Source organism: Colius striatus, chromosome 1 (assembly GCF_028858725.1).
Source record: "Colius striatus isolate bColStr4 chromosome 1, bColStr4.1.hap1, whole genome shotgun sequence".
Lineage (NCBI taxonomy): Eukaryota > Metazoa > Chordata > Aves > Coliiformes > Coliidae > Colius > Colius striatus.
This window is the reverse complement of record NC_084759.1, coordinates 128291952-128352899: the sequence shown is the minus strand read 5'-3', so window position 1 is coordinate 128352899 and position 60948 is coordinate 128291952. Positions and strand designations below refer to the sequence as shown.

At 37.9% G+C, this 60948-nt stretch overlaps 1 protein-coding gene across 2 annotated transcripts; it reads right to left on the bottom strand.

Annotated features, from left to right (window-relative positions):
* Positions 1 to 1678: 1678 nt before the first annotated feature.
* PPARA (peroxisome proliferator activated receptor alpha) lies at positions 1679 to 39417 on the bottom strand. 2 transcript variants are annotated; one of them, XM_062007017.1, is made up of 9 exons: positions 39377 to 39417; positions 38675 to 38870; positions 36150 to 36276; positions 15331 to 15575; positions 12533 to 12693; positions 10633 to 10771; positions 7882 to 8084; positions 4567 to 5014; positions 1679 to 2926 (listed from the first exon to the last, which is right to left on the bottom strand). In XM_062007017.1, exons 4-9 carry the CDS (start codon positions 15542 to 15544, stop codon positions 2679 to 2681), a joined length of 1413 nt encoding a protein of 470 aa, XP_061863001.1. In that variant the 5' UTR covers positions 15545 to 15575; positions 36150 to 36276; positions 38675 to 38870; positions 39377 to 39417; the 3' UTR covers positions 1679 to 2678. The 2 variants fall into 2 exon arrangements, with proteins under 2 accessions (XP_061863001.1, XP_061862992.1); XM_062007008.1 differs by having other exon boundaries at positions 39080 to 39378.
* Positions 39418 to 60948: the final 21531 nt, after the last annotated feature.

The window sequence follows — 60948 nt, the reverse complement described above, 5'->3', positions numbered from 1 at the left end:
TGTAGTTCAGAGATGCATTCTTTACTTTTGTTTTTCATGAAAGGTTTGTCATTTAATTTAAAAGAGAAATCAAACTTCAATGTCCAAAGAACAAGTCAAAAACTGTTTGTTGCTTTTCTAATGACAAAATTAAATGGATCTGGAATAGGAAAAATGCAAATGATACACTTTCCTAATGCTCGGAATAGAAACTTGTTACAAGCAGCTGCTACTGTAGCCAATCACTATGCCTTCCGCTGAATGATGCTGTTTTCAGTTCTTTACATTTTTGCAGAGAATTGAAGTATTATTGATGTTCTTAATGGGTTTTTTTTTTAAGTTTCAGTAAAGCGTTTTAGCCACTTTTGAGAACAAGGACAGGAAAAACAGTTTTTGTCCACACTGACTGCACCTGACTTCAGTACACCCAAACTATGGAAAACAACTTTCAAATTTGCCCTTTGCATAAATCTGAGCTGGGGGGGGGAATAAAAATAATTTAAAAAAAAAACAGCTTACATTTTTTTTTAAGAAGGTAGAGGTGTTGGCTGCTAGAGTTTCAGTATGCCGTCACAGAATGGCTGATATTTTGTCAATTTCTTTGATTAAGCAATAATGCATATCAGTTATTTCAATGCTCAGTGACTTATGTCTAAACCCCACAAGTTTCCTAATGAAATATGTCTGACTCAAAGAATGAAGCACAGCATCATTGCTAAGATTGTTATCTCTGAGGGCACACTGTGCACTGCTGTAAGACACAAAAGGCAATCTGTTTCTCATCTGCTGTTTCCTGGTAAGGCCAACAATCTTCTCTTAATGAAGTGTTTAGAAGCAGCTGTAACATGAGGCCTACTCGTCCTTTGCCAGCTGGAGATAGGGAAAGGGAGAGTTTTGTGCGTACAGATTTATCGTTTCTATCCTGATCACCAAATCTGAGGCCTTCAATATCTTCAATATTTGACGCTAAATATGTCAGACACTAATGACTGTCACCTGGATAAATACCAAATTGCCTTTAAACCTGTAATTTCGATAAACTGTGTCTAGCCACGCCAGCGGGCCTGTAAAGAAAGCAGCATTGTGACTGAAACAAGAATCAGTGTGATGTTCGCACTTTTCCTGATCTTACTGCATTCTTGAAGTGAAGGTTTAAGATTTTAAAGTCTTCAAACGTGCTAGAATAAAACAAGAATGTAGTGTCTTCCTGTGCCAGTGAAAGCTTAACTGTAGTGGAAATGCCAAGATTGGCTCCTGAGATCTTTGTGTTATGAAACAAATGGTAAAATAAGGAAATAATAATGTGAGGTTACTATATTAAAAAAAAAAAAAAAAGAAATAGCAGTGTCTGGCATGCAACTAGCACTTTTATGTAGTACTCTGATCAAAGTTCCTGTAAAATGGCAAAGTCAAGCAGTTTCCCTATGGCTTATTTTGCATGGGAGTAAGTACTATTGGTAAAATCAGAATTTGCTCTTAGGAACGTGACAAACTTACTCTCAGCTGTGCTTTCTTTCATAATATTACACAACTGAAACCTGCAAACACTGTTCTTGGTAATACTGTCACCTTATCCACTATGGCTGTGTGGGCATGGGCAAAATAATCTAGCTAATACTTCTAACAACAAGGCCTAAAAAGAAATAGTAAAAAATATATCCAAGTGGACAATTGGAAAAACTAAACCAATATTCATCAGAAAAGTAAAAAGGTCCAGACAACTCTATACTGCCAAGATACTTGTCGAGAAAGAGGGTGCCTTTCCTATACAATTGTTACTTTGGAGTAAGCTATCACTGAACGAGAATGCTGCGTAGTTGAAATTATTTTTTCTGGGCTAGGATCAGATTTTTCAGTCTCTCCAAAACTCTTGCTAATTCAAAACAGTATTTTTAAGTCAAAGTACCATCACAAATTTTCCGAAACGTGCCTGGTATAATATTTCTTCTCAAGGACATTTTCATATTTCCTTAAAACGCTTTTGAAAAAAATAGCATTCCATCCCTTTAGCACATTTGATCTTCAAGAAACACCTGAATGAAGCATCTCTGCTGTACTTCAGATAACTCCAGATTTCATGTCATTTCATAACAGAATCGTAAGGTATACCAACGTCATACTCTAGGAAGCTATACTGCATTTCTCAGTATTAAAGAAGTAGCAGATGAAAGGTCTTTCAAATGTTTAAAAGTGTATGTACAGTAATGTCCAACCATTCGATACACCTAGACTGACAGCTGTAAGAAAAAGTGTTAGCTGGTTCTCAGTAATTACCATTAGCCAACAGTGCATAAACTTTATGATTGTGCAATTACCTGGAGAGAAGTTGCTGAATTTTATGTATTAATTCTAAAATGACTACGCCAAGAGGAAATGCAATTTTGTTCATTTCCATTACTTAACATTCTGATTTATTATATAAACATATATTCCTTACCAATCTTTGAATTTGCAAATAAAAGAACCATTGTAAGACATTTCATGAGCTCCATTAGCAGTATTTTTCTGCAGAACTCTTTCAAAAAAGAAGACAGAAGATCCCAAACCAAAAGAAGTGTAACACTCCAGTTACCCAGCCTTTAGATTTTTCATGCTCTGGATTGAGTGAACAGCAGATAACTGTGCAAGTAATTTTGCTCCCATCTGTTATTAGTATTGCTCTTGTCTTTAAATATTGTGGAAAAAAAAATTAAAAATCCTTAATACATATCCCTGTAGATTTCCTGTAGTAAAGGGTGTAAATGTGCATCAGATTCAGTCTTCTTGATTATCTGAACAAGCTGAGCATGCTCCGTGACAAGCTGTCGGAGGTCAGCCATTTTTTGGAGAAGTTTTGGGAAGAGGAAGGTGTCGTCAGGATGGTTGGTTTGCAAGTGAAGTTTCAGTACATGCACAATGCTCTCCTGCATTTTTTCGATGTGTCCCACATTTACAAGACCAGGACGATCTGCCATCAAAACAAACACAAGAATATGTGTCACAATTTTACAGCCTTTTTTAAGAGTAGCTACTTCATAGACTCTGTACCGTAGGCTACAGCGTATAGTTATTTATATTGTACACTGAGTGAAACGAAGCTCAAAATGAATCTTAAAAAAAGCAGACATTCTTATTCTATTGGCCAAAGTTTTGTCAATCCTCACTATTATTGAGGAGAGATTTCACACTACTAAGTAGAACCCATGCTACAAAATAAAAATGGCACGCCGTCCTCTCATCCCAAAAATCAGAAGAAAGATCCAGCCTAGGAATCCAGTTCTATGTCCTGTACATCCCAATAACAGAATTCAAACAGTAAGGAAAAAAATACCATGTGACTATTTGTCTTGAAGTTTGGTAGCAATACGGCCTTTCACTCTTAGTTCCCACATGTATATTGCTGTGTTGTAAGTTATTGAAAGGATGCAGAGAAATGTTTATTAGGGATGTTTCACTTCTAGTCTTTAATCTCATTTTCAGCTACTTACAGTCCTGTAATACCTTCACTCTTCAGATCAGACTTCTTGGTAAGAAGTCTGGGACAACAGACTAAATACACGTCATAAAAACTTAAGCTAGTTCCTAGCAGAAGGACGGGGGGGCAGGGTGGGGGGGAACCCAACCAAAACAAAACATTTTTTCTTCTAAGAAAGAACTCTCTTGACTTTTGAAAATGTCAAAATACCAATGTATGGTGAAAAAGTCATTCAAGATTTAATGTGAACTTGCTGTCTAAACTAGCACATGAAAGTTTACAGATTGTATCTCTTGTCCTTGTTGAGGATGCACCCGGGGCAGTGAAAAACTCTGAGTTTGGCAGAATGCAAAAACAGGTAGGTGGGAGTAGCTGTTGCAACTTTCTTGATCTTTCATTTCCCTTTTTGAAAATGCTTAAGGATAGTTTTGAATTTCACCTTAAATACAAACATCCTTCCTTTCTGAAGGAAAGAAAGAATTATAAACTACTGTTGCATTTGTATTCCTTTACTCACAGGGAGTTTAAACAATGGGCATTTAAAAAAAAACAAACCAAACCAAAAACAACACAAAAACGAAACCCCATATCCTTAGGTACTAAGAAATAATCTAAAAAATACTATCACCTGATTTTTTTTTAAATTAGGCAAGTGCATTGAGCTATGCATTTGTGCAGAACTCATTACATGGTGCAATCAGCAAGTGTCAAAGAAAAGTAAAGGTATAATCTGTACTTGCCTCCAATCTCATCACATATTATTTTTCTGACCATTTGGTAGATACAAATACTGTTTAGAACCCAGCCTTAAACATAACAACAAAGTCCTCCAAACCCCAAACTGAAAACCACCAACACTCTTCACATCCTGCTTTTAGAAACAGAGTAACTAGACTCCTCTCTAAGTGAGGCTAAAAGGTGTTTCTAAGCACCTCTACATTTCTGCAAAGCCAAATAAAGGATCAAGACTGTTAACAGTTACACAAGATCTTCCAGGCAATACGATAAAGGGGAAAGTGGCATTCTTAGTAGTAGAACTGAATCTTCAAGACCTATCTAGGCTCTTCCATTAAAGTCACTGATTCACGTGAAGACAATTTTAACATTTACTGCCTTAAATACGTAATGCTTACCTCCACAGCAAATGATGGCAGCAACAAAAAGGGATATATCACTGTCATCCAATTCTAGTGCATTGAATTTCATTGCAAAATCAAATTTTGGCTCCATTATGTCACAGAATGGCTTTCTCAGGCTTTTCAGGAACTCCCGGGTTATGAAGCCGTTTCCGTAGGCTACCAGCATCCCGTCCTTGTTCATTACAGATGCTAACATGGCAAATATGGCTTCATAAACTCCGTATTTTAACAATGTCACCTGATCATTCAAGTCAAGACTGGAGAAGCCAGGGATAGATTTGGCAAATTCCGTAAGTTCTGTGACAGTCTCTACAGACGTACACTGGCAGCAGTGGAAGATTCGAACTTCTGCTTCCTTGTTCTGAATTCCATTGGCTACCAATTTTGCCACCAGGGTCTTCTCTGCCATACACAAGGTATCCATATCATGTATAACAAATGGCTACACAGAACAAAAATACTAATTCAGTTACAAAGTAATGGTTATTAATCATAGGTTTCCTAAATAATAGGAATTTTGATTAACTTTCATGCTAATCAGTCTTCAGCTCTCAGTAAACCTCGAGTTCTTTCATATTTCTGCATCAAGACAAGCCACATATTACAGAACTACAAACTGCAGTATCTGAGAACAAGTCTGCTCTGCAAACAACAGTGCAAATAGTAAAATGTAAATATAGATGACATATCTTTAATCTAGTTTTACGTAGCAGGTACAGTGAAGATCCAGAAGTACTGTGCTTAGTATGCATATATCCATCTCAGAGCAAGTCCCAGAAGGTTCACAGAAGACTTGTATTACCTTCTCCAGAAGTCCAGGTTATTCTGCCTACACTCCTATCGATTCCTAAACTAACTACACTTGATGAACATCCTGATGCTTTCCTGAAGTATCCTAGGGGGAATACAGACAGTCGTTTAAATATAGAACAGCATATTTGCACAAGAATGTGAACCCTGTACTACTCTTGTGTTTCATTACCAGATTGTCAAAGACTACATCCCAGCTCATCTACCACAGAAATTCAGCTCATCTTTCTAGCTACAGTTAGTGCTAAATCATCTCCAAACCCAGAATGCCACTAGAACATCAGATGATGCAAAAGTCTTTTCCATAATCCCCTTAATTAAAAAAGGTACATGAATTACAAAATTATGAGCTGGTCTCCTGAAGAAATATCATACAAAAAAAGGCACTCAGATTTTCTTAAGAACTAAAAAATATTTTTCTACATATCTGAAGAGCAGTAATCAAAGCAGAGGACAATTCACTAAAGAAAAACAATTAAAAGCCCAGTGCTTCCCAGCTTACCAAAGTCATGGCAATTGACTTAAAACACAAGTCTAGTTCCATAAATGGAAAAGCACCTTTCCTGTGCTGTTTTGCTCATCTCGTATTAAATATCATGAGGAATGTTCAGTGTTCTGCTAGAAACTCATGGGACACGTTTATTTCACTTAGAAAATTGTCCAACATGCTAGTTTCCAACAGTTGTCCACTTTTTAAATGCAAGTGGCAACTACACATTCCATCTTCCTTCAGTAATTGGAGTTACACAGACCAGAACTTTTCCATGTGCCCATGAGTATGAGCAGAAAGTGGCAAAGGAGTAAATCCACCACATTTCGAAACCCTTTAAATGGTGCCATAAATCTTTTTGGAATTTATCATCATTTCACTATGTGGAAAACAGTTGTGGCCAAGAGCCTAGGAGCTAAATTTAAGAATGATACCTTGTCATCATGAAAAACACTAATTCATTCTGAAAGGTAGTGGTGCCAAGAGTTAAGATTCAGTGCACTCAACTGTTAATGCACTGTTGAGAAATAGGTGTATTACCATAACTACCAAAAACAAACCCTTCTGATTTTTCTGTTAAAAATTCAAAAGAAAATGAAAATGTTTGTTTTCCCAAGAAGTGATGAAATAGCTTGAAAATTCTCTCCTCTTCCCTGCATACTGAAGAATGAGAAGGCAGCCTGTTTATAATACACTGGGTCTGATTCCTCATTAATTTTTGCTTGTAAGTTCACCGAGACACGTGGCAGGTTAATTGGATGACTATAATCTGAGAGCCTTGATCACTTCAATGTATCGCAACATTTAGGATGTAGCGATCTAGAATCCCTGCACATATGATACATATTGTAGCTGACGATTCTGATGTGGTAACAAGCCTGAAAAAGACTTTATGCAGATACCTTCATGGTAATGTGTTAAAGAATAGTATTTACTGTAGGCTTGTGTCAGCTTGTACCCCCAAAAAAGTTTAAATCTGTGCTTAATTTTAAACATCTCCTTAATCCAGTGAAAAAGACTGGGATTATTTGTTTATCTATCTCTCTTTTAATGTAGAAACTTGTATGCTTGGCTAGACTAGATTATAACATGCCAAATTCCATGGCTTAGAAGACAGCTTGCTTGCAGTTTTTATAACACTCATCCACACATTTACATGGGGTTTATTCTGGCATATGTAAAACCTCTTCTCTGCAAATTGTTACTGAAATTAAAATAGTTGGCAAAATAATCTGTTGTAGAAGATAGCTATCTTAAATCACACCAGAATTAAAAAAGAATATGCATACAGTGAAACAGGTCGGTCCTTATAGCAGTACCATTATACCATCTCATGTGCTACAAAACAAAAAGCAGTTGATAGCATTAGGTAAACCTTGGCTACCTAGTTATCCTGAAAGAAAAATAACCTCTACAGAGTATGGGTCTTCACAATCTTTCTTGCTTCTCCCTTTCAAAGTGACCATACAGTAAAGACCAGGAAGGCTGAGTGAGGAAATGGCCAGAACTGTAAACAAAGAATTACTAACTCTGGTGTTCTTTTCCCTTCTGCCATTAGCGTTGTTCTGATTAAAACACAAGTTGTGCAGAGCCCGTGTACACCCTAAAAGATTATGATATTTATCCTGGCATTTGTGGCAGACATTACCTCTTTTTTTTTTCCCCTGTCATAATAGGAAATTAATTTTGAACAATTTCCCCCATCTGTATCAAGAGGTATTCACTTCACATGTCACTTCTTTTTTAATTAACAACTAATTTCCTTTCCCTTGTGCGTACTGTATTTTAAGGTTACAAGCTTCCATTTACCTGATTTTCCTAAAGCTTCCTATTGTCCCAGTGGTGGCTAAAAGCAACTGCATTTACCATGGGCATTCTTTTTGTGTATTTCATGTCTCTTTTAGTATGGTATTTGTTTTCTAAAATATTTGTTTATGAGTCGAACAAACCATTATAACCACCTCATGTACTCGCCAGCTTTACTCCAAAGTTACAGCTAAAGCACTTACCGGATTGTTATTAGTCTTGCCTGCAAGGATGATTCTGGCTTTAACCTTGTTCATATTGAAGTTTTTCAGGTAAGCGTCGTGAATTCTTTTGGCAAGTGATTTAAGATCTGCCATTTCTGAATCTTCTACGTAACTTTCACCTGTTAGAATTTCTGCTTTTAACTTGGCCTTCTCAGACCTTGGCATTCGTCCGAAACGTATTGCTGATGGGGAGACATAATGGGAAAGCAAACATCAGTTGTACAAACATCTATGCCTTTTGCCATTACTGATTAGAGCAGTATGACTTTCTGTCTAGAAAAAAACAAGGTACAAGTAGTATTTTTATTAGGATAAATTGATAAGTGAAAAACTCATCTTTTCCAATATAGTCTGTGACTAATTATCAAAACAACATGATAAACTGAAGGTAGTTGGATGTTTCAAAACACAAACTGGTACCTGCAATGAGCTGGAACGCACACTTTTTTCCTTTCACATTACCTAAGAAGTTGTATTTTGTTTTCTCCTTGTTTTGTTCTACAGCTCACAATATGAAACTTGTAGTCCACGTCAGGAATTCTAAAGAACCAAGCAAGCTCACGTCAGGAGCTTGTAGCAGAGAGCACATGTGCCAGCTGGAGAGCTGCCTGTGGAGTTACTCCACAGGGAACACTGGAGTGGAGTTGGGCCCTTATTCCATTTCTGATTCTGAACCAACTGGGGCAGTCAGTTCTATATGCACTGAATGTTCAGTTCAACATATCTGTACTGCCTAGGGAGAACACAACATGAGACCTGGATTTATGCTCAAAGGCTATAGTCAACAAAATTTCCCCCTAAACCTACCATTTAATGTTTGGTGGTTTTTTTCCCAATAATGAGGCCTTCAAGACTGGAGAGGATGAGAACAGAGTCTGAATATCCAGTCTAGTCATGAGGACTTTTTTTTTTCCAACAGGCAGGAGACGCGAGTTTTGAAACATGACTGGGTATGTAGAACTCCCAGTTCTTGGCCAAGTAGTCTTGCCATTTAGCAATAAAACAGGCATGTCCACATCCTTCTTCAATTTAAAAGTAAACCAGCTTCATTTTAAAAGGGGCCATACCCTCTGATGGAGTGCAAGGTTTTGAGGTAGTTATCCTTACTGCACTTTAGCCTCTATCCAGCAAAAGGTCAAAACCTCGCTGCTTAGACCAAGCAATTCAGAGCTTGTGCAGATTCAGCCTTTGCACACGTCCAAGGAATTTTCTCATGCAATAAGGAAGTGATTCTAGGCGTGATCTGAAATAGTTTTGGACTTCCATAGAAATCCAGCATGGAACGGTTGTTCAGAATCTGGCCACGGGTCTATTGGAAAAGCAGAATAATACCGACTCTGAACTAAAACAGTTTTAAGCTCATAGTTGTAAATCTAGTTCTAATTCTTTTCCTGAGAAGTACTGCCTGCAAGTTAGCATTCATCTCCTTCCCCCACTGCCTCCCATATGTTTGCTGCTGTAAAACTGCTACTACTTCCTTCAGCTGGAGCACAGCTGCCCACAATGTTTTAGTAGGATGAAATAGCTTCAGCTGAATGTTAATTCCTGCCAACCAGCACAGCTGTCTGCTCAACTCCTGCCCCTTAGATGTTACTTTGTTGGCTGGAACAATCCTGACCAAGCAGCAGACTTGGGAAGAAGGGTAATGCTAGTCTTGCAGAAACTATCAACCATCTCCCAATGGACCTTAATCTCAGTCAAGGATCACCACACGGGATCCAGACCTCCCCAAAACCAGAAATTCAACTCTCCTGATGTCTCTAGCTTGGAACTCTAGACCACAATGTCATAGGCAGCTTCTCCAACCATATCCCCACCCCAGCTACCTTGACTGCATAGTTTCCTTTTGGAAGTTGGTCTTCTGACACACAGTTTTTCACCTAGACCAGCATTTTCACCTACTTTTCACTTGCTCCCAAATTGCCCCTGCTCCCAAGTCCAGCCTTGACACTATCAGGCCTACTTAGGGAAAGCCAACTACTATTGGCTGGCTACACAAAGTGTGCTTTCTCCTGCCTTGGCCTCTCCCTCTTTACCAAAGCTGCTTGGCAAGCTACAGACTGTGCATAAGACTGCCTTGTGGGTTGAAATTGGTCTGCAAGCCATAGGCTTACCAGCCTCATCTTAAATCGTTAGCACAAACAATAACATAATTTTCAAACTGGCCACCCAAACACTCTGAATTTTTACCATTCCATTTAACAAGCAATCTACCAGATTCCCATTCCACAATCAGCGCAGATCTTTGCCCTCCCCCTACACTCCTTGAACCATCTGCCCAAGAGCTGTTGTACTGTAACCTGAAAAAAAATGAAGTCTGATTTCCTACAGATTTCTATCTTGCATCATTGTCTCCCACAATGAGCTAGTTATTCTCTTCCTACTCCTAGAATGCCCTTGATCAGAATTCTTCCAGTATTGATTCTCCTTTTTTTTCCTTCAATGGGAGAAATGGTGCCAAAGCTCTGGTTGAAGAAAGCAACTAAATGAACATTCGTACAGGCAAGCAGACATCCATCATAATTGTGTAGTACTCTGAACAGTATATTTGGCAGCTGTGCATCTATTACATTAACTTACTCACTAGGGAAACTGTAGTGGCCTGCCATGATCTGTACTGTAAAAATGTGAGGTTCAACTCATATACAGAAGTCAATATGCTATCCAAGTGCCTGCTTCTGGAAGTAGGCTCTGGGTGGGAACAAACAAATTAAGGGCACTCTTACCTACCATTATGTGACATTCCAACTGAAAGGCACTTTTGAAAACGACAGTATTGGCACTTATTACGATTTTTTTTCTGAATTTTGCAGTTGCGATCACACTTATCATAGATGAGTTTTAAACGAATTGTTCTTCTAAAAAAACCCTATAAAAAAAGTTTGAGAAAACAACATTTAATGTGAAAGAATGTTCACTACTAAACATCCATCGTACAGGTAAGGTTTTCTTTTATTGTTTATTGATGTCACTAGCAAAACAATAAGTACAACCTGTCCAAAGGTAAGAAACTATGCAGTGAAGTGCTGTATGTGAATGTATGTATATAGTGGAAAACAAGAAAGGTGGGAGCAGCCCTCAGCCCTCTTTCCTGGGAGAAGACCAAAAGACAAGAGTACTCAAGCAGATTTGCTCTCAAGGATTAAGTAACATATTGCTTTTGTATGCATTCTCTCTGCGTCCTCTGTCAGAAATAACCATCTTTCATATGTGTAAGTCACAAACATGCAGATTTAACACATCTTTTCTTCATCCAGCAAATGTGAGAAGTACGACAACGCAGCAGCATATAGAAAAAGCCAAAGATACAGAAGTTAGCATTACAGAAAAGCCCGTAACTCAAGAGATCTTACCGTGATGTGTTGTCAATGCAATGTAAGGTTAGTTTCATACTATGAAATCACAGGGTTAGCAAATTTAGAGTCATTGCAACATTTTGCTTCTCATAACAACATGTCATTTAGACTTATGAACTGGCTCTCCAACTCTAAAAGATACTCCAACGTTACTTTGTGAGACGTATATTGAGATTATCATATTCTGACATTGTGCATGAAAGAAAAATGTACACACATACAACTATTTCTCTCACATTACATTATCATTTAGAAAATAAATGGAAAACTAAAACATTAGAAGGAAAAAGAAAAGAATCTTGTAATTCAAGGGCCATGTTATTCCCAAAAATGATATGTTAATGATAACACTAATTTGCCCTGAGGCATGGACTGGCTCTAAAACTATGAGAGGTATAATAATACTAAGTGATTCAGGCACAATGTGGTGGAGATGGGAAATTCAGCATTTGTTACAGTCATAATGGAAATGCAGCCAACTCGCATGCTTCTCACAGCCATACTCCCAGCACAAATAAAGCACTAGTGGAGCAATTAGGCTTCAACTTTTTGTCACAGTTTAGTGGTTTAAGTAGTTTTAGTGCTTAACTAACTAGATCCAGAAAAACAGCATTAAAATTATCATTGTGAACTGCCCTTGCTTGATGAAGGTGTAGATTCAACTTACGATATCTGAACAATTTATTTCAGAAAAAAAGATCATAGATATCTTTATTAATTTAGTAATTGTAATGGCTAGAATTATATTAATTAAACATTTCTGTAACAAATATTTCTCTTCATACCAAGCTAGTAAAGGATTTGGAGCATGTCTCATATAAGGAAGGGCTGAGGGATCTGGGTTTGTTTAGCCTGGAGAGAAGAAGGCTCAGGGGAGACCTTATCGCTCTCTACAACTACCTGAAAGGAAGCTGTAGCGAGGCAGGGATCAGTTTGTTCTCCCTAGTGACAAGCAACAGAGCAAGAGGAAATGACCTCAAGTTGAGCCAGGGGCCGTTCAGGCTGGACATGAGGAGGAATTCTTTACTGAAAGGGTTGTCAGGCATTGGAACGGGCTGCCCAGGGAGGTGCTGGAGTCACCGTCCCTGGAAGTGCTTAAGAGACAGTTGGATGTTGCACTTAGGGAAATGGTCTAGTGGTTGATAGGGCTGGGACAAAGGCTGGACTCGATGATCTTAAAGGTCTCCTCCAGTCTAAGTGATCCTATGATTCTACATAACCCTGTAAATAAAGCAACGCGATTTAGGTTCTTAAAAATAAAATTCCAACTGTACCTTACAACCTTCACAAGCATGTACTCCGTAATGGTAGCCTGAGGCTTTATCCCCACAAATTCTACATTCAATGTTTAATGCTCCACTGGGTGATTCATCTATGCTACCTGGAGCTGTGGCAAAATTAATGGATGAAGGACTGGATGCTGGTGAAAGAGTGTCTAAAAGAAAAAGGAACACTTCATAAATACTATACTATCAGGATTGATAGCATTTCTATACTAGATCCACACAGAAATCAGCTTGTTCTAAAATAATAATAATAATAATAATAATGAGTTAATAGTCATTAAATGAACTAATAACTTGGTCATAAGTGTTTGAGAAATAAGATTAAGATTTCCATTAACACTGCAAACACAAAACACAGAGGGTGTACTCTGCTAATTTTGATGATACATACAATGCCAACAAATAACAAGCCTTACCAAAGTAACCTTGATAACATGAACAAGAACGGTGACAATGGTTCCTGAGGATTCATATATGTATACATGCACCACACAAAACAAGAGAAAAAGCAAGCTTTTCTGGATTGTCCTGTGTTCCATTTTTTACTTTGATTTTTTTTCAAATGTTTCTCAATTTGATGCAAACGTTAATATTTTTTATCCCACAACTTAAAATGAGTAACTATAAAGTACTGTATTAATATTTTGTATAAACCAAGGAAAGTTTCTTGACTGTAAAAATGCAAACATATACTGTCATCACAAATAACATACATTAGGAACAGAAAAGCAGTACTCAACATGTACCTGTTGCTCAAGACAAATAATAGTATAAAATATAAAAGGAAAATAAACCTCACCACAGTGAAACAGAACCTCTCATGACGTCAAGTCTGCACCACACTATCCATTCAACCTGTCACTTGCTCTTTCTGGAAAGGTTACTAACTGCTTATCTTGCTGTTGCATCTTCCGTTTCTTGTGCCATAGAAAATTCTCTTGTGCATCAGATCTATTGCTATGGCATGACAGGAGACGTGTTCCTAGCTCGTGGTGAGTTACACCTTGACTTTTAAAACTATGAGTAGCTCTTCATATGATCATCTAAACTGAGGCCTTAAAAGCAGGTAGACAACTTCTCTTTCTAAATAATTTTCTCAAAGTGAAAGTGTGCTCCTGCACATCAGTAGAAAGGCCAATCAGATATTAAAAGGAACGTAACACAAATGTTTACAATCCAGCAATTTTAGAAGCCTTGCCCAGATATTTTGCCTTTTCATTATAATGGGAAAAGCACTTCTGAATTGTTGTACAATGAAATAAACTCTCTAGATATTGTACTACTAGATGAACATGTTACAAAACTAACACATTCCAACCATAATTATTAAAATGAATGTTTCAACCTTATTTAAGGAAAATATTTTCTAAGGCCAGAATGTCTTTTATCTCCCATCTTGCAGCACATGACTTTGGCAAATTAATAGGTGTGTTATTTTAACAGAAAGATTAAGAAACGCTCATGAATGTAGGTCAGCAAGTATTACGTTGGAAAAAAACCTTGGCATACAACTCAGTCTCCATTGCCAGCACTGCCAAGCCCACAGGCATCACAGTCCAGGATTTTTTGTTTAAAGTGTGATCCTCATTTCTTTTTACTCGCTTTATGGCATTTGAGCCTTAAAAGTTTACATATTCCATCTTTTCTATCAGCAAAACTAGGGTGTTTTGCAATGAGTGCTGAATACTCCAATTAGAAGGTGGCAGTAGAAGCTGATCTAAATTATTGTAGGACTTTCACACACATACACAGAAATAATTACAGAATCTTATGTCTCAGGACTATGTTATAAACCCAGTACAAAATAACTTCTGTAGAATGTACCTCTCCCATGTGAAAGTCTACAACCAAAAGAGATTCAAATCGTATTTCTACAAACAGTCCTTTGGGCAATAGTTCCAAGATACAGGTTTCTCTTCTTTCAAAACTCACACCATTTCAACCACTTTTGCATAGAAGTACATCTCAGTTGTGTTACTGCTGCTTTTGTAAGGCAAAATAGTGATCAGAGCCTGGACTGAATTTTAAAAATAACCCCCCAAAACAAAGCATAATGGAAAACAACCAGAAAGTTAAACTGCTTAAAATAGCTCTACTAATAAAAGATTTGTAAACCCACAGTTTCAAAAAGGAGTACCTTACTGACATTATTACAGTGTCCCATATCACTTATTTCCATTTTGATCCCTCAAATAAAGCCTTTTTCTAACATCTTTTGACTCCGTAATGCATTAGCACACTGAACCTGTTACTCTAACAAGGGTAGAAGCCATTAGCTCAACAATGCTACTCTTGAGAAGGGGGAGCAAACAGCATGTTCAAAACATCGATACACTAATATATACTGGAAATCAAGGTGAGCTTTTAGGGGTTAGATTGCAAATTTTTGGCAAATGTTTCATAATAGTTTTCAAATATATGTATTTTAAAGAAACTCAAAATATAGAGGAATTCCTATATAATATAGAGGAAGTCCAATATTGTGACTTTTTATATGACTGCAATACATAACAGTAACTTTTTTCCAGCAATAGGGATTTTTAGAAGTTATTTTGAAAAATATGTTGATAGCAATGATAATTTAAAACAGCAAATTTACATTACTTTTCTGTGATGTTTGTCTAATAAATTCACTTTAGCCTTACATTTTTGAAGACTGTGTTATAATCACCTTATATATTTCTATTGTCAGTCACACACAACAATTATTGCATTTAAAAAGTTCAAAAATTTTGTAACTATGCATGTACAGAAGGAAGTTTGATGGTAAACCAAAACTCTCTTACCTGTTATAACCGATCCATCAGATCCTGGGCCATTTCCCAGTGACTGGAATTCTGTTAAACTTAAAGCTCCAGAGCTATCATCACCTAGTGACTGAGAGAGGTCTTGAATGTTTTCCATATCTTGTAGGAACTCTCCAGATAAAGGACTGCCTATATCATCCTCTTCCAAGGGAGTAAGGGGATAGAGCTGGTTTTCGGTGTCCACCATTTTCATCAAGCAGAGCAGTCACTTAAACTTCTTTATGCTGGTGAAAGAATAATCATTAAACATCCCATACTTACATGATCACTGGTTTTTTTTAATTAATTTATATTTGACTCAATTACAGCACATGAATTCTAATTCAACAGTGAAATATTATACAGCATTCTGTTGCTCCAGAACCTTTATGCGATGTGAATCATCAAGAGAACACAGAAAAGAGAAAACATCCCCCACATACTTCAAATATGAATTAAAGTTTTGACAAGATCAACCTTGTTTGCTCTCCGTTGCTGGTAAAAGTTACATATTGTGTTTCTGTAGTAGACATTATGCACTTCTCACCAAAATTAATGGAAAAATAACAAATCTCAATACACACACGTATCAAGTTTGAGCAGTCTTTGCTCACCTTATCTAAAAGATTCATATACGTTGATTTGGTCCTCTGTTCTCATCTCTTAAATTTGTTCAATAGGTCTTGTAACACTGAAAACAAATCTTTGTAGAACTGGACCAAACTAATACTTTTTCTACATACTTGGGTCAAAGAGCACCTTCAGCAAGAGTGCTCCTGCTTATCAAATCCAATCTATCTGGAATTTCTGGAGTTAGTTTTATTTCCTGCAGTGAAATAAGTTTTTAAAGTTGCCTTCAAAACGAGCCACCAGCACCATCGAGTAAGAGCACAGAATCCTCAGAAAATGCTGCAAATTTTAGTTCTTTTTCTATGGACTTGCAGGTATTATTAAGTGTATTGCAGAATTATTAAGTGTACTGCATGGATATACTGCTGCTAAAAGCAGCTAATCTGTTCGGTGGGGTGAGTACCGCTGGGGTTAGTATTGCTCAACATGCGCGTAAACACATGCTGCTGCAGTCTGGGCTGCGCAATGGGCAGTGAGTGGCAGAAGCTCTGGCTGTTGCCACGGTTACTGCTCAGCGCTGCCCTTTGCAAAGAAGGCCTCTTCACTGCACTTTATTGTGAAGCTTGGAACTGCCCGTAACTGGCTCTGTACACAAATGCTGATTGAACAACAGGAGCGCTACGCTATAACAAGAAAAAAAACCATACTCAAACTCTTTCTTGGTGTTATTTAAAGGTTCAAATCAGTTCAATCCCTACGACACTAAACATGTTATATTAAGAAACTGATCCTTCTCTCTGATAATGTGGCGCATCCATCCTATAAAAATCAGGCATTTATTCTAGAGAAAAAACATATTTTTTGGGTTATGTAATTGACTAAAGGGGTACTGTTAAAAGCAATACAAAGTGCCCACTACTGCGTTACATACGAATGACAAAAAGGCAGCAATCACTTCTAAAAAGATTTAATGCAAGATACCTGCAATCAAACTTTTTCTCCCCAGGCTGATGGCAAAACTTTGTCTTCAGTTATATTTGCATACGTTTACAAGGTATTACACAGGTGTAACAGAGCAGAATAACCTACTCTGAAGAAGACTAAAAGTTATACCTGTAACAGCCTGCAATGCACATAGAGTTTTTATATTATTTCTTTTTCATGTGCACTTAGTGCACACTCCTACTTCTTTCTGCCGTTTCATGAAAAAACAGTGGTGGTTTATTTGTCACTCCTACAGTGTATTCCAATGCATTCCTTATGTGACTGTAAGGAAAAGGAAGCATTTTAAAAAAAAAAAAAAAACCAAAACATATTACATAAGGTATTCTATTCTGCAATTTGCATCCTTCCAGCTAATCAATGTTATTTAAAGTAGACCGGGCAAAACTCTCCTGTGATTTTCAGAGTACCAGTTTTTTCACTTCCCAGTTAGCTGCAGTGATAAGTCCTATGTACCCACTACCAGTGTTTAGGCAGGTGAATAAATATAAACATCTTAACCCCTCAGGTACAAGGGAAGATTGAAACTGCACTGTAATCATAAACTCCGATGATTAGAACAAACCACTATGTTTTATGTATCCTTGGGCAATCTATTACAGCTCTATGCATCACTCTGCTTGTTTTTGAATGAAAAACTACGTTGATGTTTACTTAAACGGTGTCTAGTTAAGACTCTCTTTCCTGCAATTCATGAAAACACTAGTTACAGTATTTAGCTTGTGGTACATGTTTTACAACACAAATACCACTGTAGAGCGAAGATACAGGTGTTTCTTTCCCCAGTCTAACAGCTTATTGTGTGAGAACTAAACCAGTAGCAGACACAAACATATAGCAAAATTCAGAGCTTCTACACATTTTACTCAGTTCACACTCTAAAATGGAGTTTGTTGTGAAAGTAAACACTGAAGATTTCAGGATCTGTCCAGCCTAATTGAGACGGCAATGTTTCCAGAAGGTTCACTGTATTTTGACTATTAAAACTAAAACCAAATACCATAGACAATTCTGGAGACTGAAAGGAATCACCAATTGAAAGAACCAGATCTATAAATATCTGATGTTATAAATCAAATGAGATACAATTCCACTCTCCCTTCTTGTGTAGGGAAAAAATCCAGATGCAGCCACTACTACTAACTTGCCTTCTCATACTGTAAGGGCCCTTAGTAAAGATCCATTCCTATAATTTCTACAAAACAGGGTATTTTTACCTAGAAAATGCAAATATATTCTCTAGCACATGGTAGAGCGAATAAGAGCATGTAGGAGACTAAGAAGAGAAATTGATCCATGATTTCTAACACTAGTTATACATAACAATTATGTTATTGTTGATTTTACTTGGGCATGTCATGTTTGCTGCTCTGTCACTACTCACAGATTGGCTGAATTTAAAAATAACAGTCAAATTAAGTTATCCAACTTGATACATTAAATACCCTTTAGGACATTGTGCCAGATGGCCAGCATCATAGTGGAATATTTTATAAGCGATACAAGTGTTTTCATACACATCTCAACTTCTTTTTGAAGGGATGGCTCATGTAGCTTTTATTTTAAGAATATTCCAGCAATACTGATTGTGAAACCTGATGATTTTAAAACCTAGGAGAACACTGTATTGGAAAACTGAAACCAAATAACTTTCCATAGAGAACTGAAGGTAATTGCCATCAATGATAGTCCCTACAGAATTTCCATAATCTAAAGCTATTTAGTAAAATAAATGCCAACTATCACTTTCTTTTAAAGCTCAACAGTTCTCTTGCCTCTGAGAACCACCTTCATTTCTCCTAGCAATCCTACTGGCTTAGAACCTGACGAAATATTTAAGAGACATCTACACTTGAAACTCATAAGCCCATCTGAAGACTTAAAATGGAAATTGAAATGGCTAACATACATGACCACAGTCACTGATATAAAAAAAATAAATCAGAAATTCTATTAATAAGGGCTCTACATAAAAGACTACTTAAAAAAAATATTAATTAGCATAAAGCTTAAGGAATGTATGGACACATACCAAAGAAAAACAACACAGAATATTGTAGATTATCTGACAAAGATTGCTAAACCGTTTGCTTGTATTCAGAACATCATGAGATTGCTTCCAATCGCATGACGACTCAAGATGCAGAGTAACTTTGCAGATGGAGAGTGCCTTACAAAACATTACTTTCACAAAGTAAGACTGACAAAGAATCAACTACAAACATTTCTGGTTAACATCATGTATTGTTCTGTGCCAATACTTTCAGTCTTGAATAACTTTGTACAGTTTCTCTGTTGAGGCAGTGTGAACCAGCTCAGTAACACCTGGAGCTAACTGCTGTTTGCTGTTACTTATCTAACCAAGTTTAAAACATTACATTACATACCTGATGTTTCCAGTTGAGGAACTGGAAGATAACATACTCCAGTTGAGAAACAAGAAATCACTTTTATGTGCTTTATTTCTAAAAAGGAATTTAAATGGCTATCCCTGTGACATGGCTATTTTGTGGAGAGAAAAGAGGAAAGGAACCTTTACACACATTGTTTTTGTAACGATTGCCAAGAATAACAATGGTTCTCTGGCAATCCAAAGGCAACTACCAAATTTGTCTCCCTAAAGAGCCATCACCAAAAAGGGAAGAAAGGGATGGCAGAGCACAACTGGCACTGCTCCTCTGATATTCTCTTCTTGAAGTTCTCTTAGGCTAAACCTGGGGCTGGTTAGCCTGGAAAAGACTGAGAGGAGACCTTATCAACACCTTCAAATACTTAAAGGGAAGATGTCGAGAGGATGGGGTGAGCCCTTTTTCTGTAGCACCCAGTGACAGGACAAGAGGCAACAGGTACAAGCTGGAAGTTCTACTCGAGCCTGAGCAGAAACTTCTTTCCTGTTCAGGTGAGGGAGCCCTGGCACAGGCTGCCCAGGAAGGGTGTGGAGTCTCCTTCTCTGGAGGTTTTTCAAAACCCGCCTGGACGTGTTCCCAAGTGACCTGATCTAGGTGAACCTGCTTTAGCAGGGGGATTGAATCAAACAATCTCTAGAGGTCCTTTTTAACCCTGACCATTCTGTGATTCTGTATAAAACCATCATTTACAGCAGAGAAACATTATATTCCTTGGCAGAAATGTAGCATGAGTAGTCTGCCCCAGGATAGCGGGGGAGGTTCCAGGAGGCACTAGGCTCCTTGTATCCAACATTACTTCAAGTTCCCTACTGAATCATGTTCATCTCTCCAAGTACCACTCCTTTATCCAGTACAAATATTTTTAAAAGATTAAGTGAATACTGAAGTCTGTCTTGAAACAAAATAGGCATTATTTGACAGAAAAAAAGGAAAGGCTTGACAGCTGAACTCTGAACATGGCAACAGCTCTTCCAGCAGCATGCCTGCTATTGCCCAAATTGCACCATACATTTCCACTCTTATGGTAAATATTTAAAATTCAACAGCCCTTTTAGTTGAATTTTTATAAGAACAACCTAGTAGCTAGGGAAACATAAATGAGGTGCTTATTGTTTTAACTATTAAATTACATACCCTTTTGTACTTTCAACCACTACTAGCAAATTACAGCTGCTTAATGATTACAACCCTTGTCAATGATTAACCTTAGCAAGTATAACCATTATATAACCATTTGTGAAGACTGTCAAAATATACTCATATTTTCATTAACGAAAAACTTCTAAGTAATATTTTTTTCAGAAGCACAGAAAACCTGTAAGTAAAGTGTCTAATACTCATGCAATTAACTGTTTGCTTCCTGTCTTCTCTGTATTTTGTGCACGTTTGCACATGTGTATGCTTTCATTGGCAGGTTTCATTGAATATGTATTGATCATTTATTGTAGGAAAATAAAGCTTCTAAAATAAAAAAGGTAATAAGTATGGAGTTCATTTCAGTAATATTCACAGAGAGCATTTTCCTTTACAAAAAACTCTGTACATGTTACAAGAATAGATGTGGTAGCTGCAGCATGATGATTCCATTCAAGCATCTGTGTAAGTCAACATTTCTTCTTACTCTTAAAACTTTAGGAAAAAATCTGTGCCACAAAGACACTGGCAGAGGATTTTCTCAGTTTCCCATACAATATTTGCTACACCCACATACAAACACTCACAAAGTGAACTGAAAACAAGTAGCAAAATAGGAACACAATCTCATGTAATTATGGTTTTAAGGATAAACTGATTTTACCGGTGCTCTCTCACAGCCTGTTCTCCCTGTAATATGTCTATTTTCAAAAGTTGCCTTTTCCCACCACCACACTGCAAATACCCAAGGAGAAACTTACTGATAAGTTTGGAACAGGTCTTCAAGAAATCACGGTCAGTTTATCAAAGAAAAATATCTAATCATGCAGTAATAAGTTGTTTGCTTCATCTTTGGAAAAGGTTGGAAAGGCACTTAAACCCCTGTCCCTTCCGCATTTAATACTTGCCACACTAGAGATAATCCCTGTAAAGAAACAGGTCACTGAGATGCAGGGTCCTCTGAGAAGCAGTATCAAAGTCTGGATTTACTGCATAAACAAATTGATCGTGTAAAGGGCTTGCTTGCCAATATCAAGGTTAAAGTTGAAACAATCATTACCTCTAGGTCACTTTGAGAATGTTGTGGATGAACACAGCACATTTAAAACTATTGTGTGTAGTAGATACTTTGACAAAACTTTGGTGAATAGGAAGAGCTTGAAATACAGAAGCTACAGGATACTGGAAATATCCAGCTTCAATACATAAAAGACAACTGAAAATAAAATTTGTCAGCTAAAATATGAAGTCCTGTCTCCTGTCTGAGAAAGGATGCACATTTTCTCCTCTAGCTTGTGACATTTAATTCAGTTCTCATACTGTGAAACCTTACATATCTATGTTTTTTTAAGTATTAAGAATGTAAGACAAAGAGAATTTACTGTGCATGAGATGAAACATTTTCATGAGCCACCTCTTCATCCAGCCTGCCACTTGCATCTCCCCCAACAACCCCACAGAAAAACTTTGCATTTTTTTCCCCTTTACACGGTTGTACTCCAACATATCACATGCAACTTATAAGCACTCTCACCTTTAAAACAAATCAAAATTCACATAACTCTAAGTTTGAGAAATGGTACTAAAATTGTAAAATTGAACTCTTGAAAGTTCTGTAATGAAAAATTCTATGCAACCTTGGTTCTGCTACCTTATTTTTGGTTATGCTACCTTATTTTTTGTTACACACTATAGTAACATGCACATATATAAGTGCCCTTATAATTGGGCAGTGTATTAAAAAGAAGTGGAATTACACCATTGGTAAGGCAACCTGGTCTATGTTAGTCTGCAGAAGAAAAATCTGTTAATTTATCAGTTGTTAAAAAAAAGGAAGAACATTCTTTGCCTGAAGAAAAAGAGATCTTTCTCTGATCCATAAGCACTTGCAGAGCTGGAGGAACACAAGAGAGTTCCCTGAAGGAAGAAATACAGGCCACAGAGGCAAGGCTACTGGCTTCAGAAAGTGGAGACCGTGATCAAGTTTACTTCCCTCCTCTGAAGACACTTCTCTAATTTCATCAGAAGATGCAGAGATAACAAACTTCTCATCTCAAGCCAGAAAAGTTGACAAAGCTTTGAAACATTGTAGATGTTTTGTTGATTGATATTAAAAGTGTCAAAAATAATATGAGAATCATTTTCTTTTGTGGTTTTTTTTTGTTTTTTTTCTTTTGCTCAGCCAAACTCAACCAGAAATTACTGACCCAGGGAGAACCATTTCTTTGGTCCCAGGATTTTCTGTCTGGTTGGATTTTAAAAGACATGGTGCAAAAAGCAGGGGAAAGGCAAGATTTTCCTATTGAAAATCAGCAATTTTCATTAACTTTTCCATACAAACAATTAGACAACACCATAAGCAAGTACTTTCAAAGACGAGACTAAAATAGATGAATGATCATGTAAAGTAAATTAGCAATAAGAAGATGCACACATGAGCAGTGCTGGTTAATGGCAGGTTAGGTGCAAACAGTACTACGCAAGCGACTGACTGCATATGTTACACTAACCAGGAGGATTTTTCAACTAGATATGCTCTATCAGGCCATCAGGAACACATACAATTCTTCTGTGTTGCAGCAGCTCCTAATAGCTCACCACAACTCTTTTAAAATTAAATTTATTTTGTGGCATATGCAAAACAGATGTTTTCCAGCTATATAGAAAGGTATAACAGTGTTGACAGAAACTCTTAGTCATGCAGTGTACATGGTATTTGGCATGCAGGTTCCCACTAACTTAACAAAGATCCCAGTTCTTTGAATGTCACTGTTTTGTTAGTTGTTCAGTTAATTTTGCTTTAAAAAGAGAGGAAATTACTTAATAAAATTATAAAAGTGTAATTTACAAGTCAGTGCCATAAATCTACACTTTTCCTAGTGCAAACCACCTTTAAAAGTAAGAACATATGTCAGGAGACACCAACATAAGATATACTTGTCATGTGGCAAGAATAGTATTAGCAACAGTAAAACATATTACAATGATAAAACATTTCTCTGCAGAGAAAACAAACAAGGGTTGTCAAAGATGAGGTAACCATACTAAGCATAAAAGATTCCTTACATTTTATTCAAGTGCAAAGCAGCCATAATCTGAATTAATAGAAAGTTAAGGCTCTAGGAACATCACTTTAACTTTTATATCCCTGCCAAGCAACAATCTAAGCCCTCAATTTGTATTATTATAAAAATACTCAGTTAAAGGCAAGATACACAAAGTCATCCTGTATTACTGCACAAAATACTATCCCATCTCCTTAAGTAAGATAACTTTGAATTGCTTATACCTGTAGCATGTACAAAGACATCAGTAAAACATCAGCATTCGCAACAATATTCCAACCTACAAAGCCCCCAAAGTCCAAAATACTTCTTGAAATGATTGTTGAACGCTGTTCATCTACAAAAATTTGTGCAGACTCTACACAGAAACACATATTAAAAAAACAAGAAAAAACTAAACAGACAAGAAAGGTGGGGAAAGCAGAGACTGACAAAATACAGAGAACAGTGACAAAATGACTAAGAGTCACTGTTCAGCCACTTGGCAGTTACTGAGCCAGCTACAATCCCTGTTGGCACATCCCTGTGTCTTCTTCCCAAGATTTAGTGGCATGGGGTAGAAAATATTTTATAGGTCCTGACTGACTGAAGTCTCATTGCCTAGAATATATTAAAGTAAGATAAATGTCTCTGAACAGGACCACTCATCCGCTTTTAAATGCAACATTTCCACTTTAAAAGTGTTCAGCTGCTTTCTTTACCTTCATGATTATATAATCACTATTTCCTCCAACGTTTCTTTCAATTATGTAACATATTCATTATACTCTAGATTTAATAATTTTTTTGCCAAGACTACTGTTCAAGAAGTAACTAATAACAGGACAGAAGAAAACTATTCAGGAGGTAATTAAGCTGTTTATCTCAAATATCAAGCCCTCTCACTTTCACACAACAGATGTAATTTCTAAGGCAGAAAAGAAATATAAGGCAGAAATCAATTTTCCCCAACAGAAATAAAAAAAGTAATTCATCTCACCTAAAGTCAAGCACCTCACTTACATGTTTGGGTTGAGTAGAACTGAATAGAATTTTTAGAGCCATGACTGATATGTCAGGCGATGATTAGGCATTAAAAAGAGATTCTTTTGGATCAGATTGCTTCTCCTATCCAGGGAAGGCCTTACACATATTTGTGCTGGCTCAATGGAGAGAACAGAAACAAGCAGTTTGGGAGAAGAGTACGTGTGCTGCACAGACAACAAATATCTGTGTATGTGCAACCTGAATCCCTTCTGAAGAATCCAATGATTGTATCAACCTTCTGGACCTGTAAACCAGGCAATTGCACTGCCTGAAGTAAAGCAGCCATGCCTCTTAAGCCACTGACGAGAGGTGAATGCTGCTATGAGTGCTGCTCTACAGATCAGGCAGTATCTCTATTAAATTAAGATGCCTCATCTTTTCACATGGAACTGTCATACAGGCTGAGGGGAACATGCACATCCCACAGTTATTCATCATCCTTCCAGAAGTAAAACTCCAGTAAATGGAAGATACGGGCATTTACTCCGAGCTGAAACAACATGCTTCAATAAACAAATAAATAAATAAAAGAAAATAAAATTATAATGACAAAGCCAGAAACTCAAGCTGAGAGTAGAATCTAGCTCAGAGAAACACATCAAGTGACTTTCTAATGGGAAATTTTAAATTCAGGAAGCCCCCAAGAACTTGCTAAATACGAATTCAATTGAAAATACTTTCCATTTACATTTTACGTTTCCTTACATGACTTTTACAGGGACTTTATATTAGAACAGAAAGTGTTCCATCATATTTGATCCACAACATTAGGCTAGTAAAACTCTAGCAGATAGAGCTCAACTTAAGAAGAAACACCACAGTTCTAGGTTATCAGTACAATAAGATCTGAAGCCCATCTTTAAATTAGCCACTGATAATCACTTAAACAACAGGACAGAGATTTGACTTCAACACCAATGGGACATAAGGGTTTCGAAACCTTTGCTTTCAGGCTCCAGTGACAAGACTTAAAGGTTAGCACCTCAAGTTTACATCTATCTGAAGTCAAACTTGCTTTCTTCCACATAAACGGACATTAGATGCATAGAATGTGACATTACTCAAACTTGCAGCAAGGCCCTGATGATAAAAGAAACACCTATTTTTCCTACTTCATTACTGTAAGGAGTGGAGCGAGGGGGTAGGCACATGTTTAATCTGCTTTATAATCCAGTCTGATGTGTAGAATCATAGAATGGTAGGGGTTGGAAGGGACCTTTAGAGATCATCTAGTCCAATCCCCCTGCAGAAGCAGGTTCACCTAGATCAGGTCGCATAGGAACATGTCCAGATGGGTCTTGAAGACCTCCAAGGAAGGAGACTCCACAACCCCTCTGGGCAGCCTGTTCCACTGCTCCCTCACCTGAACAGTGAAATAGTTTTTTCTTATGTTTACATGGAACTTTTTGTGCTCCAGCTTCATCCCATTACCCCTTGTCCTGTTGCTAGCTACAATAGAAAAAAGGGATGTCCCAACCTCCTGACACCCATCCTTTAGATATTTATAAATGTTAATAAGATCTCCCCTCAGTCTCCTCTTCTCCAGACTAAACAGCCCCAGTTCCTGCAGCCTTTCCTCATATGAAAGATGTTTCAGTCCCCTGATCATCTTGATGGCCCTGCACTGGACTCTATCCAGCACTTCCCTGTCCTCTTGAACTGTGGAGCCCAGAACTGGACACAGTACGCGAGATGAGGCCTCCAGATGAGTAGATGATTCTTTAAACCAAGCACGCACTGTCAAAAACTTTAGTGGAAAACTTTGTGTTACTGTCCTTAGTCTTACTTCAACTTTTATTGTGAAGATGTCTAGAAATCCTAAAAAAATGACAATTTGTATTTTCTTCACTTACGTCTCTGTTTCAACTTCTATAGTAAACAATGAGCTCTGACACATGGTTGAGAATTGACTATACTATTACTAACATGATGTTTTTTAAAAAATATCCTGGACAACAATACAAGGCAAGTTTATTTAATCTATTAGTTATCAATGAATGTAAAGCAAATATTCAGATTGGAATTGATAATTTACAATATTTCTAAGGCATGACCAATGAAGCAGGTAGATTTTATTAATAAGAGATTCAAAATAATAGGATTTTTTTCCTTCAAGAAACTAAGCCATAGCAACATCTTAGTAACCACAATATTATAGAATACTCAGTGTTCTCTGATATGTGCTTGCTTTCAAGTTCAAACAATTACACAAGTACTACTTACAGCTCACCATGGTTTCTAATAAAAACCCCACTTCACTGTTATATATACACCTTTATGCTTGCAACACACTCTCCCTTTTTGTTTTTCTCTCTCCAATAATCTCCAGGTTTTGGTCTTTATCCAATGTGTTTCAGCGTCAATCTCTCAGAATCATAAAATGGTAGGTTTTGGAAGCGACCTTTAGAGATCATGCAGTCCAACGCCCCCTGCTAAAGTAGGTCCACCTAGATCAGGCCACACAGGAATGCATCCAGGCGGGTTTTGAAGACCTCCAGAGAAGGAGACTCCACAACCTTCCTGGGCAAGAGGCACTGCTACACGCCACTCAAATTATTCCATACTTGAGCAAGATTCAAACAATTACACATTGATCACAGTAGCTATAGCAATTTGTGCTTCAAACTTTTACAGATTCTAAATCACTCATGGTAAAAATCTTGTAAGCAATGAAGATAAAAGAATACACCGTTTAGCACACAGATGCTCCATGTGTTTGCTGAATACCTACATGTAAAGGCCACAACTACTGAGAAACAAAGATTTGATGCATCATTTAAAAGGCTGTTTTCTTTATGTGTACATGAAAAGCTAGGATTTGATTTATGATTGATATTTGAACCAATGTAAGGTCACATTTGGACAAACATGACATTTATGTATTTGCCATTTGATCCAAGATCCAAGGTCATGTTCACACAAATGTGCCATCTGAGTATTTGCTAAACCTTTATTACCATGTTAATGAACCCAAAGCTCTCTTCTTTTCCTTGTGTGCCCCAAAAATTCCCCAAATATCCATTTATTTGGAAGTCATCTGGTTTTTCTAAGTTTTGTAATACTGAACCAATGTCTGAGAAGCTCATTACAATCAATTCAGAATACTATCTTATTAACAGCTAGGGATATTTCAACTTCAGAAATTGGTGCTCAGACTGAGGTTAAATCTGCTTGCATGGTATGCCCAGAATTAAGATAATTTAAAAAAAACTCCAACTCCTCAAACAAAAACCCCAAACCAAAAATCCCACAAAAAGAAAAGTCTTATGAATTACATTAATGTCCTCAACCAGTATCTTTTTTTTTTTCCTAAAAATACTATGTAAGAATAAGCTTTGAGTGGTGAAGTCAAAGTAGATTCTGACTTGTACAGCATCTACAAACAGCCTACACATCTGTCCTAATATGCTGCTCACTGGAAACTAGATCCTCAACATTAAATTGGAATTTTGCAATTGTTTCCTTATACATGTGATCACAGCATTTCAAATTATGCAAAGTGACTTCTCAACAATTTTCTAACTATACTGTGATATTCTACAGAGACTTCATTTGTTGAAGGATAAAGATATCTGAGGGTAAAAGGCAAGTACAAATTGCATTTTAGTGTGGTGACTAAATGATTATCTCCAATATAATCAATTTTTGAAGTAAATAAAATGTAAGTCCCTTGCTAAGTCTCCTGCAGAGTACATTTTCACTACATATGGTAAAAGTAAACTTCAGAGGGTAACAAATAAAAGACATCTGGTTCATCTAAAATTGTCAATTAAGAACGATAATCCAATACATACAGAGGCAGTGCCAGGCAAAATTTTTGGCCATTTTCCATTAAACATACTGACTGTGCTATTAATAAGCCTCTACAAATGCTCACGTGCTTGTTAAAAAAAAAAAAAAAAAAATAAAAAATCAAAACAACAAAAAACCCCTCCACCACAACACACACAACTGTTCTATCCAGAAAGACATCATAGCTTTTACAAGCAAAGTTGTCTAGTAACTCTTACTAAGAAATGTGAAATTTTAGGCACACTATATTTAGAAAAAGAAATAAAAAACAATTACCACTAATACAGAAAGTCACGCAAACCCCCTGATAATTCAACAATCTTTAGGGTTCATGCGTATGCATGGATATGTTAAAATGTGTTTTTGTAAATTAGGATATAAGAATCCCTTTTGTTCTATATCCACAGACCTTTATGTGTGATAGCCACTAGTATGTATTGCTGAGAATTCCTTACTGGCAGGACTGGTAGCAACATACTCTTTACAATTTAGAATCTTTGCTGTGTTATAAATAAAAATACTTGCCTTTTATAGTGAAAATGAAGGATGAGAAATAACTAACTAATCTTTTGTTCTGTGAGCATATTTATTATTCCTGTACGATTTCAACTTTTCTTACTCTTCAACAGAATAGCAAAGGAATGTTCCTGAGACATAAATACTTCAATTGAATTCAAATCCACATATTATATAATAATACATTATTATTCTGCCACAGAATCTATTATTTTATGGATACCAAGTAGTCTTGAATTTGTTAACTGGTAATGAAATTTTTGAAGTTGTATATAATTTATTGAGTATAGCAACATAATGAAAGCTTGAGAGCATTACGTTGTGACAGTGCACAAATTAGAAAGGTAGAATTCATGTTGGGTTTTACTACTGACAGCATTAAAATACTGTTAAGAGGGAAACTTTGGGGAGAATAAATTTTTTAAAAGCTTTAATTTCTATTGATTTGCTCTCAAAGACTGGTTTTTTTCCATACCATTGTCACCCCACATTGTCCTGTCACACTTCCCATCTCTTTCCCCTTCTCCCTATGCTGGCAGTTCCCCCTCCACACACAGTGTCCCTGAACTACTGGCTATGCAAACAGCAAACATGCTGTAGCTGGTTCAGAGCTACATGTTGCAACTGGCTCAGTAAGGCTCAAATGCCGATTGGCAATTGACAGGCCAAACAGGATAGGTAATTGTTGAATTCATATTGCATCATTTCCTCAGTAAGGTCAATGATGTTTTTTCCTCTCTTCTTTCCAGTTACCAACTTTCACAAAAATTACTGAACTTTAATGCTTTTGCAACTAAATTTGACAAGACTTGCAGGTTCAAAATTACTGGGTGGAGGGAGAAGACAGCAGACAATATTGCATATACTTGACTTGCTTAGGTGACTAAATTAAAACAGATGAGAAAACAATCATTCCAATCATATTGGTTGGAAAAGACCTTTAAGATCATCAAGCCAAGCCACTAACCTAACACTGACAAGCCTATCACTAAACCATGCTCCTCAGAACCTCAGCTGGCTTTTAAATATCTCCAGTGAGATCTCTCACTTTGACTCCTAATCACCTTCTTTATTAAGAATAAGATAATTGGCTGTCCTTGAAATAGTGGTTAAATATTCACTTTGGCTGAGGATTTCTGACCTGTGGGCAGAAATACTAGTTCTTACAGACATCTTAATGGCAACATTCTTCCTGAATAAAGAGCTATTGTTTTGGAGCAATTCTTTTAATCTAAAAACAGGGGATAAAAAAAAAAAATTATATCTTATATTAAAATCTCTTACAACAAAATGTTGAAAGATGGTTTGGACTTCTTAGAATATTGATATAAGATCTTGACAAGCTTCACCTGAATTTTACCTACCCTTCAACCATAATCTAGGCTTTACAACCTCCTCTTTTTAGAACACCTAGTGAGACACAACTTCTTCACCTGTCAAGCTCCTAAATTTTGCCACCTCAATCTCATTACACAGGTCCTGCTTAAAAAAGTTGAAATAAAGAACTACCAAACTTTGCATCTCTACCTGTTACTATAATAGCCTTCCTACTTCAGCCCAGCATTCCTTCAAAAGGATCATGAAGCCTCTTTGTTTTCTCTCTTCACCTAGAGCTTAAAATTCGACATCCAAGCTCAGTCTCCTTGTTTTGGCTTGGGTCCAAAGTCCAGTTATTGTGGTATCTGATCTTTTGCTTCAAAGATCAACAACAACAAAAGATATCCTTCTGCCTCAAATACAACTCCTTTTCAGTCTCCAGCATTCTCCCCATCCCCAAATCTCAGGTTTCAGTTTTGGCTTTACCCTGGCACACTGAGCTTCAACACTCTTTCATCTGTCTTGATCTTCTCTTTCATAAGCCATGTCAAACCATCCTCAAACCTCCTCCTTCATCCCCTCAGGTCCTCTAGTCTTCTATCTCTGCTCCTCTAGTATCTGCACAGCTGCACTCTTCTAACCATCTGCAAACTCTTGCATGATTAATCACAATACATAACAGACCATGATTATTCAGTATTTGAAAAGCTACAGTGGAATTTACATCTGTTTCTGGAAGAGATTCAAGAAGCCTGAATTCGCCTTCTTAGCAGAGAACACCACTACTGTGTATTATTTCACTGATAAACTCTATTCCCTTACCCAGACATAATAACAACACATATTTGATAATCTAAATTCAGCTTAACGGAAGGATTTATATCCTATACTGGAAAATGACTCTCAAACAAGATATTATTTAGGCCCCTTCTGCTTGCAAGTGTCTTTTTGAACATTGAGTTAACTCAGTGGTCTAGCCTTCACAGTCTACTACCAGTAGACAAAATCTAATGCCTTCTATAAACAGCACCTGGAGTTGTGCAGTTTACTTATTCTTCATTGTACTATAATTTTATTCATTCCTTCACAGCATTTTTATATGCTCTTCTTCCTCAGCTATTTAATTTAAATAAAGAAATAAAAACTGCTAAAAATAAACTCCACTTTGATTTAATGGCATGCCACAAGTCAGAGTACCCAGAGTGGAATGTGAAACAAAATTCTTTCACTTTTTATTGTTGTTGGGTTGTTTTTTTTTTTTTTTTTGTTAAGAAAAAGGCCTTCAGTTTTGTTCTGGCACTTTAGAAATTCCTACCTTATGAAGTTTTTCTTTGTGATAAATGTACCACACAAAAGCAAAGTTTACACTGAATTAGCATTGCTGACGGGAATGTTGGCAACAGGTATGAATCCACATTTTTTGGCAAAGGGACATCAAGTACTTGTACTTCCCAGCTACTGACATGTTTGATAGAGGATATACTTGGGACACATGACTTCACAGTTCTAAATCAGGTCACTGTCTACAATATAGAGATCACAAGCCTCGTAACTCCTGCACGACCAAAAAAATGTTAAAATACTACCAATTATTTTTCTGACACCTAAGCTATCTGCTCATCCTTCATATGACATGAATGGTGTCTACTTACCAGTTTAACAGCCTCATATTAATTATACATATTATTATATATTAATGATATTAATTAGTATCACCATTGCTCTCTGCCTGCCACCTCACTTGTCCTTCCCACTTCTTTTGAGTAAGGAAGCACCTGAATTACGAAAAGGTGGCGGAAAAATCAACAGTCCAATGAAACCGCCAGGATAAGAAAACTTGTTTAAAATGTCATATATGTACTTTCATATGTCAGTTTTAATTCACTTTGTAAGGCATTTCAGCTGACTGAATCAGACTCTGAAAAAGCAGTTATGGGGACATAGCACTTGCAGCCCTCTATGGTGCCAAACTGAAGTTGTTGGTTGAGAAATAAAGTTACATTAAGGGTACAGTTAGACAAGGCAGCTTAAGTCATCACCTCCCTGACGTTAAAAAGATATCCCTTCCCTAGCTCCCTGACACTGTTAGTCCTTCACCTTCCCTCTGCCTTCTTCATTCCGAGCCACAAAGCTCCATCCTGCCTGCACTGGCCCTTGCAGATGTTAAACCTCTCTGTCCACATCTGTAATAGTAAATAAACCAGGGCAGGAGTACAAGCTCAAGCCCTGCTGTTAGCATCCTCTCTGACACCATTTTGGCCCACACCAGCTTGGCACTCTCCCAGAAAAATGACCAGGCATAGTCAAGGGGACAGTAAATGCAGGGCAGCGAACTGTCCTCCACTGGCAGTCTGCGTGCAACCACACTGTTTCAGGAGGAAGACAGTTAGGTGTGTGCAATGTTGCTACTTTGTTCCAGGTCCAGAATACAGTCCCCTGCCATTTTGATTCCATAGTGCAGATACAGTCTCAGTGAAACAATTCAGTTGATGAAGCTGGTAGAAATATAACACAGAAAAAAAACCCCAGAGATAGCTGAAGAGACTCACTAAGGAGCAATAAAAAAGACAGAAACACATGGATGATAGAAAAAGAAAGCAGAATGAAAAAGGGGTCCGATTGATTTTTAATAACAGTTGATAGATCAGAACAGATCATACCAGTTATGCAGATAGATCTGCAGATAGATCTGCATAACTATACCTCTCACTGTTAGACTCATGCTCGCAGGGCTATCAGCGACAATGCATAGAGGGGACACGTATTCTTTCGGGTGGGGTTTTTTCCATATTTATGTGTTCAATCACATACAGACAATCACACATAAGCATGCATGCCACACAGGAGAGAAATAAAACAAATGGTAGTTGCAAACTGAATAACATTATATCCTTAAAGGATAATAACTGTTATGTTTACACAGGATTAATTACAAGAGTTCTAATTTTGACAAAACGCAACTCCTTGTAAATTTGCTTAGAACTATGGCAGCTCAGTATGCCGAAAATCAGGTGTCCGAAACATACATTTAATTTGAATACTTGACAGCTGGTTGAAAATATTGCCCTATTTATGTACAATTACATCTCTATGGAAGCACAGTACACAAAATGTACAGCTGGTGCATTTTTCAAAGGCAATGTCCTTTGTTGCTTGTCTCTTAGTTACATATACACTAAAGCTACTACCTGATTTGTTTCTAAACAGACTGGCCTGCTTAACTGCACACAGCAGTCCTTTGTCCTGAGGTGGATAAGAATAATTTCTAAATAAATATAAGAATTAATTTCAGAAATAAAAAAAACAGTTCAAAAATTGTATGTGCTCTACTCTATGGACAGTTATGTGGAATATGAATAAACATTTTAAAATTTCACATATATGCAGCATGATAGACCTAACTTATGCTCACAGAACAAAATTTCCTACAATCAAGTGGTCAAAAACGGCCACAGACAGAACATTCTCCTGTTTACATAGCTTCTTAAAGTGAAACTGTACCCATACAACATCTTACACTGACAAAAAACACACTCAAAACCCCCTCCCAATGCAGCACACTTACTTCCAACTGAACATTTACCTCTAGACCAAGGAAAAACAATTTCATCACCCGCATTTAACCATTTCCAGCTTTGCTGAGTAAACTTCAGTGTTCTATGCATACCTCCATTGACAAGTTTAAAAAATTATTCTCAGGACTCCTAACCTTCCTCAGGAATCTAGTTCTAACTCCCATTAGAAATATAATTTTTATGCTAGCAATGAGTAGCTCTCCTAATCTTCTCCTAAAAATTGCTCACAAGCCAACAATGTTCACTACAACCTGTGGTCTGCAATTAAGAGTGAGTGAATTCATCAACTGTTGCAGAAAAAGCATTCATCAGCCCTTTTGTAGAGAATGCTGTCAAGCACTGACTGCTAATAAATCCAGGAGTCTCCAAAAGCAATCCAAAAGCAGTCTCTTAATCCAATACCTACCTTTGCCCTCTTCCTCCCTGTCAAACCAAATGGTTATGTATTATATTATTTGGCCTTATCACTCCAGGGAACATTTTCTACACATACTAACGTGTAGTAATAAAGACCTGAGAAGGTTTTGTTTTGTTTAACAAGAACCTGCATCCAATGCCATGTCCTTCATAACATTGTTGCTGAAGCAGTAACACTAACAAGAGACTAGGAAATGTCAACAGCAATTCAAAGCTGTTTGAAAGTGAACTTTCAAAGAGATTTTGCAAATAGACAAAAGCTCTTCTTACCATCTGAACATTCACCTGCTAGTTTAAATTCAGTGTTTTCTTCTCTGAATTGTGCAATCAATCATTTCCAGTAAGTAATTATTTAAACCAAACCAAAACAGGCATGTAGCACTCTGACTTGTGTAACAGAAAATGAATGACAGTAGAAGCCTATATGAAGATAATAGAACTTATTCAGACAGTGTAACTGTGCTGGAGGCATGGATACGTACAAGACAGTAAGCCCTGCCTCCAAATCCAGATCACAGGCTGCAGAATAGTTTCAAATGATCCATTGTTTTGTTAAATCTAAATACAATTAGCACAGATTGTGGTATCATTTTTCCATGTGAAATACATCAAACTCTAAATCACTCACAATAATAAATGCTCTCAGCTCCAGGATATTATACACTCATGGATGAGTAAGAAGTTACTCAGCCAGAAATTAATTTGCACACCAAAGAGTATCTCTGGTTTCCTTTTACGTACTTATCAACAAACTGAAAACAGACTAATGAGATACTAAAATATGAAATAGGAAAACATTGGACTCAGTTGCTCTCATGTATTTAAGCCGCCTGGAAACAAATGCCAAAGAACTTTACAACTTTAGTAGCTGCTAACTGCTCCGAGCTCCTCAAGCATATCTTTGAACAAGTTTCTTTTACTATTTGGATACATTAAGTGAATAATTTCTTTCTTTATAATTAAAAAACAAAACAACAATCAAACATGTTAGCATATCAACATTTCTAGAAAGGAATATGTAACTTGCCAAATGCTTTCAAATCCATGTCATGCTGGCTTTGTTTCTATGAGCAGAAGACAACCCACGCTTAAAACAAAAGTATAGATGAATTTAGTACTGCAGAACAAACTATACCCATTTGGTAGTTTTCATCTTTCAAAGTTAAGAAAAATAATTCTGCAGCTTCTGCTTACAGCATTTTAAAACACAACAAATAACCACACAAACCAGTAATAACTCAAGCCTCAGCCAGGATTGGAACACCAATGAATTGTATTTTGTAATTTGTAGTAATCCATGCATGAGAAGCCCTTCACTGGACACAGAAATTACACTTCCTAGATACTTAAAAGACACACGTAATGCACTTATAAATAAATATTGTTTCATAAGCAGAAACTATGAGAACTGGTATGAGGAAGTGGAATCAGATTTGGCAACATCTCAATGCCACAAGCAATCTGGTCACACAACAATCTCTTATCAATTTTTTAAAGTGTTTTTTAAAACATGTCAAATATCATACTCTTAAGATTGAGAGATTTCAGTTTTATCTTGAGTGATGATTTAGAGCCTAACTAACCCTATTGGATAAGTACTTTTTTATCCAGTGAATATTATGCTTTCTACTTCATGGAAAGTCATTCAATATTTAACTTTACAGAACAGGTCCTGTGAAATGCTAAGCACTTCACTTCTAAAATACTAAGATTTCAGAATTCTACTGAATTAACGCCTTTATACAACTTTTATGTAGAAGTCTAACACAGGAATAGATATGAGGAATACGAGGAAATTTCACTTACTCTGTTCTCCTGACTGTACTACTACTTTTCATTTATGAACTATTTTGTGGCATTACTTGCTCAGATTTCTTTCCTTATCAGTTAACTATACATCAATCAGTCTTTACAGAAATCCCATCTCAGAGGTTTTTTTCTTCTTTAGTTATTCAAAATCAATGCCAAGATAGCTCCCAGTCCATGTATGTACTCACCACTTCATGCAGCATCTTGCAAGGCTGAAACAGAAGTTGTTTTCTGGAGTCTGTTTCTTTTCCATTTTATGTATACGTTGGTGGTAACAACTGGCTCTTCATTAGCAAAAAGCTGTTGATGTTCTTTCTTGAAAAAGGTAAAAAACAGCGTCAGGAAAATTTCACAAAGCTTACTATTCTAATTTTACATTGATATCATGTAATATAGGGGGGGTTTTATATTTCTTTATGCGTCTTCAGGAAAAAAAAAAACCAAACACTGTCATTTCACTTGGACTAAAACTATTCTTTAAGTGACTGAGGCTTTTAATACAGCATCTAGTTACAGGAGTAACATCTAGTTACAGGAGGATTACACTGACATTTAACTAACTAAGGTGTATGACTAGTACATTTCAGTATAATTTTCATCTTTTTTTCTTCACACTAGAAAAATTCAAAAGCATTCAGATAAGACCACTACAGTGAGTGTTGGTTTAATTATCTGTTTTAAATCAAAATATTTTTACTCATAAAGAGTATTCTCACAAACATCTAAGTCTTGATGGGGACAAACTATTACAGCCGTTACAATGTCTAAGGTACACACACTCAGATCCCATCAGATGTCTTTGCAATAAGCTTTTAAGTACCATTTACACACCAAAGGTAGAGAATTTACTTTTGTATATTTTATAAGGTCTGTTAAAAGACAAAAAAAAAGAGAATACATAGCTATAAAAACAAATAATGATTTGACTAAATTGACTCCCCTGTCCACTCAATTAAAAATAAAGAAGAAAAAAAAAATGGGAAGATTTTGCAAAAGCAGACATTAAAAGTGATAAAATTTCAAAATGTTGTGAGAAAATGTTTGTAATTACAATAAATATTAATTCAACCTCATTTATTTTCCCAAAGAAGTATAGTGGGTTGTTTTTTTTACTCTTGCAACAAATATGCCCTGTTGGAGAGACACATAACTCAGAATTCAAATCTCAGCAGGTAAGCTAAAGCAAACGAATGAGGAAAAAAAATAGTGCTATTTCTAATTCTGAAATAAGAGCTTCCTCTAAAAAAAAATTAAGAAAATTTACATTGCCTTGCTTGACCAATTTGGGTCAACAATGAGCACTATAATCTATTTTCTAGAACAAGATGAATATCCTATTCCACGTATCTTCGTCTCCTGTAGGGCATTATCTAATATTTTTATAACACTCTACAAATAAACCATTAAAAGCATAACAATACAAAATCACAACTGAAATGCAACCCTTTCTCCATGGTTTAAAATTCATAATGCCCTTTAAGAAGACCATAGTATTGAGGGGGGGTATGAATAGAAAATGAAAATATTCAAGGACTAGTGAAAAGCAAGTGAGAAAACCACAAGGTTTTCAGGACACACGGGTTTCTAATAGGTAGCCTGGACTCTCTGTGTCATTTGATTGTAGAGGATGACAGCCAATATAAGGCATCAGCAGACTGATAAGACCTTTTTTTTGGCCTATGCCAAGTGTTCTTTCCAAACATAGGAAAAGAAAGCGTGCTGGCTACGCAGTTCTACAGACTTCTGATAAGGCCTGTGCACATTCTCATCCTCCTGAAACCCTACGTTGCGCTAATTAAAATTAAAAAAAGTTGCCACTAAACGTAGCTAAGAGCCAATGGCTGCTTGATAGCCCATGCCAAATAACAAAGGTTACGATACTGGTTTAGTGTGAAGTAGACTTGTGACCACATCACATGAACCACAACTGCCTTCAGTTTCAGCAGAAGACCAGGTAGCCTCAATATTAAGCCAGTGATTCAGAGTTTACAAAGGAAACAGTTTTTATAGCTTATCAGTTTTGCTACCTGCAAAGGCCACACAAATTTCAACCCAGTAATCAGTGTTAAATGCCAATAAGACAGTCTGTGCATGTTCAATAATACAAGTACAGTTTGATTTAAACTTTCCTTCCCAGCAAAACTTACACAACGTCTTTATGTATGCAGTAGTACTAAGATATTCAATGCCACCAAAGTGCCAAACATCATCACTCCAGATAATCCTGTCTGACAAATCCAGTACTTCTTCCATCAGAGAGCTTAGGAACAGCTACTCAGTGAGGCTGGGCTAATCTTAATATGAATACAAGGCAATACCTTTCAGCACTCCTTCCCATTACTTTTTGAATGTTATCTTTTTCACTTGCTTTTCAGAAAGCCAACGGACAGACCCGTAGGGAGTCTCGAGAATGGTTTGGTGGGAGTTTTTTCCCCACCAAAGCAAATACACAGGGAGCTCTCCTCTGACCAATCGACCGGTTAAAGCACAACCTGCCTGCCCAAGCCAAGCCAATAAAGGTAACCTTCAAGCACACATTTTCTGCCTCGCGCTCAAGTTCAATTCTCAAACCGGGTTAAGGACAACTCAAACGTGCTGCGTTTAACAGACACGACAGTTGCAAAACAGCACTTTATACGACTGAACATTGTCTTCTTCTCAGTTCCCGGCCCCCCAGCACCCTGCAGTCTCCCCACAAAGTTTCACTCTTTACCTACAAACGCTTGCCTCCGCCAGGGACGGCTCCTGCTGGTCCTTTAGCCCCCCTGGCCTCAGGCTGTCGCCCACCAGGGTCCCCACTCGGCAGGCAGCTGGCGCAGCAGCAGCAGCTAAAACATCTCCCCAGGCCAGCTAACTCCTCCTCGCCTGGGCCACTGCCGGAGTTTCGCACAGAGCTTCAAAACGCGGCGCTGAGATACATAAATAAAAGGAGAGAGGGAGGAGGAGAAAGGACAGGTCATTAGCGAAGCCGCCGCCGCATTAGCGAGGCGGGGGCGTCACCCAGCCGCCCTCCCACCGCCTCCGCCCCCTCCCCGGGCCCTCCACAGCTGCCGGAGCCCCAGCTGCGAGTACAGGCGGCCCCTGCTCCGCACGGGGCGGGGGGGCCTTAAGGCAATACCGTGCATGACTGCCGGCCCGCGGGCTGGTACAGAGGGCTGGGCACGCTCGGCTCGGGCAAGCACCGCCGCGGCCCCGGCTACGATCCGCTGTCGGTCCCGCCGGAGCGCCCGGCTCTCGGCACACTAGCGCCCAGAGCCTCCCAACCACCGCTGCCGGCGGGTCGGCGGCCTCTCGCCGCCAGCCTCGGCCACGGGCGGCAGCCGCCCGGCGCTGTCAGCCCGGTGGGGCGGGATCGGAGAGCGGGGTGCGGGGGGGAAAGAAGAAAAGCGGCGGCGGAGGAGGAGGGCAGCAGTACCCCGATCCTGCGCCTGACTGACTGCCCGGCAGGGTGACAGGTACCGGAAGTGAGGTCGTGGCACACACCTCCCGCCATGGCCGCGAGCGATTGGCTGGGCGGGGAGAGACCTGTGCGGGCCGGGCGCAGCGCGGGGGCACGCGCGCCCCTCCCCTTCGCCCCGCGGCCCCCGCCCGCCGCTCCTCCGCGCGCCTCGGCGGGCTCCGTCAAGGGCGAGCAAAGCCTCGCCGGGCCGGCTGCCGGTAGGGCAAAGGCTGCGCTCGCCTCCGTCTGCCCAGCCGCGGGGGGCGAGCCGGCCGTGTCCCGGCCCTGACGGGAGAAGCGGAGGGGTCGCGCGGACAGGGGCGCGGGCTTTTCGGCTCGGGCGCGGCAGGATAAGGAAAGGCGAGCGCAAGTTACTGCGGGTCACGACTACGGAGCAATGCTCCAAATCCTGAATAAAGCAGAGCACTGAACGGGGCTTCGTGACTGCGATGGGGGTTCACCAAGCTTGTACCAGAAGCAGAAATACAACGGCTTTAAAAGGGAGTCAGCTTCCGCCCCCCCCCCCCGCCCCCCCCCTTGTTTCCTTCATCTGTATGACGTTTCTTGATGAGCCTCACGATTGTGGTCATCACTATTTCCAAAAAAAGGTACACTAGCTCTTTTTTTTTTTTTTTTTTTAATAAATGTACTTCACTTCCACATTCTCAACGTGTTTGGAGAAGAAAAAAAAAACCCAACAGACCAAAAACCAAACTGCTACCTCAGTAGTCAATATCAAGAGTGCCGGGTGGAGAAAGCGTGACTCGTTTCAGATGTTTCCAATAGGAAGATATTTTGCGGGTACCAAGCACACACACGTGCAGCTTCTGCTTGTTTTCACTCCATGGAAGCATAGTTTGTGTCAATTGGGAAACTAAAACACAGGCCTGGAAGGCGAGGAAAGAGTGCACTGCCCTAGAGGCTCAACCCTAGCTGCCTTAAGCATCCTATTTAGTTCCATACATTTCTTATAAATTTGGGTTAAGTGCATAGACCAGGACACTAGGGCACCAAGTACAGGAACAATAGTAATGGTAGAGGCTGAAAAACAACCAGAAAGCCTGCCTCAGTGCCAAACAATAAAAGGCAGCTTTGACTGCAAAAAATCCCACAGAAGCTAATGAAAGCCCTCACATGTATTTAAGGCTTTTTCAGATCGGCTCTGGCCACAGACCAACTTCTCAACCAGTAGTGCTGCTCCATGGTCTGTCCCAAGCTGGGCTAATACGTAATGCTGCAAGGATCAGTTGATTTAGTAAATTCCCAATTTTAACACCTTCATACGTCCCCACAGTCTGTGTGGAACAGATTTCAGCTGATAACAAGGATCATGGACTATTTCCACACCAGATGTTAGCAGAGCAGATAAGTTTTAAATTCACTCTGGTCCTCTCCCTTCCCTCCTGAAACACACACAGACAGAATAAGTTTCTGTGCAGTTCCAAATATGTATTAGTTTTCTTTGGGCATGTGATCAGCTCTTAAAACTGTTTCCCCTCTTGTTTTGGCAAGGAAGCTGTGGAGAGTGACACTTGTATTTGAGTTTCCATATTGAACTTTCAGACTGTATTTAGGAGATCTGTTTGCGTGCACATGTAGTATTGCTGGTCCCAGAGGTGACATTGTACGAGTGCTGCAGTACAGCTCTCAAGATGGTATTGGTATGGTTGCAGGCTTTTGCCTTGGGAATATACACCACATCGGGGATTCACTGTATCAGGGCTTTGCTGTTGCCAGTGAGAGACATGCCAGGTTGTCTAGGCTTTATCCGAACTGTTGAGCTTAGCTAGCTTTTCTGAGAGGCAAATGGATGTTTCATATATCTTGTCCTGACCCACACTAACACTGTCCCAAAGGCAGTAAAAACACAAGATATTTATTGGAATTTAAAATGAGTTGTGGGCTATTTCCTGTTTATGAGCTGTGGGCTCCCCATCCTACACTTGTTGACCACCCTGCTCACAGCAACCTCCATCTACAGCATGGTTAGCACACAGGACTGTGAGAAGGCAATCTTCTTCAGACACTGAGAAGAGCTTGCAATCCCTGTTTCAGAAGTGTTTTCTTCTAAAGAAGCTGCATACATTTTGTCCATAAAAATGGCTGGTGTTGCAGACGGCAGCTGTAGTGAAGGAGAAGAATGTGCATTTAAAATGTTGCCCATACTGATTCATTTTGTACTGAGAGCACTTTTTAAGTGTAGTTCACTGACTGGATTGCATAAATTTGTATCACAGTTACAATCTTAACATCATACTAAATATACACATCCATTAGCTATTTAAACATGCAAGCTTTTAGAAATCAGGAATTAGATTTATTTACTAGGCTTTTAGCCGGAATAAACTTTAATTAGTGTTATATTCTATTAATATGCAGTAACCAAACTACTATTGCCTAACAGCTCGACAGTTGTGAAACAAGCAGTCAGACTTGTGCAGTCATTGATTTTCCATCTTTCCAGTAGCCAGCTGGCTTTGTCAGAGGCCTCCATGCTCATGCGCAGCATTTCTGTCACAAACTGTTTTCATCTGCAAAAACAGAACCTCTTTTTAGAAGCAGATGAGCAGATCCAAGTCAGCCCAGACTCATTCAGAAGTTCAGGAAACAGAGTATACCAGAAAAAATTGGCAGCCCCTTTGCCACCTCCTCCAATTGCGGGCAGAATGCAGGAAGTGGGCTGACCCTGTGCTCAAATATTTGCTGTGGTTTCTCTTGCTGATCTGATGACAGAGATTTTAACAGACAATGTGCCTCGTTTTTGCTATGTCATCATGAAAGATTTTCCTGACAGAGTTGACATAATAAGTAAACTAGAGCCTTCCCATTTAGCTATTTGTTTGAACAGGAACTGCAGAGACTAAGCATAGTACCCAGCATTTTATAAGCTGAAATAGCCTATGTATGGTTCTGTTTATCTTTATGTGACTACTTGAGTTTTACTGAACTAATATGTACTAAATAACAATTATTTTAACATCATTAAATTACTCTTCTTAAAATAATAAAAGTGGCTGGACCGTTACAATACAACAAGGTTTCTGATCAGAAGTCACTAACAAAAGTATAGAAAACTATTTGAGTGTAAACTAGGACTTTTACATCTAATTTTGTGCATGCTGCATCCTGCCCGTTTGTGCTTGGTCAAAATAAGTCGAAGCCAAAAGTCCCATGTGATAATGAACAGGAGATGATTACATCTGATTTCTTTAATACACAGGTTGTGTGCATACATGGGTATGCAAATTATTGTTAAAAGAGGAGTTCTCTCTCACCAAGTCAACCCATAACAAACAAAAAGTCAGGGAGGATAAATCTCACAGGTCTTCTCTGTTTCACCAGTTTATTTGGCTGTTGTTCTTTTTTTTTCTTTATGGAGCTCTGTCCCAGCATAGCAGTCTTGTTATGGAAACATCTACGCTACTTTAGCTTTGTCGGTAGTTTTAGGGTAAGTTGGTTTTGAGGGTTGGTGGGTTTTATAGGTATGTCTCTCTGGTGGATTGGAACAAAGCTCTAAGACTGAAGGTGATAAATTAAACCCTTTCAAGATAAATCATATGAGCCTCATCAGCCTCATTTTAATATGACAGGTTTTGGATAGAACCAGGATGCAAGTTACAGGTTTACACATGTCTAATGTTCCACAAAACTATTTAGACATTGGATTTTTTTTTTTTTTTTTTTTATAATCTAAACTGAGATTATGTTTCCTAACAAAATAAGTGGTTGAAGTCATTACTTGTATTTCATTTTCATTAGAGATGTTTACCATGCCATCCCATCAATATAAGCTATGGACTAAGTAATTCAGATCATTTCTGTCCACATTTGAAAGTTACTTTTCCTCACCACTCTCTGCTTAATAGTGAAATAATTCATGATTTCTCAAGAGTGTCAAGATCACGCATTCCAGATGTCTCTATGTCTCCTCCTGTGTCAAAAAGACTATGCACAGTTGCAGATAAGATGATGGTACTTTAAAACTTATCAATTAACCCTTCTTAACCCAAAATGTTTAGAATTTCTCTAATAACCAACACACTTTTTATAATGGTGCTGTCACCATTGCTATGCATAGCTATTTGGTTGGCTGCAATGTTGACAATTGTTGAATTAACTTTTTTTTAATGTGACAGTTCTCTCTCCCTCCTCATCATTATTACTGCCAGTATAATAATCTCCATTTTAATAAAATAAATTCTTTAAAGAAAAACTCTTAGCAGTGAGCAAGCACTCTTCTTACAGTGGTGTGGGATGGGGTTCATTAGGGTGACACTGTTACTGGTAATAGGGGTTCATTAAGGGTGAACTGAAAGAAAAGGGGAAAACAGTACTTACTGCCCCCCTCCACAAGCTCGTTTTTTCTGAGGAGCCCAAACTTGAGCCTTCTGCATGATGTGGAGGAACCAAAGGGGAAACTATCAATTTGAAAACAGTTCATGGGAATAAGCAATTGCTCTCAAAACTGTGCTTTTCTTTCCCAAATTCCCCCTACTTTCTTAGATGAATCATTTCTTCTTCCAGTGTAAGATTCCTTTTCTATACAATTCTTTTTGTACTGGACACTGTATTATATAATTCAGCAAGATTTAGCAGATATATTTCTGGTTTTATAGTCTTTGAGAGCTGCTAAAAAATAAGTATAACCGTATAATAAGGCTTTGTATAATAAAAATTACACAATTTTAGAAACCAAATCACTGCTGGGTGGCTTGAACTAGGGAGAAGATTTGTTACTGTTACTGGGGTTTTTAGCCTCTTCCTTCCTTTGAAGCACATGATACTTGCTATGATGTGTCACTGAAGGGATAACAGTTTCCTCTTTCAGGGATTTTTTTTTTTTTTGCTATTACGCTTGAAAATATATGTACCCTTAATTTAATTGTGTAATGCATTTTAATTCATTGATCCCTTCATTTCCAGTCCTTTGACCTGAATGATATTTGACTGTTTCCTATTTCAAAGAAAATAAAATATTTTCTTATCCTGGCTTCTTGCTTCTTCCTACGTTCACTCTGTTGGCTCAACAAAGTCTTTGTTGCCTCTTTTCCCCCAATCTCAGTTTCACAGTTGGTGTTTTATCTGTCTCACTGAGATTCTCTTCTTGGGCGACATCTTTAAAATCTCTCCCCGTCATCACCCCCATAACTGTGATTCATATCTTATTCATTAGCTGACTATTGCAACATCTCTTTTGGCCTTCATTCTTCCCTCTTTCCAGCTAAAGCTATATTTTACTGACCCTCTCAAGTCTCTTTAGCATTTATTTCAACCTTGTCCCCCCCTTTGACATCTGCTTCCAATTCCCAACTCTTCTTTCCTGTAATACCCAGTATTCCCACCACTATCATCTAATAATCCTGCAGAAAATCTGCCCTTTCCCTGAAAAGCCTGTATGTTAGCACAACATATTAGAACACAGAAGAAAGAAAGAATGCATGGTGGATCGTCTTTCTTAACACAATTACTAGCAACTTCTACTTGGTTTTCTTTTAAATGTGTCCTCCTGTACACCCCTGCAACATGTATACTCCCTTGCATGCCTAGATTAATTTACAGTGTAAAAGGTAAATTCTCCCACCATACTTTGCTCAATACTTATTCTTGTCTGGCTTTAGTTGTAGCTTTAACCTATAAGCTTCAGTAGTTTCTGCACCTTTGTTCATGTTTTATGAAAATTTCAAGAAGGAATTACCATGCAAATGTCAGCCTGCTGCGTTCTCTTTTCTCTGTAAATAATTCAGTCCAAGTGCAGAAAGTAAAACTGAAGCTGGAACTTATTTTCGCCTCCATATAAAGTATGTACAAGTCAAACCAAGTTCTTCATGCACTAAGCACATTTAATTAGCAAGCAGATGCAGTGATTTTAAAAGTGGTGTTGTTGCCAGAGCACCCAAGGAGAGATAGCATGAATTGTGTGCATGTATATTTGTTTTGGTGCAAAGTCCAGTGACTTTTGAAGGTGCATTTAAAGCAAAGCTGTTTAGTTGGTGGTGTGTTTTTTTGTGTTTTTTTTTTTTTTTTTTTTTTTTTTTACTGAGGCAATTAGAAGGAAAGTACAGGTTATGTGCTGATTTCAGAGTGATAGCATGTGGTGAGCAGGTAGGATACTCACCGGGTGGCACTGGTACTTTCTATCCACTCCAGTGCATTTTCCAGAGCTCATGGAGTCACACTTTTGCAGTGCTCTAAGGTCCTTAATGCAAGCAGTTTCTTTTCCTCTACACTTGTACTACTGCAACTGCAATTTTAGAAAGCCCCTAAAATTCACACACATGCCCCTTCCTCCCCACCTCCCTGGAGAAAGGACAAGTATTTGTCTCATACTATCAAGTAAAAATTTCGAGTTTGAGTTCTAGGGTGTGTAAATCTGAGACTTACTCAAAGCAATTAGCTGAGTAACTACTCAGCTGAAATTGTTTTCCTACCCTGTTTCCAGGCCATGACTAACACTGTGCTACACCCAGCCTTTTCCAGCATTCACAACTGACATACTGAACATATGCTAGAACTGCCTTGTATGAAGAACAATCATATACTTCATTTCCAGGCCTGTTGTTCAATCATTGCATATCCACAAGTCAGATTTTTTAAACAAAAGGAGCAGATGTATAGGCAAGCTGATGCTTTGCAGGTATCAGGTTTTCCTTTAACTGTCCATATTCTTGTTCAAGAATTTCTCACTATTCTTTACACTGGTCAGCTTTGCTGTGTGAATAGGAACTGGTCATAACTAAGCCCTAGATAGATTTCTTTAAAGCAATACTATACTCCTACAATTGTTTTAACTACTTCATAAAATAATTTGCCAACAAGACATTAAATAACACAGAAAGTAAGCAGAAGAGGTAGATCAGATAAGAATTGAAAATACATGCAGATTTACATTGCTAGAAGACGTCTTAACCAGCTCGTTACTTGCTAGAAATTGAGAGAAGGCTTATCTCTGGCTGATAGCAGAAAGGCCACAGTTTACTGTTCCTGTGGCCTCAGAAACTTCCCAATACCCAGTTCTACCTTTTTTGTCCTTGTGCAATACTGCATCACTCCTCAATTTTCCCAACTCCAGCTCTTTGCAAGACTCTGCTCTGAATCAGATCAGGGGACCTATTCCACTGAAAAATAATGCAGAAAGAGAAGAGGGAAATAAAAATTATTTTGTCATCTAATTTGTGGCACAAGCCCCAACATCCTGGAGAGGTGGTGTGCTGTGATGAAGGAGTGCTAGCTGAATTCCTTCCATCTGCATTATTTCTGAAATCAGCCTGGCATCAAACCACAGTCAAGCCTGACTCAAAGAAAGAGAGAAGATGACCATAGTGGGTGAAGGGCAGGTGTCAGGAGGATGGAGCCAGGCTCTCCTCAGTGATGTCCAATGATAGGACAAGAGGCAATGGGTACAAACTGGAACATAAGAGGTTCCAAAGAAATATATGGAAGAATTTCTTCACTGTGAGGGTGGCAGGGCACTGGAATGGGCTGCCCAGATGGGTTGTTAAGTCTCCTTCTCTGTGGACATTCAAAACCCACCTGGATGAGTTCCTATGTGACCAACTGTAGATGGACCTGCTCTGGCAGGGGGGTTGGAGTAAATGATCTTTCAAGGTCCCTTCCAACCCTAAGATTCTGTGATTCTGTGAAAAGAGAACAAAGGAATTAGTTTAGTTTGAATGTGGCTATAGGGAATCCTGGAAAAGGAGGTGGTTTTCAGCTGCATCATGAGGAGTGAAGCCAGAAGATGTCTTTAGGACTAAAGCTCAGGCAAGCCCCAGTTGTTTGGACATGAGGAATGTAAGCAGTAGCAGGAGCCATAACACTGAAAGCCTTCCGAGCTTGAAGAACTGGGGAAGGATGTAATTTCAGCAACATGAAGGCATCAACTACTAACACTGTATTTATCCAAACCGTAAAGGACAATTTTAAATAAGAAGAGGTTTCAGAGCTGTGTTTAGCTGGAAGATCTGTGTGGGAGAGGGGTGGATACCTTTGGACTTTGTTAATAATTAAGTGGAGGAGTGTGTTAAAGCCTATGGAATGGATAGCATGGTAGTAAAAATACCATGAGTCACTGAAGTTGGAGGTTAGCAAACAGGCAGAACTAAATAAAATTGCACATGACAGATCCTTGTGCAGCTAGACCTGTCTCCCTTTAATGAAACTGTGCTTGAAATGTTCCATTCACTTCTGGGAACCTGCAAGAAATAAAAATTACTGTCTTCAGACCTGAATGCAGATCCAGTATGTTTTCCAAAGCTTCCCTAGAATATTTGCAATATTCAGCATATTTTCCAAATGGTTTTTTTTTTTTCCATAAAAATCCCTATGCTAATATCTTGCCAAATAAGAAGAAATACACAAAGAAACCTTCTTTTCTTATATCATTTAACTGCAAATGCAGTGAGAGCCATAATAAAAATCTGGATATATGGTTTAAGAAAGGCAACAGCAAGGACTTCTGTAAGCAGCACCAGTGTCACCAGATGTTTAGTTTATAATTGAGTTAAAGTCTCCTTATTTAAAAAAAAAACCAAAACCAAACTTCTGCATATGTGGATATAATTGTCTTCCTTTCTCCCTTTTTACCTCCCATTTATGGCTTGAAGTACACCTAGCTCTAGAAACTGGCAGACAAAATTAATAACATTTAAATGTAAAGCAGGAAATACTCAAAAGCTGCTCTTCTCTCAGCTACCTGCTGCTTAAGGTTCATAAACGCTTGTTGTGTGGGATTCCTGTTTTGACAGCCATAGCTGGAGACCTCAAAGGTTCCCAAGCCACTGGAAAATGCTGATGACGGGACAAACAAACACACCAGGCAGATCACCGATGCCGTCCCAGAGGCGCCTAAGGACAAGAAGCATCATAAAAGAGTGTTTAAATAGAGCTGTATCATAGAGTTTTGCTACCTGATTCCAGTTTCTTTGATTACCTAATTTATCTATGTGTAACTCTGCAAATATTTGCTAAAGAACGCAAAATATTTGCTGTTTATCCTGGAGTTCAGCATTACAAATGTTTGCTTAATATAAAGACTGGGATTTTGAAATGTATCTGATAGATCAGCATACCTCCAATTTGTTTCTGTTTATATCTGTGAAGAAAAAAACCCTTGTCCATAAACCTACCCTATGTGTCTCAAAATGTTTACACTCTGGGAGTTTACCTGTTGAAGCTATGTAAAAGATCAAGTGCCCTGTCACTCTCCTGTATGTCAGCAGGTTTGTCATCACACTCACACAGACACACACACGCAAAAAGCCTTTAATGCAACATACATTGAGCGAGCTACCTGTGCCACTGAAAAAATGGGGTGAAGGCAAGGCACTGTTATGTTATTACAGGGTAAATAAGGCTAGATTAACCAGGGGTGTGAGCATTCTGACATCACCTAATTACTTGGTGGCAGAGTTACAAGTGCTGTCTCTCCACTTCAGATTTTACAGTTAGATTAACTATTACATATTACTGTGCTCTAAGACAAGTGCTTTGATTCCTCAAATGTGGTGTCGCAGGCTACAGAACCATATTTCATAGTATTCCTTTGGGATAATACCAGTGTTACCCACTCAGCACTGCTGAAAACGGAACATCTACCCTTCAGGCACAAGCTCTGCCGTGTATCTTCTTTGGACTTTGATATTTTTCAAACCCCTTAGTGAGTCAAATTTTGAGGTTAGTGAGTTGAGTTGAGTTCAGTTGACTCAGCTGGGAGCCACTGGACACCAGAGCAGGCACAAGGGTGAGGAGAGGACCTCAGAAATTTGAGGTCAGGAGCAGCTGCAAGGTGTTACATCAGTTCAGTTGTTTGCTAAACCACACCTTGGAAGAAGGTGGTAAAGACCACTCACTTTAGATATTTAAAAGTAGATCAAGGAGTGGTTGAAATCACTACTGGATCATTTTGTTTCCCATAGCACCAATATTATTTTTATTCCTCTTTTGTACTCCCCTATCTTCAAACCCCTTGACTGGGGCAATGTCCCACTTAACAAGCAGAAACTGTCCTTTCCTGCAATCTTTGTATTGTTGTTAAAGCCCTGTTTCTTTCTTAATTAGTTAACTCTTCATTGACTGCTCTTCAACATAATTATACTAGGATTCTTGCTCCTGTTTCTGACTATTTAGTTCTCTAGGACAAAATCTTATAACTTCACTTAATTTTGTAGAGTGCACTTTGCCTATCACAGCTAAAGATCCTGACACAGCTTAACGACTTTCATTTGCTCTTAGAGAAAAGACAAAGACTTGACTCAGTCATTGTCCCACTATCAATCCTGTGACCTATATTCAGGAAAACGCACATTATTATGTAAATAAAAGTGAACTATACATTTAAAAGATCAGAGTGGTATACTGGAATGAAAATATAACTAATCCAAAACAAGTTAATCTCTGATTAAAAATAAAATTTTAACAAATAAAATATTGTCACAGTGCCATTTTTTTTAAAAACTGTAATTTCTTGAAGAGTCCACTTGGAACAACTCTCACTTTTTCATTATTTTTCCTGTTTCTAACTCTTACATTGTTTATTTTTCACTCCAGAAACAGAAACTTTACATCTGGTATATATATTACACTAATGATGCTTTGATTTAGAAATATACCTACAGATGTTAAATTATTCCAGTCAGATTTTAGTTACTTTTGAAACCTTTTAGTTACAGTGTTTTATTCTGGAAAGTATTCGCATTTTGTGTCTGGAGTTCATGAAAGTCAGACTGTCTTTGGATAAATTATGGTTGATTTCACGTTTTTCTCAAATATCCACTCATGGCCATAAATTTGAAAGATATGTATTTTACTTCTGGAGAATGTACTTTGAAATCAGTTTTAAATTTGGTTGCTAATCTGATGGCCTTGCTTTTCTTTTCTGTAAACAACATTAAACAGTGTCCAATGGGCTGGAGTCCAGAAAGGCTGTTCTCTAAATAGCCTTCAGGTAGAGTCACTACAGAGTGAAAGGAAAAACCCACAATAAAAGAAAAGTTTGATAAAACAAGCATGTATGCTTGTATTGAATACAAGCATGTATTGAATGTTACTTGCAATATGCATCTGTTTGCAGCTTTCGGCATGTGAATAGGTGAACTGTATACCGTTCCAGTGAGAAACGGCAGGTCGTACCCAGAGCTGCCTGTACCTGATATAAAGTTTCTGATAAGATCCTGGATACCAAAAAGATTATTGAGCAAATATGTTAGATACAGTAGTCTACTATTTTATGTTGTTTTTCCATTCCTGATCAAAAGTCATCGTAAGGCACATAAATATTAAGTAATTGGATTCTAAGCCTTTCTTGTGCCATCAGAATTAAAACTTGCTTTTAAAAAGTATTCATGTGGTTTAGGAAAAAAATCCACCATCTTTATTTGCTGGATTAATCACTTGGAGCAATGTGCTAAATCCACTGAGCCGTTCTTTTTGTGGAGCACAAGGCGCAAGCCTTCATTCTTGGCAGCCCCATCCTTCATGCCGTGCATACTGTAACCCACTGTTGTTATTTTTTATTCATCACAGGAGAGCAGAGTGCTTCCCAGCAAATAAAGGGACAGCTCCTCTCCAAGGAGCTTATGTTATAGCAGGAGATAACACTCAGGATGAGCAGGGGAGCACAGAGGTCACAATAAAGGTTGTGATAAAAACTTGACGTGGTGCATATGCTTTGTTAATCACAGAATCATAGAATCATAGAATGGTAGGGGTTGGAAGGGACCTTTAGAGATCATGTAGTCCAGCTCCCATGCAGAATCAAGTTCACCTAGATCAGGTCACGTAGGAACATGTCCAGGTGGGTCTTGAAGACCTCCAAGGAAGGAGACTCCACAACCCCTCTGGGCAGCCTGTGCCAGGGCTCCCTCACCCTCACGCTAGAATAGTTTTTACTTATATTTAAATGGAACTTTTTGTGTTCCAGCTTCATCCCATTACCCCTTGTCCTGTTGCTAGCTACTACAGAAAAAAGGGATGTCCCAACCTCCTGACACCCACCCTTTAGATATTTATAAATGTTAATAAGATCTCCCCTCAATCTCCTCTTCTCCAGACTAAACAGCCCCAGTTCCCGCAGCCTTTCCTCATATGAAAGATGTTCCAGTCTCCTGATCATCTCGGTGGCCCTGCGCTGGACTCTCTCCAGAAGTTCTCTGTCCCTCTTGAGCTGGGGAGCCCAGAACTAGACACAGGACTGCAGATGAGGCCTCACCAGGGCAGAGTAGAGAGGGAGAAGAACCTCCCTTGACCTGCTGGCCACACTCTTCTTGATGCATCCCAGGATGCCATTGGCCTTCTTGTCCACGAGGGCACATTGCTGGCTCGTGTTTAGTTTATTAACAATCAGGACTCCCAGGTGTCTCTCTGCAGATGCCGCTTTGGACTTAGTGTGCTTCATTGATTTTTGTGGGTGGTATTCAGATTGAGGCCCAGGAGTGGGAAGTTGGTCTAGGAAAAAGGAAAATAACTTACTGCTGAGATGTTCTAGGTGCAGAGACATCACGGAGGAAAGAGAGAGAGGTCTTCAAATTGTACTTTGTTGACAGTGAAGAACTTCCAGTAGAGACTACAGGCAAGATGGCTGTGGACACTTCTGCCCTTTAGTCTCCATGCAAACTGTCCATCTCATACCCTGGGAGCACTTGAGCAAAATGACCAGGTCTCATCTTATTCTTCAGAGCTTCTCTGAGATGAAAGTGCTGTGATTATTTTTGCCTTGCCAGATTCACCGATGTAGAAGATAGACAAACCTAGGAAATTATTTTTAAAAAACCCCAATAAACAGCAAAATTCCATTCTCATTCTTCTTCTCCTGTCATTACCAAAAAATATCAGTGGTCAGGGCAGCAACATTCTGGCCTATAAGACAGCTGATGGGAGGGCAGTTCTCATGTAGATTTCATAACAAAGTTATAATTGCCCTCTCAGAGGTAACTTAGATGGGTACATGTATTTCTTGTATATATTTATCTTATACTGACATGTCTCCACAAAGCTGTGCCAGAACTCACAGCGAGAGGAAGGCAGAAGCAGAGAACATGTTGCTTTATACTACACTTTCTACCATGAAATGGATTTAAAAAGCATTGATTTTTCAAGGAAAAAAAAGCACAAAATAAAAAACTATCTGCAGTGGGTTAGCTTTACAAAGTGCAATTGTCTAGTGTAACAGAGTTAAAACGTATTCAAATTCCCTGCAGAAAATATCAGAGCTTGCTGAGAACACTGACAGGTTATACTCGAGAGTTGTTCAAGCCATTGCTCCAAATATTAGTTAAAGTGAATTTAGCTACTGCAGCTTTTACAAGGATGGTATATATGGAATAAAAACACCTTTTGTGTTTACACATTCTCAGAGCCCACATGAGGCAGTGCATACTGAAGGCTACTTTTTTGACCCTACATCATGATTGGAAATTACATTCATAGTGCACCAAAAGAAATTGTATTGTAAAACAGTGATGTAAGTGCATTGCCATTCTCTCCACAGCAGCTAGCAGCTGCATGGAACAGCAGGTATCCATGCTTTATTATTTAGGATATATAGCTTCTCTTTACCTGATATTCACTAGGCTTTACCTTACGCTGCTTTTCAGAAACTCACAACTTCTAGGTGTGTCTCTTGCCAGGGGAATTTTTCATGTTTATCTATTGCACGGACTGGGATTAACTGTGGGGTAACAACTGCAGTTCCTTCATATTCCTCTCTGTATTATTACTACTTTCTTGTCCTTCCACCATAAATGAGGTAGCATTTTGCCATGTTCATAGTACAGAATGAAAAGCGACTTTCTTTTCCTTACTGCTCTTCTGCTTGAATACAGAGAAGATGTTAAGAAACAAATGGAAAAATTGTCCATGAGGATAAGCACTGCTTGCTCTAACAGTTCAGGATATACCAAGGTGTTTCTGAAACTAAGAACATTTACTATTAAAAAAAAAAAAATCTGTGAAAACCATGCACTGTATGTATCATAGAGATGGCAGGAGACAAATTAGAGGGAATTTCATATAACAGGTGATATTTTAAATGTCTATTCAACATTTAATGTGTACGTGACTTTTCCACAAGCACAGCTGCATGAAATGAAGTTTTGTGCCTACCTACCAAAATTACACAGATTTGCAGGCAAGCAAGAATTTTTCTCTCATTTAAAAACATTTCTCCTTGTGTTTGTATTACAGCACTACAAGAGCACAGACAGCCGATTTCCTTTAAACTAATGTATTTTTTTTTCCTAATAAAATTTTGTCTCTACAAATAGGAAAGAATATCTCCTCTGGAAATTATTTAAACCTAAAAAAAGAGAAAAATTTTCTGTTTCAATTACTCTCTGATAGGATAAAAATGTAGTCCATCTTCTGAGGACATTCCCCAAAACAGATGAAGCTTTATGGCACAGACAGCAGGATTTGAACAAGTTAGCCATCAAAACCACTAAAGTAAACCCTAATTCCAGTTTTAGCAAATTATAAAGTAGTATTCTACAGTACTCTGTGAATAATTTCGTATTATCAGCAGCTGGTTTAAAATAGAACAATTATGCCATCCTCTAGTGAGTCTATCATAACAAAAATATTTGCATGAAGTAAACAGACATTGAGTAACTGTGGACTTTTGTACTGGTGATTAAGTTGCATCAAGCCATGTTAAAAACAAGATGGAGAGACTAGAAAAAAAAATGGACATAAACTAACCATCATCCTTTTTCTATTCTGTTGCTTACAAAAATATCCATTTGTCCTTTGAACAGGGTAAAAAGGACCTACTTCTGCTACCAAAACAAATCCCAAAACCCAAACCCCCCCAAACCTCAAATGAACATAGTTCTTTCATACTCATTTTTAACTGGTACTCCAGGCTTTGTGATTTTTATTCTTTCTTCTGAAATCATGTGAGAGACTTTTGTAGCAGAAAAAAGGCAACAATCCATCTCTGATATTTGCACTATTTTGTATTGGGCCAAATTCCGAAAAGTGTTCTGAACCTACAGTGCGCTTTGCTGAATTATAACCACCAGCAGAAAAACTGAGCAACCTATCTCTTGAAGAGAGGTGAGGCTAACATTCTCCAACACCAGGAAATTTAGGACACAATCTCCCCATGTTTAGACTTTGAAGTTGGAGCCATGTGGATTGGATGTCCTGATTCAGTTTCTGTGATTTAAAAGTCACTCTTACATTCCTTTCTGGAACTGTAACTCCAGGAAATGGCCAGGTTGCTTGCTCGTTCTTTCTTTCTTTCTTTCTTTCTTTCTTTCTTTCTTTCTTTCTTTCTCTCTTTCTTTCTTTCTTTCTCTCTCTCTTTCTTTCTTTCTTTCTTTCTTTCTTTTCTTTAAATGAAAAAATGCTTAAAATCTCTAACAAAATTCACAAGCTGTCTCTAAAGCTCCTTGATTGCAGAGATTTGGTGAACATCAAGGCTCTCTGAATATTCACTGTTCTTTAAACAGTACATTTCCATGTAAAGTTCAAAAAGAAAAAACAGACTTTCTTATAGGTGTGGTATTGAACCTTATCTTTTTGCTCTTAGACTTATTTCTTCCTCATTGTAACACACTAAGGCAGTTACAGAAATTCTTTCACCAAGTGGAAAGAACTTCTATAATATGACTAGGTAACTTAGAAGACACTGGAGACATCAAGGAAAATGGACGTCTGCTTCTGTATGTTCCCTTGAGTCATGGCAGCTAACAGCACGATGTTTACCTTTAAACTAGTAGTTACCTGAACAATGTAACGCAGAGCTCCTCTCAGCTCTAGAGCAGCCCTGAGGTTAGTCAGGTGCTGTGATGAAGGTTTTTAAAAACAGATATATAAAGGCTTTATGAATAGATTCTGAAGTGGCCTGCATTTCTGAGAAGAAAGGTGCAAGTTTTGGAATTATGGTCTTGAAAATGACAACAGACTTATGGCTTTCTGCAGTAGTTCCAATGTCTTTCATTGTTCTGGAGCTTGAGTCTCTTGATCAAAATGAACATGAATCAGGAGAGTCTAGGAAAGAGTGTAACAGCCTTGAGAAGAAAACAAGGCCCTTTAAAAGCTCTCTGTTCAATCAATTACCATTTTTATCTAATTGATGATAAAGTTGAATCTGTCTAAAATTTGGAATCAATGTGCTTCGAGTTTTGCAGTGATTAAATTTGTATCATCCATTAACTTAACAGGATTCTAAAACATTGCACTGAAGGTCCTCTGCAATTTTTCATGGAGGTACAAGGTTGAATCACAAATTCAAATTATGTATTTCAAACACACCTGGAAAATCTTTTTAAAATGCTGCGATGACAATGAACAAAAAAGCTTTGCTCCAGGACATACATAATGATTGCTGTTGCCATCACAGAAATCTTTGTAAGAGAATTTATTACATTCTGAAAGAAGCAGTGAAGGAAAGAATAAACTTTGAAGATTGCCTCTGTACAGTTTACACAAGATACTCTGCATATCAGGTGAAATACATTTAAAAAAAGAAGCTGGATTCTCTCCAGATTTTCCTCCAGCAAAAAGCTAGCAAACCCAGAAGAGTGCTGGAATGGCAGCAGTGCTTGGAGATAATTAGCACATATCCAAAGGGCCACATCCAGATAGCCTGGAGCTCTCTTTTTACTACTGAATAGTTTCTGACAAAATATTGAATCCAACTGTTTTATTTAACAAAGGAAGGATAGTAAAGATGATTTTTAAACCTCTTCTATAAAAAGCAAAAGAATCCCCTCTTGGTTAGACCTGTGGAACAGACGCACGTCAAGAGAAGGCTAAGTGGGGAGTTTCTTTCCATTTGCTGAGCTATTTTGGTCCTTTAAGAAATATCATTGATTAGTTGGTTGTTGTCTGCGTGTGTTTTCAAGCAACTGTAAGGCTACTTACCAAATACTTGTTGCGTAGGCTATCACATGCCATGGGCCTGTAGATGGCATCACCGCAAGACGATTTAATGAGCATCCCTATGGAGACGTGATGTTGGGAGCGCAATAGCATAGGTGGAGTTCTGAAGAGCTAGATACAATTGCAGTGATGTCACCGCCTTGTGTTGTTTTAGTTAATTTAAATAACATCTTATTTTAACAAGTTCTTAATTTTTCTTAAGCACTCCTGAGCCTCGCTGAGCAAATTGCTGTACTGTGGTCCTATATAGAAATATAAAAGTAGTCATGATCTGTGAAAAGATTATATATTTGGACCTGGAATGATTGTTTTATTTGTGTTTGTATAATATTCACTGTATTCATTGGGAAAGACCAAAGCCAATGAACTTTTTACATTCCCTGTGCTTTTACACAAGGTAGCGTTACCGTTTGTCTAGTTAATAAAATGCTTGGGACCAAGCTGGAAAAATTAAAGACTTACTTTAGTAACAATATTTCTATACATACACATATTGTATGTGTACTGCAAAATGAACAAAGTCTAGTTTCCCATGTGTTTTGTGTGACGGGAATATCAGCTAGCCACTTCTTCCCTCTAAGTCCCTTTGTTTTCAGCCCTGTACTGAAAGGTGCTTCTCTAGTATCCTTCATTTTGCGACAAAGTAACTGTTTTGTTCCTATGTTTGTTCTGTCTGCACAACTGGCTACTCACTTCTGCAGTGGTAAGAGACCACATCACTGGGCAAACACTAATCTGCGTTGCTTTTGACTGTTCAGTTGCAATTTGTGAGACCTTGATTTTTTTTTAATCTAATATCCCTCTGGAAGTTTTGGATTAAGTCAGACTGTAGGGTCTACATTGCCAAGTCTTCATCGTCTCACTGCTCACCTTTCAGAACCCAATCTAAATGCAAGTAGTTATCACCAAATGAGAAGCATGTTTGTTTACTCTGGACTGGTACAAATTACTGTAAAAAGCCTGCTTCAAGTACTGTACCTAACAACTATTTCCACTGCAATTACTAAGGTGCAAACTATAGCTTTACTATTATTTTGGGTACAGTAGTAACTTAAATCAATGTTTCTTAGCATTTTGGGAAATTTCATTTTTGTACTAAAACTGACACATTTCTTACACAAAATTCCAATTAAATTGTAAATGCTCTGAATTCTGAAGAATATATAAGCCCAGTGTAAAGTCATAATTCATCTTTGCTCTGATTTCTAATTTTTCTTTGTATCTACATATACATATACAAGAAAGATAATAATCTTAGACAGTTTGCAGTGGTGTTGTTTTCAAACTGTACAGCACTAATGGTGATAAATGACACTAAAGAGAATTATAAACATCTGACCTCTAGTGGCAGCTATCTCACCAGTAATTGTAAATAATTCTTGATGTGGAAGAAGTGGAGTTGGAAAAGGGGGGAAAAAGTGGTTATAGAGTAAGATGGAACTGTGAAGTGGAGCCTGAGTTAGTTGCTTTGCTAGATTTTGTTTAATTATCTTTTCTGTCAAGATTCCACCATCAGAATACAGGATATTTTTATGAAACTTCTGTTATTGAATCTTCAGAATTTATTACTATGCTTAGGAAGTGTTTGTATGGTCTTCCAAAAAGGTGTTTTCCGAAAGAAATACAGCAATATTCTAACAGCATTTATATCTTAATACAGGAAGTCTTTAGCAAGTTTGTTGCTTTGTTTGCTTCCTCTCCGTGCACACCTAGTTATTCAACAAGCATGTTTGGTTAGACTTCATTCCTTCTCCTCAACTCACATATAAGATTTCCCTAGTGAAAATACATACTTCACTACCAGCACTTTGTACATCAAAGTTTTTGTTCCTATTGGAGTAAAAATACAGCAGCTATTCCATAAACAGAGGTCATAACCTTTCTAATCAAATGGCTAATGCAAATCTTAAATCCCCTCCATGAGAAACAACAGTCTTGTTTTTAACCCCTGTAGGATTAAATATCAAAGTGCTGGTTTACATAAATGTCCTCCTAAGTCAGAAATTTGATTGGCAAGCTAAGATTATATCTGCTTCTCCTTACAGCTTTATGAAGCCTTCAGAACACTGATACAGTCTTTTTAACATAATGATGGCAAATATGAAGTAGGATCTGTAGTTTCAAAGACTCATTATGTTTTTGAGTCGGAGTTACAATAATTCAGGCTTATTTCCTGAAGCCAGGCTGAAAATGAAATTATGTACGACTCAATTTTGTACATTAAAAACAAGTTGATACAGCTATACGAAGATATGGTTTCTGTAACAACAGCCATAAGAGCACACAATTTAGCCCATTTAAATGATCAGAGTAATTGGGACATAATAGGTATAAATTTGTGTTTTCCTTACGGTTGACATTTGCTGATTTGAGAAGGTCATAGACCATGTACCAGTTTCATTTTAATGTTTCTCATAAAGAAGCACCTCATTTAATTATCATAGTTACAGTTAAACATCTTTTCATGTTTGAGACATTTATATGTTTTCTACCAAATAAATTTTAAAAAAAGTAGTATTTTTTCATCTAGAAGCCTTGAGAATCAAGTTTTTCTCTGTCTGCTGAGACTAGTTCAAAATCTCCTTCCTTATCTTGAACGTGCTTTGGCACAAACCCAAGATACCCAAAGGCTTGACCTACACAAGATGTCAAAGTGAATTAACAAAAAAAGATGTGAATTTAAAGTGAATATAACTCAAGCATATATAATTTCTCTATGAACACTCATTTCAGAGTCAGATGGCCATAATTACCTTAACTTAATTCATGCTCAAAGGGAATTAAAATGAAGTGAGGTAATGGTTTATCGACATGGAGATACACTGTACAATAAGCTTGGTGTAAATTCAGAATTCACCAGCTATTTTGCTCTGACTTCCCTTGTGGAAATACAGTATGCCCTCCAGGTGCCTTTGCATGAGGCAACTTAATTTTTTTTAGGTGAAAAAAACCCCCAAAATGTGGAAGTGTAGGCTGATTGATAGCAGGTGCAGAAGTGATCGTATTTCATTGGTGCTACGTGTAGAAAGGTCAGTGTATATCATCTGTGCAGTTTAAGTTTATCTACTGTTTTGTGACCATAATGGCATTTCCCATCCTATAGGGTCTATTTTGAACTGGAGAAAGCCAAATTACATTTTTGGTGTTTCCATAGCAGGGGAAGAGGCAGCATTTTAGTACAAAGTACCTGGTGTACCATCAATTCAGATTTTTATTCACTCTTCAGTAACATCACCATGTAGGAGTGTAGAGAAGCCTTAACCATTTCTGAATGAAAACATCCAAAAGCAGTTACATACAGTGTTGCCAAGCTTAGTTTAATTTTACTGAATATCCTGCTATTAATTGTCCCCTAAATGGTTTATCATATTTCTTTATTCATTAGATTTAACAGAATTTTCTCTTAGCATAAACAAAGCAATGCAATAAGGAATATGGAGAAATATCCCTACTTGCAGTTACGCCCTTTAAATTTAATCAGTATCATCAGGCAGTCTCTGACATTATTATTCAGTTATGAAAACATCCCCAGCCATGTTCATTCAGCCATTTCTGCTCATTTTTCCAGGCACAGAAAGTTTGCACCATAGCATGTCTTGTCAGATTTGGAGCCCTTCCAGTACCTGATGAGCATATTAACAGTGCTCCCATTCATAGATGAGAGCCTGCCAGTTCTATCTAATTTTAGTTAAGTTGCTATTTATAGATAGATCACTGCGTTTTCTCTTGTGAAAGCCTTGCAACTGCTAGGCACAGAGGGAGTGTATTTTTGTGCTGTTTTAGTTGGCACACAAAAAGTTCACGGTTGTAATTTGCTAAAGTCCAAAGTACTCTGCAGTCTTCCCAAAGTAACAGCAATGCTCCTTGTAATGATTTACACAAAAAATATTGTGGCATCATTGGCTATTTGTTTCTCCATCCACTGAGATTATTACTGTGTCAATAGTGTGGGCAACCCAGAAGTCAGATGATGGTACTAAAGTGTAGTCTTTGATAAATATTAATCCATGTAGAAAGGTCTCAAGGTCCAAAGTATAGAGGAGAGAGGTAGAATTTTGGCTTAGATCTTTCTATGCTCTAATACCTGGAATACAGGTCAATTGAACTGAATTAGAATAAAGAACATATTAATAACAGTAATAATACTACTTACTTTTTCACTACAGTATTTTGTGAGAATTTATTCTCTAACTTTGCAAATAGTGCTAAATGCCTAGAAATGTTATGTGGAAGAGATTCTCCACTGCACACATGAGGTCAAATTTATGTATATAGATTGTTACAACTTAGGCATTTCACTAATGTAACAAGAATTATGCTTCTATACATATGTACATATATGTGTGTATACGTATCTATATGGGAAACTGAGAGGTAGCCAAGAGGAAATCAACATTATATTTTATCTTGCAGCAAAACATGCATGTGAAACTATTTGGAACTATTAAAAACTATCTCATTTAAAAATAGTGTTCAAATCATGTTTAGTTTAGTGCTGCAAAGTTGTTCTTTGGCAAACACGTGGGCCTTTTCCACTTCAAAGGCACTTCATTGTGTGTTTTAGTAATTGTTAGTTTGTTCCCAGTTTTATTGACATGACAGGATGGTGATTGAGAAATGAAGTTTATTTTTTGTAACTTGTGATTGGGGTTCACCTCATCTTGGAA

Excerpts from the sequence above, each read along its gene's own strand:
- PPARA (XM_062007017.1), bottom strand. The coding sequence starts at position 15,544 with ATGAAAATGGTGGACACCGAAAACCAGCTCTATCCCCTTACTCCCTTG. Across the intron at positions 5,015-7,881 it reads GCAAGACTAATAACAATCCG|CCATTTGTTATACATGATAT; the intron begins GTAAGTGCTTTA and ends TGTTCTGTGTAG. Across the intron at positions 2,927-4,566 it reads TGCCATCATTTGCTGTGGAG|ATCGTCCTGGTCTTGTAAAT; the intron begins GTAAGCATTACG and ends TTTTGATGGCAG.